Source organism: Xiphophorus maculatus, chromosome 15 (genome assembly GCF_002775205.1).
Source record: "Xiphophorus maculatus strain JP 163 A chromosome 15, X_maculatus-5.0-male, whole genome shotgun sequence".
Taxonomy (NCBI): Eukaryota; Metazoa; Chordata; class Actinopteri; order Cyprinodontiformes; family Poeciliidae; genus Xiphophorus; species Xiphophorus maculatus.
Window position 1 is genome coordinate 17,525,300 of NC_036457.1, and position 70,851 is coordinate 17,596,150.

The 70,851-nt window shown below is 41.4% G+C and overlaps 3 protein-coding genes and 1 long non-coding RNA gene across 6 annotated transcripts; 2 read left to right on the plus strand and 2 right to left on the minus strand.

Annotated features, from left to right (window-relative positions):
* The first annotated feature begins 317 nt into the window (after positions 1–317).
* On the plus strand, positions 318–40,115 carry phip (pleckstrin homology domain interacting protein). 2 transcript variants are annotated; one of them, XM_023348119.1, is made up of 40 exons: positions 318–664; positions 781–839; positions 925–954; positions 1,108–1,167; positions 5,328–5,478; positions 5,689–5,787; positions 6,991–7,151; positions 11,295–11,516; positions 12,378–12,478; positions 12,604–12,674; positions 13,473–13,573; positions 13,740–13,780; positions 14,233–14,331; positions 16,936–17,092; positions 18,680–18,814; positions 21,365–21,493; positions 21,565–21,790; positions 22,221–22,373; positions 23,143–23,326; positions 23,416–23,518; positions 23,613–23,750; positions 24,558–24,655; positions 25,480–25,687; positions 25,829–25,939; positions 26,048–26,155; positions 28,061–28,185; positions 28,361–28,443; positions 28,561–28,672; positions 29,569–29,630; positions 29,827–29,982; positions 30,524–30,644; positions 30,730–30,855; positions 30,945–31,020; positions 31,873–31,932; positions 33,637–33,789; positions 33,901–34,053; positions 34,159–34,364; positions 34,467–34,702; positions 34,909–35,052; positions 35,173–40,115. In XM_023348119.1, exons 1-40 carry the CDS (start codon positions 625–627, stop codon positions 35,847–35,849), a joined length of 5,475 nt encoding a protein of 1,824 aa, XP_023203887.1. In that variant the 5' UTR covers positions 318–624; the 3' UTR covers positions 35,850–40,115. The 2 variants fall into 2 exon arrangements, with proteins under 2 accessions (XP_023203887.1, XP_023203888.1); XM_023348120.1 differs by having other exon boundaries at positions 319–664; positions 25,844–25,939.
* On the minus strand, positions 13,525–40,807 carry LOC111611415. Its single transcript, XR_002754042.1, has 3 exons — positions 40,724–40,807; positions 40,386–40,445; positions 13,525–13,593 (listed from the first exon to the last, which is right to left on the minus strand). It is a non-coding gene; the product is annotated as an uncharacterized LOC111611415 (long non-coding RNA).
* On the plus strand, positions 40,746–44,657 carry LOC111611414. Its single transcript, XM_023348123.1, has 7 exons — positions 40,746–40,988; positions 41,174–41,315; positions 41,399–41,488; positions 41,597–41,685; positions 41,956–42,116; positions 44,012–44,128; positions 44,210–44,657. Exons 2-7 carry the CDS (start codon positions 41,191–41,193, stop codon positions 44,318–44,320), a joined length of 693 nt encoding a protein of 230 aa, XP_023203891.1. The 5' UTR covers positions 40,746–40,988; positions 41,174–41,190; the 3' UTR covers positions 44,321–44,657.
* irak1bp1 (interleukin 1 receptor associated kinase 1 binding protein 1) lies at positions 44,646–46,234 on the minus strand. Of its 2 annotated transcripts, none has more exons than XM_023348122.1 (4): positions 45,889–46,234; positions 45,231–45,312; positions 45,002–45,152; positions 44,646–44,894 (listed from the first exon to the last, which is right to left on the minus strand). In XM_023348122.1, the coding sequence occupies exons 1-4, from the start codon at positions 46,137–46,139 to the stop codon at positions 44,665–44,667; spliced, it is 714 nt and encodes a 237-aa protein (XP_023203890.1). In that variant the 5' UTR covers positions 46,140–46,234; the 3' UTR covers positions 44,646–44,664. The 2 variants fall into 2 exon arrangements, with proteins under 2 accessions (XP_023203890.1, XP_005809323.1); XM_005809266.3 differs by having other exon boundaries at positions 44,646–44,917; positions 45,022–45,152; positions 45,889–46,226.
* Between the last annotated feature and the right edge of the window lie 24,617 nt (positions 46,235–70,851).

Here is a 70,851-nt window from a genome sequence, read left to right on the forward strand (position 1 = left end):
AGAGCTAAAACAATGTAGCTACAATTAGACTCAACGGTTGTAAATCCTTCGCGGATACGGGAGCCGTGATATTCAACAAATTCTGTCAAACAATGTCGTAGAAATTACGCAACGCTGCCTGCGTCCTCTGTCAAATTATAACTATGTAATACTTTTTTTCGTAAAATGTGGTAAATACGGGGTAATTTCGTCGTAACAGCTAAGCTACAGCAATGTGTCCCCTGCTTTAGCAGGCTGCCATTTCTAGCTCCACTCTACAGAGACCGAGTGAGACGCGCTTGTTTGTGTGGTTCCGCCATTTTCGTTGAGGGGGGAGGGGGGATTAATACAAATAAGCCGAACAATACAAACCAACGGAAAGTAAAATTCAGCAGAAGCAGCTGTTAACGTAATGATATTTTAGGCACTCGTCGCCAACATCTGAAGAACGTTAGCCTGCGCAGCGAGTCGTACGGCGCGCACTAGCTGACGCTCGGCGGATGAATATGAACGCAGGCGGGACTATGTTCGAGCGAGGCTGAATGGAGGCAGCCTCTTCCTGGTGGATAAACAGTGACAGCTACAGGGCAGCCACCTAGACCCAGCACACCAGCTCTGGCGCTGCCCTGGCAAACAACACCCAAAATGGCTTCAGACAGTACACACATCGCGCAGTTGACTTCTGGTGAGTAAAGTGAGAACGAAGAGTGTGTCACGGCTGTTTTAATAGCCCCCAAAATGTTCTTCGGTGCCCTCTTCTAACGCAGCTCCCGTCCTCTTCTCCCCCTCCAACCGTACCAGAACTGTACTTCCTAATAGCCCGGTTTCTAGAGGCTGGACCGTGCCAGAAAGCCGCCGAGGTTGGTGTTTTTGCGTTTTAGGTTAATTTAGAACATGTCCAAAATTGTCACGAGGTGTAATTTTGCGTTTGTATCCTATTTTCAGACCCTGATAAGGGAGGTGGAGGAGAAGGAGGTAAGCAGTCAGCACTACGAGAGAGATGCTTCTCTCTGCACTGTACTGTGGGATGTCGCCTTTTCTCTCTGAATTATCATTTAGCGTTTTAAAACACCACTCCACGCATTAATGAACTGGGTGGTCACACTCCACACTATTCCTCTGTTTTAGCTGCTACCCAGAAGGCTGGACTGGACAGGGCAGGAGCACCCCGGGACGTACACAAATTTGGTAAGGCTGCTCTATAACCGAGGAAAAAAGTTTTTAGAGAGCAAAATAAAAATTGAATTTCCCGCAATTTTTAAATCAGGTGGCAAAGAAAGAACCCCAAAGCGCTCTCGGGGCGAGCTGGCTCCGGGTTGGGGGGTCGTTCTGCAGCACCGACCGGGTCGAATGCCGACCCCGTGTGCAGCCCGGTGTGCGGGCTCGGTGTCACGCAGGTCCAAAAGGTTCAAATAGTTGTTGGAAAATAGTGTGCGAAATGTTGATACGTCACGAGGGCTGTGTGGTGTGGGAGCGCCAGGATCAAGAGGAGGGACTCCCTGCGCCACAAGCCTGGGAGAGATGGAGGCGCTCTTGTCCTGCGAAGAACCAACATTTTTGCGTGCATGGGGGCAAGAGTTGGAAAAGATTACTTTTTTTTTTTTTTTTTGAAGAGAAGGGAGATATAAACAGCAGGTTTTAGTAAAGCTGCTCTGTTGGAGCTTCCTGCTCGGCGTGGAGGCATTCTGGGGAAAGGAGTTGTTTTTTGGGGGGGGGGAACTTGGATGCAAGTTGGAGCTTAAGAAAGGAAGCTGATCAGCTCATGCGAAGATGAGAGGTAACTTTTTTTTTTAATGTTCTATTAGAGCTATTAATTTAAAGGATAATTGTCATGTGAACAAACGGCTACAAGCGCTTATTTACGCACGGGGGCGTGGAGACCATTTGTTATCGCGTGCATATTTACGTCCTGGCTCGCCCGCGTGAAGTGAAAAGTAGTCGACTCAATTTTTTGTTGTTGTTGCCATTTTAATTGATTTTTTATTTTAATATTCATATTTTTATCATTTAACGTGACACGTTTAAAGGAAAGAAATGCGCACAAGGGCTTGCGGGGTGTCTCTTCCTCGCATTTACGAAAACGTGCGCGGAGAGATGGGAAGGCGAATCGCTGCGAATTACGACCGAACCGAATCTCGGATGTTTAGAGAAAATAATTGACGGCGCGCTTCTTCTGCCTGGCTGCGTTTCTTTTCTTTTTTTTCTCTCGCTCTTCCTGCTCGTCTCTCCGTTCCTCCCCCCTCCTCCTCCTCCTCTTCCTCCCTTCTTCAGCCAACCTCCCTGGTCTATTGTGTGTAACATCCACTGTTGTGTGTAGAGTATTTAAGAACAAAAATCCTGCGGACGCGGTTTTAATTATTCGACCAAAAAGCGGATCGTGGGGCGTTTCAGATGTCGGTGTTCTGTCTCTCTGTCAAAGGGGGTGCGGTGGGGTGGTGGGGGGGCAGCGATGAAGAGCACACGGATACCCCTCATTGATATTGTTGTAATTAACAATATTAATTATGGCTAATTAATTGAAGTTGGGGGGAGGGGATTAATTAGATTTTTGATTATTTCCGTCTTCCATTTAAATTAAACGGATTCATATCGTTTTTGAAAATGTTTTTTTTTTTAATATTTTGTTGCTTTATTAGTAGCTGATCAATTGAATTGTTGATTGATTTAAAAATATAATCGTTAATGTTCGGTCAATTTTAGACCAAGTAATTTAAACTGGAATCAGAAGGTGTATATGTGTATATATTTATTGCTAATTTCATATTTTCATGGTCACCCAAGGAGGTGTAAGATATGAAGAAGAAGAAAAAAAAAAAAACAGAGAGAACTTGCAGTGGGTGTGAAGGGACCATGTGTTCAGTGTTGGTGCAGTCGTGGCCGGGGGTGTGTTCTGAAGGAAAATGGAGCCAGTTGTTTTTGCACATCTTTCACTTATGTATATGAGGACGTGAGTGTGTGTGTGTGTGTTTTTTTTTTATGTGCCGTTATTAGATCAGCCTGAGAGAGGCTCTGATATGTGCTTGGCAACACCGATCACGTCTCAGCGCCATCAAGGATGTTGAAAGCAATTAAAGGGTATCTGTATGTGTGTGTGTGTGTGTCATGAGGAATAAGTTATGGTTGCGGATTAGATAAAGAAATTAAGCAAACGAGTTTCTAGGAGTAAATGTATGTGTAACCGTGGGCTTATTTAACCAGCTGAGACATGCAGCGTAAATTCATTGTGTCTGGATATTTTATCAGAGAATCTAGTCTCCTTAAATGAACACCAGGCTTTTATTTTCCTCCCTTTAATCCCGCCGTGTGTTGCATGCTCTTTGAGTCATCCAGGCATGTGTGTTTCTTCAGAAGTAGGCCATGCGAGAGAGTCCCCCATGTGTCAGTGGAATCAGTGACACACTGTGTTTATAACAGGCTGTTTTTTTTTCTGTTTCCTACCTCATGGTTATGTTGTGTTTCCCCCGCCCCCCTCCAAGAACCAACCCCCTTTCTCTCTGCTGCTGAGCATTAGCTATGTGACATTATAGGCTGTGTGCTTCTCCCATTGAGCATTTTGAGAACAAATGTAATTTATTAGGAATATGGGCAGCGGTTAGCTGTCTTTGTTAGCCTCGTTCTGTTTGTTTCTGGGGAATGCCTTAGAGATGCTAATGCATTTTGCAAAAGGAAACCCTTTGCTTTTTTACCTTATGTTGCTATAGGTTGCTTATCATAAGTCATTGTAGGCGTACATTTCCAGTTATCAGTACAAACACTAAACATGTCCATTTGGCTTCCAGTTTTGTCCTTTTTGGTTTAAGTTCAGACTCACAGCTGCCCAAAATATCGTTCCAGCGTTCTTTGATATGTGCAGGCACATTGTGAACGACCTGCTTACACACGGGGTCGCGTGAGATTCTCGCCGTATTAAAATCTTGAGTTAAAACCCAATAAATAGAATTATGCCTCTTTTTCAAAATATGTCATGTTTATCTTCTGCATAAGCAACACTTATATAACAACCTTGTACTAACAGATTAGCTGCTTTACAGACCTGCAACTGTGGCTCAGTGGGTAGAGTAGTTGACTTGCAATCGGGTTGTTGCAGGTTTGATTCCAGTCTGCATATGTGGTTTGTATAAATATATATTGAAGAATAAATCTATGAATCTTTTTGCCTTAATAAAAGTGATCTTTGTCATCTAGTAACATTACATTATTTCTCGCTGAGGTAACCACGTTGAGTAATCTTGCACTGGTCGGCTTGGCTTCACCTGAGGAAGAGTTGTTACAGATAAGATGAAAACAACATGTAAGCACCTCCTTGGCTGAAGGAGACAGAAAGCGTCACTATAACAACCAATGGCTGGACGTCTAAATGTAGCATAAATGTACTGCAGGCCACGCGTAGTTGAGCAGTAGTCTGAAGAGATTCAGTAGATTGGGAAAAATAAAGTTCTCATAAACTTAATATTGTGTCTTGTTTCATCTTGAGTTTTAGCTGTCTGGACTTAAAACTATACAAATAGATGATAACCAAATGTTTTAGAGTCATAACTAGTTGACAGCTTGATGTGCTTTGATGCCACTAACTAACCAATGCCTTATCTATCACTGATGTCAGAATATGTGGCAATTTACATCCACTGATGCTCACGTTTTGTCAAAAACATTATTTGCAAGCACCGTACATTGAAATACGAAACAAGGATAGAAATACTGAATAAAGAGTTAAACAAAATAAGTCGACAGCTTCATCATTTAAGCCGGAAGCGTACAATGGTACGATGAACTTAAAGCTGAATGTCATCCAGTACAAACCAGCTGTAATGACGTTCTCACTCCCTGACTTTTTAGCCTGGATTTACAGAACAGTATTTTTTTCTATGAAATGCTACTAAAGTGAGTTTGCCAGAATATAAACGACCCAATTACATCTCAGCAATTGCTCAGTATGTTTAAAATTAACTGAACGGTGTGAGAGTTATGGAAAAGTACGGTCGCGGGTCGGGTGAGAAAATAATCAGACCTGCCTGCACACACACTTTCTTCTTTATGCCGGTGCTCTCTATTAAGAAAAAAAAAAAAAAGCCAAAATCTCAAACTTGAGTTTTTTTTCCCCATGGGTAAACCACTCACATCAAATTTTCAGATAACACAAACTGCATGAAGTTCGAACAACTCGAATCCAGTTTTACTTTCTGAATATTTGTATTTTAAAGCTTGTTCTAATGAGAGGAACTATATCAAATTAAGCTTTCTGCATTGTTAGCGGAAAGCTAATGATGCTTTAGCAGGGTGAGAGAGCTCTGTTTTTTTTTCTCTGCTGTCCTGCTATCACTGGTTGCTGATTGAACGCTTGTGTTCAGGTGAAGCTGTACAGACACGTCGCTCCAGACCACCTGCTGCAGGTTTGCTCCAGAGTTTGTCCGCTGCTGGAGAGGGAGGTCCCCGCCAGCGTGCCGGGACTCACCAGCCTGCTGGGGGCCGGCAGGCAGAACCTCCTGCGCACCAGCAACAGTAAGTGGATGAACAATGCATGAGCTGCTTTTAACATCGACACAAGCCAGCGGATATACATTATACATGTGCAGTCTGTCATGGAAACCTTTGGGAACGAAATCTGAAAGTGTTAAAGATGGAGGGCTTAAATACATCCAGACCAAGCTAAAGGTGTGCCGCACAGTGATCTTTAAAACATGACTGTATCTGCTTCCTCTGTTCTTCCAGGCTGCAAACATGTTGTGTGGAAAGGTTCGGCGTTGGCAGCACTACACTGTGGAAGACCCCCGGAGCCACCAATTATTTATGGGAGTCCACCCAATATTGGTATGAGTTATTATTATGGTTTTTATCTTGAACCTGCACGAGCCTGGATGGGTTTGTCACAGTATGACAACATTAAGTAAAACTACACTACGTCTCTGTGTTTACACCAACATTTGATCCATTTTTAAAAATTTAAAACAGAAAAAAGAACTATTATTTTTACTGCTGCAAAAGTACAATTGAGTATTGTAGTTTTAATAATTTGTTTGTTGTTGTTTTTCATAAGGACAGACTAATCAAAGCTAAAATATAGGCTAAGCACATAAGTATCACAAGCTAAGCTATTGGTATAATCGTCAACTAATTTAGTAATCGATTAATCCGAGTATACAGACTCCAAAAAAGGCCATTTGCTAAAAAATGGAGAAGTAATTCAGCCAAAACGGTACAAAATATGTATATATTTTGAATTTAAGATAAGAACACCTTTGTTTGTAAATATGTTTTACCTAAAACTCCTCCAGTGGAATAGTTTAGCTTCACCTGGTTCAGTTTATTTAAAGAAAAGCTATGCTATTGCATTCTAGCTACTGAGATGGTTATTTTCTTATTTTAAAAAGGAATTCTATTCTTTGTTTATTTGCGTCTTTAATGTATTTCTTATACTGTGTGAAAAGGCTTAAGTGGTTTAAGAAAAATCTGTAGAATGTGCCAATTTTTTTCCTGATTAATCGTCAGGATAATCAATGACTAAAATAATCGTTAGTCACATTTCTGCAGTTGAGTTTGTATTTTTTGTAAAATGAAGAAAAGTTGAGTTTCTTCCTTCAGCCCTCTTGTGTCGCCTATCACGAGGTTTTAGGAAACCTTATTTTGTGACTTTGAAACCCAAACTTTTTAAAACCCTGACGTACCTTGACATTAATAGTTGCACCACTCAATTTGTCACATATCAAAATCGGGCAATTTTCCCCTGAACTTACTGAAAACAATTGTATTTTTTCCATATTCTTTAAGTTTCTAACCAATAGCATTCTCTTTTTTACTTGTTTTACTACAGTAAAAATCAGTTGACCGCGAATGGGGATCGTCTTGTAAAGGCTCCACTTTATTTTGGATTCATTTGCCACTCAGCCCTCAAAGAAACCCAGAATTTGTTATCGATCAGGACAAACCTGACCGGTCCCTCTCTAGGTCACTCCTCAGCTCTTTTCTCTTCAAGTCACGTACTGATTCTCTTTTGATTTTTCTCTGCCCATCAAGTGGAGACGAGCTACAGCCGCCGACTGAACGGCTCCTACCGCCTCCGTCAGCTGGTGCCCACAGCCGTCTACCAACACATGAAGATGCACAAGAGGATCCTGGGACACCTGTCGTCGGTGTACTGCGTAACCTTCGACCGGACGGGCCGCCGCATCTTCACAGTAAGAAGGCTGTTATTTATTTTTTTTTTTTTTGCATTTGACGGTGCTGGTGTATGTTTAGATCTTTAGTTGAGCTCAGTTGGGACTAAAGCTGAACAGATTAATCAGATTAATTGTGATGAATTGATTATTGAAATAATTGTCAACTAATTTAGCAAACGATTAATCGTTAATTGGAGTAAACAGTTTTGAAAAAAAAAAACGGCCATTTCCGGAAAGGTGAACACACTGAGAGCAGAAATGTACCCAAAACTGTATAAAAAAATATATACATTTTGTATTTATGGTTAAAAAAATCCTTTGTTTGGTGAAATGTTCCACCCAAAACTCCTCTAGTGGAATAGTTTTAGGTTCAAATTCTCCAAAAAGCATCTTTTTAACAGGTCAATCAAAAAAAAAAAAAAAATCAGCATGACCCCTACTCTGTATTAATATTAGATCCAGCTTTTCACATGTTGCAAATGCATCCTTTGCTCCAAACTGTCAAGCATGCACTCAGGGAATGCTATGCTGTTCCATTTTAGGCAGTATAATGTTAAAAAATGAATTGAATTATTTGTTTCTTTTTAATCTTTAGATGTATTTCTAATATAGCGCAAAAAGGTTTAAACAAAACATCTGCAAAATGTGCCAATTTTTTAACCCGATTAATCGTCAAGTCAGAATAATCCATAGATTAATCGATAGCTAAGATAATTGTTAGTCGCCGCTCTAATTGGGACACACCTGTTTGTTCTGGTGTTTAAAGGACCAGAACGTGTGTTGAGCTTTGAACGAGTCGGTAGCTTTGTCCTTACCTAATTAGACCATTTTTAGTCTGTTTAAAAATTAGTCTGTTTTCCTTGCTGTTCGAGTAATTTCTCTTACAGTCACTCCCAGCTACGGGATAAGGAAGAAACGAATCCAACAAATTTTGATCTAGCAGCCACGTCTCGTGCCGAGTCCAACGCTGGTCCAACAACTGGAAGATGCGAGTTTGATGTTGTTGATTTAAACGCCGCTTGCTGCAGTACACCATTTCCAGTGTCTGCTCCTTAAAACTCTAAAAATGGCTGGCTGCTGCGAACGAGGGAGGGAGGGAGCTCAGACTCTCTCTGTGTCTGTTATCCGTCCCTCGTTTTCTCCAGCCCATCTTCATCCTGGCCTGTCCCCTCTTTGTTCCCTTCCCCTCCACACTCCCCTTCCTGCTATTCCTCTTCTTAACTGGAGAAAATGTTTCCTCTGAGGGACTGGCTAAGTGCCAGAGTTAAAATTCATTCTCGCTCTCTGTCACTTTCTCATTCTCTCTTCTTTTTTTTTCTCTCTCTCTCTCTCTCTCTCTCTCTCTCTCTCTCTCTCTCTCCTGCTGTCTCCTCTCATCACTTTTATTTATTTATTTGCTTATTTTTGGATCTCTTCGCTCTTTCAGCTGCAACCTTCTATTAATTAATTATTAGATTGTTGTGTGTGTGTGGCCTTAACACACTCTCTGATTATTCCGTGAACAAGTGTGAGCAGTTTTGCTTAAGCCATAGATTCTCAGGCATCCATATTGATTTGCGTGATATAGCTCAGAAATCGGTTGGAGCTCATTATCACGGTCATTGGAGATGACAAATCGAGACATCTTGGTTTGGATGAAAAGTGTCTGTAATTGAAGTTTTCTTTCGTTCGCGTTTCTTTCCAAACTTTGACGCTGTTATTCCGGTAAATCAGAGTTTCTGCATTCGGAAAATGTTTGAAAAATACAAAAAATGTCCTTCACAGATTCAATTCTCCCTCAGATTAAACATCTATTACCTTTTCATAAACTAGACTCAATATCTGGGCTCTTCTAGTCGAATGTTCTTCAGATAAAAATTAAGAACACAACATTACCCACCAACTCATGTATGAAGTGAAAATCACCCTCCGAAGTCCTACCTTCTTGTTTTTAATTGGAGACATTTGATGTGTGTTTTTGCATCGTAATGACGGTAACCTGTTGTGTTTCTAAACGAAGCCGAGGTCTTAATCAAGGCACAGATGGATCTGGCAGCACGTTGACTTGCAAAACATTTTAACCCCCGACAGGCTGGATCACAGACAGGAATGCTCAGCCGGGTTTCTCCCCCTATCCAACCTCTGAAGGCGGGTTTCATGCCTGAGTTGTGCTCTTGATCTTCTGCTCAAACTAAAGAATGTCAATGAAACGACCTTTAATCGGACAGGTTTCTTCTAGATGCTGCACTCATGCTGTTTATTAAGTTTCTTCGGACCTTATTTGAGGTGGAGCTCAAACGTTCTGTGGTTTCTGTTGCTACTTAAGATTTTGATAAAAATCAGAACAGTGTTTATTGTCAAAGTTTTTCACCATCAGTTGCAACTGAATGCAGTAAAAGACAAAAATCGGACATAAATATTATTTCTGCCACATTCTGCTTTGCAAGTTTCCTCAAATTTTTTATTTTATTTTTCAATAAATTCCTAAATAAGTAAATCTTGATTGCAGCTAATAATTGAGGAACCTTGCTCTACTTTCTTTAGCTCTGTGCAGGCCAGCATGCCTGGGCACTTAGTTGGTAGCTTTGCCTTTCTTCCTGTTTATGATCAAATGTTTTCCTGCACTCTATTGCATGCTAATGTGAGAGCGCTTATGTGCAATTTAGTCATACTTCAGTGTATTGAGTTTTTAAATTTTTGTCTTTAAACAGAAGACAAAAATGTTGCTGCAATAAAAGTGCACTTGTTGTTTTTGCTTTTTCTTTGTAAATACAGAGCATCTTTCTCATATTGCAGTAAACGCATGCATAGTTCTGGTTAAAGGTTTACATACACGCTCCAATGGCATGCATATTATATACCATTTGGACCTTTAGTGATTTACCTGAACAGTTTCAGTTCAGGGTGGATTTATTAAACAGCACAGAGTCTCAAAGGTTCCTCTTAAAACAAAGACAGAAAAAGTTGGTGCACATTTGAACTTATTGTGGATTTTCAGTCAGACAAGCCACACCCCTTTTTGGATCCATCTAATTCCTGGCATTTTTCCACCTGAAAATTTGACCACCTTCTTATCAGAAATGATGGGGCTCATTCAGTTAATCTGATTTCCTGCCATGGATCTGCTTTTTAGGGATGCTCCTTAAATGTTACATCCTTAAAAAGACTTAAATTTGTGTGTCTTAAATGAAGGCCTTAAAATGTCTTACATTCATTAAGAGAAAATGCAAGTTGGTCTTTAATTTGTTAATGACAGGTCTTAAATTTTGTCAAGGCAGGATTACTTAATGTTTTTTTTTCTTCTCATGAGACTTTTCTGTCAGGCAAAAGTTTGAATCGCACACCGACCTCTTCATTCTGTACTGTGACTCGACGCAGTTGAGGTTACCGCTAACTAGATGCTAATGTACCCTTGCTAGCTAACTTTTTTATTCAGTGTGAAAAAGCCAGGTTCTCAGTTTTTTCTATCCTTGATTGTATAATGCAGCAAGTTTTCCCAACCATCTGCTGTATTTATAGTTTTTTGATCTTAAATATCATTGAAGGTGGCATTAGCATGCCCTTGCTAGCTAGCTTTTTTTTGTGTCTATCACCGAGTAAGTGCATATTACTTGCAAGTTGGCTGGATGAAGTTTGTACATTTCTTTTGAGATATAGATGTTAAATTCCATTCATACTGGTCTTATAAAGTCTTAAACTTGCCTTGGTGAAACCTGCAGATGTCTTGTATTGCGCTGAGGTTCTAGAACCTCTTATCTGAATGCATGTTTGGGCTCATTGCCCTATTGGACCACACAGATCAATTTACTGTTTATCTGCAGTGAAGAGGAAGAATGTGGAGTTAGTCCTCCACCAGATTTGCGGAATGCACCAGTACTGCTTGGTAGCTAACCTGGCCTCGCCTTGTCTTCTCCAGACATGATTCCTGTTATTTTGGCCAAATAGCTTAGTCATTGTCTTGTCTGGCCATAAAACTTTCCTCCAGAAGGCAGTTACCCAAGCGGACAGCTGCAGATTTCAGTCATGGTGGAGGTTGCCACTGGAACTTCTTGAGACTTTACTGGTGTCCCATTATCTTCTAAATCAATATTCCTATGTTTCATTGTTTTTAAGCCATTCTAAGGTGCTGTTTTCACATGTGACAGTTGTGCCGTTGCATTCTTTTTCTGTTTTCTTTCCCAGGGCTCAGACGACTGCCTGGTGAAGATCTGGGGAACCGACGATGGGCGTCTGCTGGCGACCCTGCGCGGTCACGCTGCTGAGATCTCCGACATGGCCGTGAGCTACGAGAACACCATGATCGCTGCCGGGTCCTGCGACAAGACCATCAGAGTGTGGTGCTTACAAACCTGCGCACCTTTGGCCGTCCTGGAGGGGCACGCGGCCTCCATCACCTCCCTACAGGTAGGGGGGAGTCCAGGTTTGCCAGTGACATGATGTAAACCTTTTTTCCCCCACAAAACAAGACATTTTTTCCAAGTTATAAATGAAATAATCTGCCAAAAAAGTATTTTCTTAAAAAAGTGCTTTTTAAAGAAATTATTGATTTAAAACACTATTTATTGCTGAAAAGTCACTAAGTTAGTTTTGTCTTAGTTCAAGTATACTAAGACATTTTCAGTAGAAACTAGGTGAAAAATTCGTTGGTAAGATTTTGTGTTTTTGCATTGCACAGCTTATACTCTCATGTCTTTATTAATAACTGGCCATATTTTGGCTCTTGTTTGTGGTCAGAACTTGTCTTTTTTCCATTTGAGCACCAGTTTATTTTAATCCTACTATCAATAGCTCAAACTTGTAACTTTACCACTACATTCTGCGCACATTATAGATGCAGCAGGTGTACAAAAGTATTCACACTTCTTAAACTCGTGGCAAAAACCTAACTTTGGTGTATTTCAGTGGGATCTTATGGGATAGACCAACACAATGCAGTGTCTAGATATGAAGATGAAGGAAAATTACACATTTTAACATTTTTTGTGTGGAGAAGGAGGATTTGGTCTGCTTTTTTTTGCACCTTTACTCAGAGTCCATTAACCAGTATTTTTTAGCAGACTGTTGTAATTTAAACTCATGTATTATTTTGTGCACTATTATTTTAGCACTATATATTTTAGTTTACCACATAAATTCCCTATAAATGCACCTGAGTTTTGTGGTTATTAAAAAAAAAAACAGTAAAAAGTTTAAGAGGTATATATTTTTGGCTTATTGGTCACTTGAGTGTTGTATATGCTCATCAGTAATCGGTTTTCTTTGCAGTTTTCGCCCCTCTGTAGCGGCTCAAAGCGCTACCTGTCCTCCACCGGAGCTGACGGAACCATCTGCTTCTGGCAGTGGGACGCTCGCACGCTCAAATTTGGGTGAGGGGAAAACAATCGGAACTGTGCACGTCCTTCCTGCCGAAGTGCCATTCAAGCCCTTCGAATGAAGCATTTGTTTGATATTATTTTGCACATCCTAAGTCATTCTCTTGATGCCTGCGCAGCCAGAGACCCAGTAAATTCACGGAGCGCTCCAGACCTGGCGTCCAGATGATCTGCTCCTCCTTCAGCGCAGGTAAACTCTGCTTGCTTTGATTACGAACACAACAAGCCGTCCGAGGCAACATAATTAAATAATGTGACTGGCTTTACGGCAGCTGTGTGCTGCGGTGTGAAATTAAACTTTCACTTAATCTATTCGTCATCCATCTCAAGTGTTCCTATTTTAAAAACTGAACCTGCCCATAGAAATATGGAATCATCATACTTTTCGACCAATCAAGCAACCATATTTAATCCTTTTCAGAGTAAAACATCTTCAGGTTTCATCATGTTACAACTGTAAATTGTTTGCACATTTATACTCTGTCCCTTTACTGTGATAAATAATACACAAAATATAATTCAACCAATTTAGCTTCTCAAACAACAGTTTCCAAAAGAAAGCTGTAATAAGTGCTACAAATGAATGATGACTACACCGATATTCAACACTGAAGTGTGAATCTAGTACGTTCACCTCCGATACCGATACAAATATCTGATGTTTAGTGTCGGCCGATAAAGAAAAACAGCGCTGAATTGACTAAAAATGTTTCTTTTTCTTTTTTTTTTTAAACACAGATGTAAATGTACCGAATTACTGGTTTATTTGATAACTCTGCACCAGTACAGCTAATACACCAGTAGCTTCACAAGCTTGGTAAAACATGTAAAAACAACACAACTTTAATTTGTCAGTGCACCTAGGAGTAAAACAACCAATGTAAAATAAATAATAAAGAAACTGAAACTGACAACAACAAACCTTCTTCCAAATGGTTCAGAAATCACGAGTCGGAGTTCTCCTCTAATCCTGTCCCTCGTTGTCCAGGTGGGATGTTCCTCGCAACAGGAAGCACCGATCACATCATTAGGGTGTACTACTTTGGGTCGGGTCAACCAGAGAAGATCTCTGAGCTGGAGTCCCACACAGTGAGTCTGAATACTTCATTCTGTTGTGGAGAAACATGATTTTGTCTGTAGGTGGAAGCATTTTTAACAGCTGGGGTAATTGATTATGATTTGGTAAAAAAAAAAATAAAAAAACCCAATGTGCTTTCTGACAGTACTTTTATTATTATTATTATTTTTTACATAGGATAAAGTTGACAGCATCCAGTTCTCCCACTGCAGTGACAGGTAAGTTGTTTGCCTCAGAGCTACACGGTAAAAATATCAGGTTTTGATATGCCTAGCTGTTGAAGGGCTGTTCTTAAGGGAAGCTCTGGGTGCTGCGGCTTGATTGTGTCAGCAGAATACGCCACCTTTAGTTAATGCCTGATGCACGCTGTTACACACTCTCTGTGTCCCACACAAGTAAACTCAGTTATTCTTTCACACCGTGTGCGCTCAGTGTTGAGCTGAGCGTGGCCGCATGGGGTTCGCACAAACAAAAAAAACGCTCAGCTGTTATTCCCACCCCTCCGAGTCGCCCCAATCTAAGCAGGGAGAAAGATGTACAAATATGCAAAGGTACACAGAAAATAGATTTCAGGTTTTATTTGATTTCTGTGCATGAAGGAAAATGATTTGTAATACAAAGCTGAACTAGTCCTCCTTCTCAGTGCTTCGTATATATTTATGTGCTGTAGGTTTGTGAGTGGCAGTAGGGATGGTACGGCTCGGATCTGGCAGCTGCAGCCTCAGGGCTGGAAGAGCATTCTGCTGGATATGCAGACCAAACTGCCTGGGTAAGTGTGTGTGGGGGTGCGTGCGGGGGTGTATGTGTGTGTGCATGGCTGCCAAAAATGCTTCGAATAATTTTGGGGCCTTGAGCAAAACCCTGTTTTGCTTCCTTGTTTATTTTTTAATTCAGTAAAAAAAAAAAGAAGACATTTTCTGGGAAATCATTGTGATCGTTTCCTTGAATTCATCAGGATGCTGTGTAGATTAACTCTGGAAGGCAGAAGTGAAATTATAAAGGAGAAATCTAAAAACAAAAATGACTTGTAGAAAAAATTTTTGTTGTTTTTTTTCTGATGCTTACGGTTTAAATGTGAAATGGACCGACGCAGTCCTTTAAAAGGACTGACTTATAATGCAAGACAGTATTATATAGTACCAAAGGTCTCTGAATCCTCACCTGAACCCTTTTGATTTCCATGACATTGAAACCTTTCAGCCTCATTGTTACCTACTGAAACGTCCTGCTCTCTCTCGCTCCCTTGCAGCCTGAATGAACCGCAGATATGTTTAAGCATGTCATAAAAATCTCCAATAGCTTTTACCTTATATAATTGTAGGGCTCAAGTGACTAAATGCAATAATCATGATGAACAATTTTTGAAATAATCGTCAACTGATTTGATAATCGACTAATCGTTAACTGGAGTAGAGACTAAAATGAACCATTTGCTGAATTATTATTATTTTTTTCTTATTTTATTATTTGTTTACTTGCATCTTTTAATGTATTTATAATATAGTATAGAAAGGCTTAAGTATTTAAATGAAAAATTTGCAGGATGTGGCAATTGTTTTAAACAATTAATTGATTAATTGTCAGAATACTTGATGGAATAGTTGATCACTACAATAATCGTTAATTGCAGATTATTTAGAGCATGATCTAATTACCTTTCATTCACAAGAACATAGCAACAATTATATACTCTGCTGGAAAATAACACAACATACTGAATATTTTAGTTATATTAAAATGTCTGTAACATTTATTTATTTGTATTTTGATCTGTAAAGTTGGGCAATTGTACAAAATAAATACCAAATAAACTGAGTGTATTTTGGCATAGCGCATTCGCTAATTGGAAAAAGATTAAGCTTTTTCCGATTAGCGAAAAAGCTCAGGGCGGACAAAACTTGCAATTTGTCCGACAAATTATTGATGAGGGCTTAAAGTGAAAATCAACCAGTGCAAGTTGCAACCCGATTTCTCGGTTTTAACTACACCCTCTTCTGTCTTTAAGCAGAACTCTGGTATAAAATGAATTTCTACTGGTTCGATGGGAGGCAGCCATTAAGTCCTTCAGGGATTCACCAATCAGTACTCACTGCTGCGACTCCAGGCCTGCTGAAGAAAGCAGGCCTGGATGGTTGAATTTGAATATTGGGTTCATAAATAGCCACAGCCGTTTCTTCTGAACAATTGATGAGCAACAATGGAGGTTGAACTTGAGGTTGCTGAGAGAATTGGAAGAAAAAGACCCTGAGACATTTACTGATACGTTCAAGGCCACAAGCTCCTTCCAAGAAGTACAAGGCCAGACTTTAAATTACTACTCGTAAGGTAAAATTGCTTTGGTTCTAGCAAGAAAAATGTAAAATGAAAAATGTTCTTCAATATGCATGTAGTTTATTTTCATCAGTAAAATACAAAATATCTGTCAGACCTTTCTTTTTATTCTATTGTTTTTTTTTTTAAAAAGAAGTGTTTGAAACACTTTTTTAAAGGACTAAACGGTTCAGAGATGCCATTTTAAACTGTCATGGATCTTTTTTTTTTAAAGCAATTAGGGTGTTGCTGTCATTAAGTACAACCAGCAGCCTCTGTGTGGAGTCCTTAGGGAACATAGATCTTCTCTCTGAGATTTCTAAAAGGCTGCCAGCACTTTTAAATCTCACATCTTTTGTTTTAAATAGTTCTTTTTTCATCTGTTTCCCTGACCCTTTCTTTTAAACACCACACTAAAAATAGCTAACTTTTAGTCGTCTTCTTGCAGTATTACCTTCCACGCCGAAGAGTGCTGTGGTTAGCATAACACTGTGGCACTTACCTTATGGTTTATTTATTTCTTTGCTGATCAGAAAGGACGATTTCTTGGTTCGTCTCTCTAGTATTTTAGATGTGCTAGCTGAAGTTTTAAATTTCTTCAGTTTTTCAAAAGATTCCATAAAACAAGGTACGGTTTTAGTTTTGAGTGAATTTTACTTTTCCTTAAAGATATTGATTTAAAAATTGACTAAATTTAAAGGTGTATATCACTGATCACCTCGTTAAGTAAGACATTTAAGTTTAGTTTTGGTGTTTGTCTTCATATGAAGTTTTTTTTTTTTTTTTGCAATTTTGCGCTTTTTGTGTAAAAATTTAAAATCCTGCAGCCGCAAATATTTCTGATCGAAAATGTGCATTTATTCTAAAATGGAAAGAAATCAAACTTAAGTAAAAATGGGGCAAATGGATAACTTATACATAAGAACTATTTGCTGTCAGCTTTATTGCTTAATTTCTTTCTTTTTTTTTTTTTGCATAAAAGAGTGGAAAAAATAAGACAAATTAAGTTATTAAAAAATCCTGCTGTTAGTCTTATTGCATTTTTTTTTAATCTTCCCATCAGGAAATACAACCCTCCTCCACTGGAAGACAAGGTCACTAAGCTTAAGGTTACCATGGTGGCATGGGATCGCCATGACAGCACTGTGATCACCGCCGCCAATAATCTGACGCTGAAGGTGTGGAACTCCACCACCGGGAATCTGGTCCATGTCCTGATGGTAAGAGGCGTCTGAACGTTTAAACTCTGAAACTAATTCAATGTGTATTTAACATCAAGTAGTCAGTTTCTGCTTAACTTCATCAGACGCTCACGTCGTTTTCAAATTGTTGGCCCAATTGTCTCTACGGCTTTCCGCCACCGTAAATCTCTAACTGTTAGACAGAAGACTTTAAGTTTGACTCCTCAGTCTTTTAAAATGCTGGAAAAGTACAGAATTAGTTTTTATCATTTTCCGTGGAAATTGGGTGTTGAAAAAGTATATTTTTTTAAATCCATACATTTTCCTATCTTCCTCTCTAAAGGGCAAAAGTCTAATAATTGTTAATATATGTAAAGTTTTTAACAGGGATTTTTAAATTTGACATACTTTGTCCTTGATTTTAGAATAGAATAGAATATTCTACACACAAATATCCAATTATGGAACTTTTCTTTTTTAAACTTTTTGCTAATTTATTAAAGACACAAAACCAAGAAAACACATTCAAGTAAGTGAAGAAAAGAGACACATTGTGAATACTTTCTGGAAAAAAGGTCAAATTAAGAGTAAGAAACTTTACAATTAGGACAAATTTACAACATAGGAAAAATAATAGCATATTAAGCAGTTAGAGAAGAAAAATATACAATATGTCCATGAATTTCTAACGTTACATCCATCAGTATTTTTGTTTTTGACTTGCAGATTCAGTCAGAAACTGAAAAAGTGGTTAATTTACTACCTGGTATGTGTCTAAGCCACTTTAAATTAAGGTTAAACTGGATCTGGGACTCTAAAACTGGGTTGACCTGAATTATGTAAAAATAATTGCATAACTTGCCAAATAAAGAGAGCGCTGAATGCAAACTTAAAAAATCAAATCAAATCCGCATTTCTCAAGATCACTGCAGCGTTGGATATGTTTTCCGTAATGAAATAAAGGTGACCTGACTGAGTTACAGAGGTACCTCCCAGACACTCACTATGAAAACCGGAAGCCAATTTCATCAATGTTATTTTCAAAGATAAGATCTGGCTATTAAAGTTCGTGGAAGGTTAATATTTCCTACATAAATTCTGAGAATATTATAAAAATTAAGAAGAAATAATCCCAAATAATCGCTGTCCTTTGCAGCTGATTTAAAGCGTTGCACCTTTTTTATTCAATTTTCTCTTTAATGTAAAAACCTTAGAATTAAAAGAGATTTGTTTTTGTTCTTTCGTGCTGTTTATAGGCTGTAGTAGCTCAACACGGCCATCATTTTACCGATGCCGGTGAAACCTCCAGGGCCTACTTTGTTCCCCAGCTCATAATTTCACAACACCGCCTGCCATAGACCTCCCCGTCTTGTTATTTTATTGTTGGTGACAACAGCCTCCCAGATGGCATTTGATGGATGTGGCCCGTTGGACACTGACTAACAATAGTCCATATAAAAACAAAACTCTAATCTGTGTGCTTTAGATTCCAGTTAAACTGCTTTTAGTTTTATGGCAACAAGCTAAAATCTTGGATTTTACTTCTCCCTATAATTATGTTTATAGCCAGCGTTTTGCATGCGTTTATCCCTCCTTAATTGAGCTGTTGCTGTTTTTTTTTGGCAGGGTCATGAAGATGAAGTGTTTGTCCTCGAGCCTCATCCGTTTGATCCGAGGATCCTTTTCTCGGCCGGGCACGACGGAAACTGCATCGTTTGGGATCTGGCGAGAGGAGTCAAGATCCGCTCTTATTTCAACATGGTGGGTCTCTCATTTTTCTCACTCGTTTGCTAATCTGTGTTGTTCTGCAACAAGTCGAGCGAAGATCCTGATATCTTTCACCTTAAATCACCTCGGTGTAATTTTCTATCATCTCGTTATGATTCCCTCTGCGAAATGTACCATTGTGATAACTCTTCCAATGTATTTATTACGGTTGCATCCTTTTGTCTTTGTCTCTATGGGAACCGATGACAGTCCTAATCACAGTTTCAGAACATGAGTCACTAAGGAAGCTGATCAGTTGGCCAAAAAGTCTTGGTCTCAGTTTTGGTGCTGAACTGCAACGGGAGTGTGTGATTGAGACAAAGCTCGGATTTCAGTTAGATCATTACTGCAAGTAAAGTTCATTAACTTTGACTAAATTCTGCTCCTGGGTCTGTGTTAAGATGAGTAGCAGGTGGATGATGGGAAGAGAACTACACTGTTAAATTAATAGTGTTTGGCAGCCAATGTTTGCATTAACAGTATTAATGCAAACGCCTTAACCCGCCTATTATGTTTGTTTCTGAGGTACAGCAAAAATGTTCGTGGGTCAATTTGACCCAGGAAGTGTTTAATCATGCAATAGTGTCAGAAACTAAAAAATTCCTCCTAAACATTTTTGTATCTGATTATTAACTCCAATACTAACCATTTCACTCAATATTTGTGCAATGATGTTTTTTTATTTCTAACAAATAAAGGATCAATGATGACAACTTACTCATTTACTCATTTGGACATAAAAAATGGAATTTACATTTTTAATGTCCACTGAAAAAAAACCTACAAACAAAAAAACAGTAATTTCCTTGAAAAATTTATATTACATTTTGGATTTTTTTTTTCCAATAGGCGATCTTTATAATTGAATTTGAGACACACATACTGTTCTGGGTCAAATTGACCCGCTGATTAAAATAAAGACAAATGAGTCATGCAGAGAGTATTTATGTTTTTCTCCACTTCTGCTGAGTGTCCACTCAGTGTGGGTGGAGTTGGCCACGGGAACAGAAAATGTTCCCGTCAAAAGTTGTATGAACACCTGCTTTCTCGCAGTTTCCTAGTGAAGGAAGAGAATGCTGAGAAGATGGGTTTGTGTGTGTGTGGTGAAATATGGTTCATAGCTGCAAGGAAACGTATAGAATTGGAAATTTTTTTTATTGCTGGGTCAAATTGACCCAAACGGTATCTATGTAAAAAGTAGACGCAGGGTGGGGGGTTGCAAATGTTTAAAATGAATAAAATTTCAATTTATATGTAGAGTGCACCTATTAAGACAAATAGAAAAAGTAAAAAAAAAACATAACACTTCCAACTATTTTTTAAATTTCTTTAAACTTTTAAACTGGTCAATTTGACTTGCAACATAACAGGAGGGTTAATAGTCGGAATGTGTCCACATTTTGTCATGTCACAGTCTTAAACTCTGATACACAGTTGGAAATAGATATAGTACATCAGGTTTAAGTTTTCTGTTTTACAGAATGTCCATGCATCCTTAAACACCATAAATTTAAGTCTGTTGTCATGTACCTAAAATGAAGGCCTTAAAATGTCTTAAAGTAATTTTTAAAAAGTAAGTTGGCCTTAAATACATTACAGGTCTTGAATTTTGTCTCGACTGCTATATTCTATGGATTTTTCTTTTCTCGCTGGACTTTTCTGCAATTTATTCTTTGTCTCATTACTAACATACACCGGGTGCAAATTAATCACAAGTTTGCTGGACAAAGTTACGTCTTAAATTCCATTCGTAATTGTTTTAAAAAGTCTTAAATTTGACCTGGTGAAACCCACAGAAACCCTGTTTTAGGTTCTTCGATACTATGAGAATAACTCGCTAAAAACCACAAAAATGAAGGAGAGAGGTTTTATTTTCTTTCTTTAAATTCAGAAGTTGCTAAAATTCCTTTCAGCATTTGGACACAGTGCAAATGTTTGGCTCTATTGGCCTCTACAAGTTTAATTCACAGCATTTTGCCATCCAAACTGTGAAGCACAGAGGTGGTAGCATCGTGTTGTGGTGCTGTTTTGCTGCAGGAGGGAGTGGTACACTTTGTAAAATAGGTTACATTATAAGGAAAAAACAGCATGACAACATTAAAGCCAGGAAGTTAAGACCTGGGCACAAATTTGTCGCTCTGTAGTGCTCCAGTGGGGTTGAGTGAATCCCAAAAATTTAAGCAAAACCCTAGCTGCTGTTTTGCTCTTTCAATTTTTCTGTTGAAGCTTCAGGTTTTGGGGGTGTGGCTCTGTTGGTTCTGGCCAGCAGACATGTTGGGAAGTTACTGGCAGGAAGGGCAGACAGTAAAACCACAGCATTCCCACATGTGGAGTAGTGACATGACTCACTGGGAAACATAGAAGGTTGTTCATAAAATTGTTGCTGTGCAGAAAATGCCTTTTTTCTGTTGTCATTGTGTTGCCTTGTCCGTCAGCCGCAGGGTTCGTATGGAGCTTTAAATCCCTGAAAATGCTTAGATGATTTCAAGGTTTGGAAAGCCCACAAACGTCCACCTTCTTCCTCGTCTCGCTCTTCTTCTGCAGATTGAAGGCCAGGGACACGGAGCATTGTTTGACTGTAAATGTAGTCCTGATGGGCAGCACTTCGCCGCCACCGACTCCCACGGTCACCTGCTCATCTTCGGCTTTGGCTCCAGCGGCAAATATGACAAGGTGCGCCGTCTTTGACATTCATAACCAGAATGTTGTTTGCAATCGTTAATATCCAACACAACTGCCTTCAGATTGCCGACCAGATGTTTTTCCACACCGATTACCGGCCTCTGATCCGGGACGCCAACAACTACGTCCTGGACGAGCAGACCCAGCAGGCGCCGCACCTGATGCCCCCGCCCTTCCTGGTGGACGTGGACGGGAACCCCCACCCGCCCAGGTACCAGCGGCTGGTGCCGGGCCGGGAGGGCTGCCGGGATGAGCAGCTCATCCCTCAGATGGGGGTCACTTCCTCCGGTACGTCAGCTCAGATCGTCTCCATTTGTTTTTATTTTTTTTAAAATGCCTGCCTGAAGGAACAAACACGAGTCGTTCTCCTCTGCCTCAATCTGCTCATCAGGCACCTAATCAGAAATGCCTTTCTCAAGATGAAGACTTTACATGTTAGCATAATATTAATGTTCGAATTTCTCAAATGCACATAATGAAAGGCTTTAAAAAAAAGGCGGTACTGGAATTAAAATCAGATTTAATTATATATATTTTTTTCAAATCTTGGTAGTAATCAGTAGTCAATGACATGGAAATCTATTTTAATGTAATGCCACTTTAAGGTCTTGGCTCAAATTCTGCCAGTGAGGCTTTGTTGCTATATTTCTTACAAAAAAGTATGTTTTTCCTGCCGCTGGCTTTTTCTCTGTGGACTTGATTTCTCACTTCCTGTCAGGCCTGAACCAAGTGGTGAGCGAGCAGGCGGTGGACGGGCCCAGTCCGCTGGACACCATGATCCAGAGGCTGCAGCAAGAGCAGGACCAAAGGATGGGAGCCAACGACGCCTCTGCCGCCGGAGGGTCTGGAGCGAACACCAGGGCCAGCAGAGGTAGGAAGGATTTCTATTTCATCCATGCTTCTGCTTTTGAAGATTTCACTTTTAGAAAATCTAAAAAACAATTTCTGCACTTTCTTGGGTTTCCATAGTGATGTGAGTCCACCCAAGAACTACCATCTTGTTTATTTTACAGCTCCTATTTATTTTGACTTTGAATTCAGGTTAACTACAAAAAGGAGTTATTGAAATAAAAACCTTCTTTTTTATTTTTTAGATATATTCTGTCATTTGTACTTGATCAAATGAAATGTTTGCTACTGCTTATCAAATTGGTGATATGTTGTTTTTATGACTTTTTATTTTGGGGTTTTTATGATGTAAAGCATTTTGAACTGTGCTCCACAAATAAACGTGACTCATTGATTGATTCAAGAGAAGAAAGTAAGAAAAATGACATTTAAAATTGGAAATTGAATTTGGTATGAAAAAGTCTGAGATTTTATTTTTAAGCCACGTCGCCCAGCTATTTATTTAATCTGTTTTGGAGGGAAAATAGGCAGAAAGCTGGTGGAGACCAAAATATGTGCACAGCTGAATACAGAAGCGTGCCACCCTTTTATTATTAATATATTTTTAAATAGAGCTCAAACTCATTTATCCTCCGATTCACTTTGTTTGATCTATCGCATAAAATCCCTTAAAAGTACAAATGTGACTAAATGTAAATGTATCCACTATAACTGCACCCTCATTAAATCCAGCAAGTCTTTTGGATGCTGTGGTTGTAAATAAAACCATTTTTGACACCGTTTCCCTTTAGGTTCTGTCGGTTCTCCCACTGAGGTCCACTCCCCTCCCAACGTCGGTCTCCGGCGCAGCGGCCAGATCGAGGGCGTCCGCCAGATGCACAGCAACGCCCCCCGCAGCCAGATGGCCACGGAGGGCGACCTGGTGGCCTGGAGCCGCCGGGTGCTGGTCCCTGAGCTGGAGGACGCCTCCGTCAGGTAAAACTTTTAAAAGATCCCCATCCATGCAGTCGAGCTTTCTACAAGACTTTCCTCTCAAGAACACCTTGGTTTGTGTACGTGCGCAGGAAACAAGTGACGTGGCGCGAGGCTAAAGGCGACGAGGAGATCAATATTTATCAGTCGGAAAGGAGGAGACGCACGATCCACTCGCTCCCCAAGGAGAGCAGGGTGCGGGAGTTAACCAAATGTTTTTTTTCTTTCTTTTTTTTCTGCATCCGGTAACGCATCAAGTAAACTTTCCCCTTCGTTATCTGTTGCGAAGGTTCACCCGACGTCAGAGTGCGCGGTAGACGAGGGGAGGAAGAGTCAGGGTAACCACGGCTACCACACTCGTGCCGCCATGGAGGAGACGAGTCGGCAGAGCGCAGAGGCTGCTGACGACGACGACAGCACCTCAGAGGTACATGTAACGCTCGTGTGGATTGATTTTTACATTTTTCACTTTTATTATTATTGTTATATGTTGACATAATACAGTGTTTACCAGGGTGTTTGAAATGCTTGAATTTCAATTGCTTGATTTCTCTATAAACTCCTTAAAAGTGCTTGGTATTCAAACTGCACAGTGTTGTGATAAAGTGCAATTCAACGTGCAAAACCTAAATTTGGAAAACGTCATTTACATTTGAAACCAGATATTTTCATATGCCTTGTAGAAAGACATTTTTTCTGACTGAAGTAATTTCAGACCAAACTTTTTTTTGTTTTTGATTAGTTTAAATTATTAAAAATGCCTGAAAACTTAGCAAGAACACTTTTTATACATTTTCTTTGTAACTTTCTTTGTATGTTTTCTTTTAGCATTTAATTTGAGCAGATTTGGTCGCATTGTTTCAATGTAATGAATATTTATTATTCCTAATGGCTCAATGAATTATTGATCTGTGTAATTGAAATAAAAGTTGACTTATATTTTATACATTAAATGTTGTTGAAATTGGGGGATTTACGTTTTTTTTATATTTTACTTCACCTTATCCCTTCGGTAGAATGTGGAATACTTTCAAAAGACATTATTAATAATAATAAATGTTATATAATTGTAAATTGTCTTTTTAAGTTGATTTCTATTGTTCTTTTTGTGTCCAAATTTTGAAATCTTACCCTGAAAAGTGCTTCAATTTTACTGTGGGAAAAAGTGTGAACCCTGGTAATATGTAGTCTTGTTTACTAGTGTGTTTTACGCTAAAATAATGTGTGTTTTCAGGCAGAGGTGGAGGTTCGGCAAATTAACGGATATTCCTCGGAGGATGAAAAGAACGAAGAAGAGAAGGAGCCGTGGCCAGACGAGCACAGCAGCTCCAGGTAAATAATTCATTATTGAATATACACAACCAGAAATTTTGCATTTAAAGGAAAATCTTATTTACATATATTTATTTTGATTTACTTTTTTTTTTTTTTTATTTAACAGAAGGTTGCAATAAATGTACATTCATTGGGAAACAGAAATTCAGAATTTCCAACGTCTGGATTGGGGAGAAAGAGCAAATAGTGCTTCTGTTGCAATATAAAATTCAGAGTTTATCTTCAAAGATGAATGAAGAAAATAATCCACGCATGACAATATCTGTTATTAAAGCAACATTAAGGGTTTGTAATTCAGAATCTCAGGGTACAGTGAAGGCAGCATAGCTTTAATTCAGGATCAGTGGATTTCCTTTTCACTATATAGTGATTGTGTGTAACTGACAGGAAGTACAACAACATTTTATTAAGTTATAACTTTTACAAATAAACATTAAAAGAGAGGCATGCACAGACCCTTTCAGAAAATCAGAATATTATTTTTAAACCCATTTATTTCATAAACTTTGTCTCATTATATAGATTAATTACACAAATTGATGCTTGAAAATGCCAATTTATGTTACTTATGATGATTTTCTGCTCACAGCTAAAGGAAAATTTAATAAAAAGTTACTTTTAAGCTGACAAACGTCACTCGTCGAGGCTTATTTTCCAATTTATTTAAAAGTTTGTTGTATCTTGACAAAACTTCTGAACATTTTTTGCCAGGCTCTGTTACATTTTTTCTTGCATAAACAGCATTTTCATAAAACAATTTTCTTTGATTATTTTTTTTTTTATGTTTGTTTTTCTTTGTTGTTGTTGTTGCTCTGTTGCAGCGATTACTCCAGCGATTACTCTGACTGGACGGCAGACGCCGGCATCAACCTGGAGCCGCCCAAGAAGAGCGTGAAAGTGAAGAAGAAAAACAGCGGCTCCGAGGAGGACAGCGACAAGAAAAGGGAGGGGAAGAAGGAGAAGAAGAAAGAGAAAGCAGACAAAGATGGCGCATTACCAAAGAAGAAGAAACCAAAGGAGAAGAGGAAGGTCTGTTAGACTCTCACTCACTGGATTTTGTGTTTTTAACCTTGTTAAAGTGCGATTTTAGTTTTAGGGGCTTCAGCACTACATCTTAGAGACATTTATTTGGAACATTTTTGTACATCTATCCCGGTGTGTGACTTTCAGAGGAATGAATTTCAGGAGCAAGGGCTGACCTTGGAGGAATGGCTTCCCTCCGCCTGGATCACAGACACGGTTCCCCGCAGATGTCCTTACATTCCTCAGATGGGAGACGAGGTACGCAACGCTTCCTGAAAATTCTCCAGCGAATCCAGGCGCTCGTCGAGGCTGCGACGCTAAGCGCACGCGAAACGTAACCTGTTGCATTTTTGTGCTCGCCTGCAGGTGTACTACTTCCAGCAGGGTCATGAAGCTTACGTCGAAATGGCCAAACAAAAAAAGATTTTCAGCATCCACCCTAAGAAACAGCCCTGGCACAAGATGGAGCTGCGGGTAAGAAACCGGCTAATTCAATTACTATAAAAAAAGTTTTCATCCCCTGGATGTATTATTTATAATATGAGCTGAATTGACATATGGCTATGTCAGTTGTAGGGTTGTACTAATAAATTACAAGAAAAAACATTCGAAGTTGCCGCTGCTTTTAGTTACTGTAAACTGCAGTTTATTCCCTTTCTGAATGTAACCCTTACCTTAACTTTGATTTTGCCAGAAGAGTCCCAGACATTTCATAACCCGGCATGTTTCATAACAGACCAAGATGGAAAACTTTAAACTTGCCCTGATTTTGTTCAGCCTTCCTGTTATTCACTCAAAGTCTTTCTGTTGTTGCCGTCTGAGTGAACAGCAAACCAAGTAGAAAAACTTTTAATTTTTTGCACGTTTTTCAAACAACTTCTTGCAACCTTTGTATATTTTGAAACACTTTCCTGTTGCTGAAAAGACTGGTGCACATATGGTGCGTTCACTGACTCGATTTTTTGGGGTTTCCATCCATCTATTTACAGTAGTAAAAACATCTTAATGTCCTGCTAAAGCCGCTTCTGCTTCATTAAATCACAATTATCACTAAATAAATGACAGCGACGCCTGAACGCATTGTGGGTGGCAAATAATTTAGCAGTCTTTGATTGATCTTAAATTTGAACCATTTGTGATTTTAACACTGACATCCAGTAATAACCACTGTTTGATGGGAGTCCTGTCAGCGGCTGCTTCAGTGGGGTCTAACAAGCGGCTCCAGAGGGAATAGCAAAAATAAAGTCGTCTTTAAGGGATTGGGACAAAGACGCAGCAGTTTCTGAAAATTCATTACCTGCTACAATCATTTCATCATTGGTTACCGTCTCATTGCTGTCTGCAATTAGTTATTCTTTTTTCTGCTACCTCTGAACCTTGTAGCGATACGTCTTAGTCTGAGAAACGGCGTGTCCAGGTTCACTTTCACATAGGAAGTCATTTTTCTCTCTCCTAAAAATAGTCTGTGCTTAAAAGAAATGCTGAAAAGGTGCCATCCTTGTGTAGAAAATACATCTGGGAGCGTGAAGAGAACCGTCCGACTTCACTGTAACTCTTGATTTTATTTTCTGCAGTGTGTTAAGTCCCTTTTGACATAACAGAGCGGAAATAGTTCCATTTTGTCCATGGATGGCAGACTTTCTTGTGTTAGGGTTCCAGTGTGTTGTTTGGGAATTTTTTGATCATAAGGCGTGAAATGCAGCGGAAAACTGAAAAGGTTTGGTGTGCATCGATGAATCGGCCCAGATTTGGTTAATTTTGGGATAATGGAAGTCGGCCAATACTTGCATGAGAAACTGATCTTATCCACCAATTTTATCTATGTCTGCAAAGGTAGAGAGGGTGTTGACCCTTCCACCTGGTCATTTCTGTATGCAACAACAGTCACCGCACTGTTATCAACTTGCTCTGCTGCAATATTTAGCGACTTTTCAGGCGTAAAAATTGGTATCTGATAAAATCCGAATCATTTTTTTCTGTGTCTCTCTCTCTCTTTTTATCAGCAAAGAAATTGCTTTTATTTATTTCTAAGTGCGGTTTTGGAAAATCTAAGCCTAAATAGGTTTTACAATCATCCTTGGTTTAATTCCTAAAGACAATTCCACGGCTCCACACAAGTTGATTTGTTTCCCCAAATGGGTTTCTGACTAAAAATTTCTGGTTCAGATAACCGAAGTACCATCTTTATATTTATTTTTTTCACTTCAAGCTTCTTAAAGATCGGTGATCAGCCAGAAAATTGCAACCAGAGCACCCACAGAAAGAAAATGTTGGGGGGGAAAAATATAAACACACGTCTGAACTGTATCTAAAATAATTGCATTTCAAGGCTAGCCAATTGATCCGTTTTGAGACGATTTGCGTTCATTTGCGTTTCAGGAGCAGGAATTGATGAAGATAGTTGGCATCAAATATGAGGTGGGTCTGCCCACACTCTGCTGCCTGAAGCTGGCCTTTCTGGACCCTGACACAGGGAAGCTGACAGGAGGCTCCTTCTCCATGAAGTAAGAGTTTGACTTAAGCAAATACCTAGAAATGCTGGGAATTTGGCCATTTTTCAGCTTTTTAAGTTGAATTGATAGAGTGTTTGTGTTTAAGTGGGTTATATCTTTGGATGTTTTTGTTAGATTGGTCCTGTAGCATCGTTTCTCTGATTTTTAACTGACACCTCATCTGCAGGTACCATGACATGCCTGACGTCATTGACTTCCTGGTGTTGCGGCAACAGTTCGACAACGCTAGGAGGAGGCAGTGGACTATAGGTCAGATAAATTCACTCTTCACTGTACATAGAAGTACCCCCTGCAGGATGTGGCTCATGAAGTGTGACTTTTATGTGGTAGAAGCCTCTAAACACTTCTTGTGTGTCGCTTGCTCAGGCGACAGGTTTCGGTCAGTGATCGACGACGCCTGGTGGTTCGGGACCATTGAGAGTCAGGAGCCCTACCAGCTCCAGTATCCCGACAGTTTGTTCCAGTGCTACAACGTCTGGTAAAGCCCCTGTTCACTTCACAGTTGGGTTGCAGTTAAATGGGCACAACCATAAAAGTGCATAACCAAGTGCGTTGCATATTGTGAATCTATCATAAACCAAAAAAGGTACATATTTTTGTGCTAAATGTAGCGATCTGTTACTGCAGAACTGTCACATAAACTCCCCCAAAAGGTTTGTGGTTTTGTTGTAGTAAAGTCTGAAAAAAGCCAAGGGATCTTTATCTGACCATCAGGTTTAAAAAACATTGTACGCACGTAGTGAAGCCAGAGAGCAAAATGAAATATGTTTCTAAGAAATAGAGAGAACTGAAGATGAAAAGGAAAGAGTGGGAGGTCCAAAAGGATCTGTTTTTAGATTCAGAGATGAGGATTTACAGTCGGCGGAACTTATATGTTAGTAGCATATCTAAAAAAAAAAGACTCAGATAGCACTAAGAGGGTCAAAAAAGACAACTTTTTTGTTGTCTAAACACAAGATGGTGTATTTCACTTAGGCACAAGACAGTGATCTGAAAACACATCAGCAAATCCATCTCTGACTGATAAAAGAAAAAAAGAAGCCTATACCTAACTCTGACTGATATGTATTTATTAAATTTAGAGGAGTTACTTTTCCCCACAGTTTTTTTTCCTAATTAAAGAAAACATAATTTAAAAACTTCTCTTTTTACTCTTGGCCAGATATTGATATTTGAAGACCTGAGGTATATAAGCGTGAAAGTAAAGCTCAGAAAGATGAACTCTCTAAGGAGAGAACGCTTTTCCAATGCGCTGTCGTCACTTAGTTAAAAAAAAAAAGGAAGCAACAATACATGTCAGCAGAAATACAAATGAAATCAATAGGAATAGAAAGTGAGGGTACAGAGGACTGATCCCTGATGTTTTCCATGCAGCTGGGATAACGGTGACACAGAGAAGATGAGCCCATGGGACATGGAACCCATCCCTGACGACGGTACGCGTCTCATACTTTTAATACATTTTTCTCAGACTTTGTGGCACCTACCTTTTATTCACAGTTGTCAAACAGAATGGCAAAGGGACAAGACATGCAGCAAAGATCGTAAATTTGGGATGTTAATTCTAGACAACCCTTTCATTTATCATTTTGAAAACTTTCCCTTCTGTTTCGCCCCTTCCTCATGCTGTAGCCACGTTTCCCGATGAGCTGGGCACGAGCGTCCCTCTGACAGAAGACGAGCAGAAAGATCTGCTGTACGTCCCGCAGGATGGTGAATGGGGCTGCCGCACGCGGGCCGAGGAGTGCGAACGCATCATCAAAGCCATCGACCAACTCTGCATGCTCGGTATGATGTCACCAGCAGTTCCCTTTATGCGAAAGTAAAATTGAGCCACAGACTCATTTCCAGCAGCTTTGAGTCACCATTCTGAGCTCAACACAGGAATAGGCTGGTTGAATATTAAGATAAAACACCAAAGAGCTGGCTTTTATTACAGTTAACTTTTGTAATGTTATACCAAACATAAACTGTAAAGGAAATCTAGTCCGAGGGCTCCCCCTGGTGGAAGCCAGCACATTCTGTCGCGGTTATCTCTTATTTATTCCACTGGTTTTCTGCCTCCCAGGTTTGACCAGAGCTATCTCATCTGATAAATGCAAATTAGGAAAACGGTTTCGAAAAAAACCCCTGACTTTTATATTTTGGTTAAAGCAATATGTATTCTGACTAAACGTACACCTTTACTTCCTGCATTTTGTTACTAATCAAAGGTTGTTGTTTCTTTCACTCTTTCTATTTTCAGAGCTTCTTACAGCTTAAAACACACCAGCATTAACCGGTTTTCATTATTTCTCTGTCTACTGTCAAACATATCGGCCTCTTTCAGACGTGGCGGCACCGTTTGCCTTCCCGGTAGATCTACAGGCATACCCGTCCTACTGCACGGTCGTGGCCTACGTCACCGATCTCAGCACCATACGAGAAAGGCTGGTGAATCGCTTCTACAGGTAACTCACCTGAGGCTGTGCCGCAAGCAGTGTGTAGGAATGAGAGCAAGTCTGTAAAAAAAACCCATTATTGTTATTATTACAGGCGCCTTTCCTCTTTAATGTGGGAGGTTCGTTATATAGAACACAACGCCCAGACGTTCAACGAGCCGGGATCGTTCATCGTCACGACCGCCAAGTTCGTCTCTGACCTCATGCTGGCGTTTATTAAGTATGTTGAGCTTGCATTGTCACTGAAATTCTTAACCTGTCCAGTCATTAGTTGCTGATTTGCTTTCTGTTTCTGTCTTTGATCTGCAGGGACCAAAGTCTCACAGATCTCAAGCCTCTGTACAAAACCATGAAGAAGGCCACCTTCTCTGACTCTGAAGATGAGGTGTGTTTACCTACACTGTGCCATACTGTAGAATACTACATTAGAATAGAATAGAATAGAATTACTTTATTCATCCCAGCAGGGAAATTATTTCGCAGTTACAGCAGCATAGAGACAAGACACACAACAACCACCACTGAATAGCAATTGTAGACAAAATAAAAATAAAATATAACATGCTGTCAATATAAAAAGCAGCTTAGAGCAGTCCTTGCAAAGATTCATTGTAATTGTAATATACATTGTAATATACTATACATTCCTATGCTATGCTATACTGTACTATACTATGCTAGATCTATATTATACTGTGCCATAATATACTATACATTTCTATACAATGTGTAGCAATGTATAGGATATTACAGCACTAGTACTATGCTACTAGCATAGTATAGTATGGCATGGCTATGCTATTCTATACTCTACTACAATACAACCATCTTATACTGTGAATACATTGCTGTACAATGTATATACAAGCCATACTACACTGTTTAATATCATGTTATACAGTATAGTATTATACTGTACATTGCCATACTACACTGTAAATTATAGTACTGTATAACATACAGTACTATAATATACAATACTACACATTGGTATGCTGTGCCATGCTATGCTACTATAGTATGGAAAAGGATACTGTGCTATACATTGTCACACTATACTACTTTACGTCGTTAGTAATTTTTCTATACATTTAGTTTTGACTGTTGCTTCTCTATTGCTTGCTTTAGTAAATTACAGTTATTTCCATTTAAAAAACAAACATCTTCCTTGAAATAAAGCTGCAGTTGGCTGTGGGATAATTTATTATGGGCCCCTTGTCATTTTCTTCTTGTGTAGGATGAGGAGGAGGATGATGAGGATAATAATGCTCCAGGAACATCAACCCGAAATCATAAGGTAACATGACTAATTGCCATTATTGGGGCCTGCCATAGCAATGCATGGAAGGCAGCTATTACTCTACACCTCAAAATAACTGCCTCCTCCTTTCAACGCAGCTCGTACTGCTGCGTGCAACCCCACAGTACAAATATCAAAACATGTGGGCATGCGAGCTATTACTTCTGTTGGCATTTCGAGTAACCATGGCGACGTAACTAGTGAAAAAAACAAGCCAAATTCAAATCAAAACACAGAATTTTGTCTCCCCCTCTGTGTCTCACTCATACATGACAGTTTTCAAAGAGGATTAGTTACCATAGCAACAGAACACTGAGGAGGGCAGAGATGTAGAGAACTACAGAGATGGCGAAACACTGAGTTCCTACAGAGAAGGCAGAGCGCCACCAACTGCACTATTCTTGTTAAGTGGTATTTCAAAAGAATTTCAAAAGAGCAGAAAAAATCTTATGTTTTTTTTAACAATAACAATATTTGTTGTCTATCTGTTGCTAAGAGATGAGCGCATTTTCAGGTAACCAAGTGCCACAAAATAAACATCTGATTTTTACTTTAGCAAAATTTGATAACTATAAATTTCTTCTGTCTAAGCAGACAAGCAGTATTTCAAAAGAGCTTATGTTTTATAAACAATAATTAATTTAGTGTGAAGAGATGAGCGGTTTTTTCTAGTAACGAACTGCCACGAAGTATAAATAACATTTTTAGTTTTGTGTTGAACGTCTGTTTTATAATATATTTACCGCCAATGACAAAAATAAATAAGTAAATAAATAAATTTCACTTTTCTGAAAGATTCGCAAACTGCACGATTCTTGTTAAGTAGTATAAGATAAGTATTATTTCGAAAGAGCAGAAGAAATAGTTTTTTTTTAACAATAACAATATTTGTGGTTAATCTGAAGCTAACATTTGATTTTTACTTTTGCAAAAGTAAAAGTCAGAAGACATTAACATTAGCACAAACACTAGCAGTAGCCTCTTGTCAGTACTGCTCTGCCATTTTAAAGACCTCAGATGAGCCTCCTTTTTGTACTCGTCCTTTGCAATAGTAACGGCACTGGACGTAAATAAAGTTGTGTGTTTAATCATTTGTATACAGTATTTAAAACCAATGTCCTTTTTTGTTAGACTTTTGAACATTACAGTACTTTAGCTGTAGCTACTGCCCACATTAGCAGTACCCTTTCCCCTAAGTTAAGCGTTTTAGCTATTGTTCTATTTAATAACCATGTTTAGCACACTGAATGGAGGAAGTCATTGTAAGACAACATGCTAGTGATGCCCTACGTGCCACTGGAAGCATTTAGGCTAACATTAGCATTTTGGCTAATTTTAGCTTCTACATTAATTTTAACATACTGAATGGTGTAGGTCCATGTTACTCAACATGCTTGTGACTCTCCACATGCTATTGAGTACATTGTAGCTTACTTTAGCATTGAAGCTCATTTTTAGCATCAGAAAGTTGGGTTCCAACCGGCAGGCACACTTTGGCAGGCCCTGTTTAAATTTCTTCAGAAATTTTCTAGTGTTACCATTTATCGGTGTCGGCTGCTCGTGAGTGAAAATAAAACACCCCTAGTGGTCACTTTCATGCATTTCAGAAGAGATGTAGTAAAAGAGAGAGCTTTCTGTAAGTCACTGCAGTGTGTGCCATTAACTTTGGTGTGTGCCATTAACTTTGGATTTACTGTGAAGGGCCGTCAGCCCATGCAGCGCCAGCTACGGAACCGTCCTCGTTCTTACGATCCTCATGCTTGGAAAGGACGCTGCAAGGAGCTGCTGGACCTTATCTTTCAGTGTGAAGACTCTGAGCCCTTTAGAGAACCCGTGGACCTACAGGAGTACCCGGTACGAATGATTCAAAACCCTATGATGCCATGTGCTGCTTCAATTCTGTAGCTGATATTAATTGTCTTTGTTCTTTCTCTCTTCCTTTTCTACTCCTGTCTGCATCTGTAGGACTACCTGCAAATAGTCGACTCTCCGATGGACTTTGGCACAGTTCTAAAAAAGCTGACTGAAGGAAGTTATCCATCTCCCATTGAGCTTTCCAAGGATGTCAGACTCATTTTCAGCAATTCCAAAGCGTACACACCCAGTAAAAAGTCCCGGGTGAGAATCATTCGCAAAAAGACACTTCCAAACCCAGACAGATCTTTCTACAGTCAGCTCCTTCTTCTTTTATTATTGATTTTCAGTTGTGCCTTGTGTTTGCAGATATACAGCATGAGTCTTCGGCTTTCTGCGCTGTTTGAGGAGCATATCAGCCCCATCCTTTGTGATTACAAAGCAATCCACGGCATGACAGATAAATTGACCAGACGAGGGACAGACAGACAGACGCGACACGCCGCAGACAGACAGACACGGCACACAACAAAGAGAAGGAGGAGCGAATCACCCACAAGCAGCAATGCATCCAGGTAAAAAAAAAGAAGTAAAGCACTACTATTTGTCTTTTATTGTTACTAATCAAACCTGAAGCTAAAGACTAATCCCTCTCTTTTCTCTCTGACTGCTTGTAGCCCAGAGAGGAAAAGACGCGTATCATCCAGGGTGACCGCCAAGAAGGAGCCGTCACCAGCTCCGTCCCGTCCGCCTTCCCTCAGACAGCATGTCCCTCTAAAACAGACTCCACAGCTGGTCAACGGTAAAGCGGATACCCCAGCTCCGGGACGGACGCGTAGTTCCGCACGCCACTTTGCACACTCATCACCTCCTTCATCGAGTAATATCACTAACAGCACACCGAGCACAGGAGGTGAGAGTAAATCGAATACTCATGACAGAGTAGTTAAGATCAAAGTCTGATCTTGTCTTAGACTGGCCTAGTCAATGTCTTCAGATTCTTGGTGAGAAAATATAAAGGTGTAACAATTAAAACCTTAAGCTGTTTTATATGGTCACAAAATGGCAGTGACCCATTTAGTAATTTGCCAAATTGCTGTATCTCTTCTCTATTGTCAGAATCTTCTCGCTCACTGCGGGCTCATAATTCTGTCCGAGCTTCAACGCCACCAGTTCCTGAAAAGGTCACGCCCCCTCCAGCAGCAGACAGTAGTGGTGGAAGCACTCGTCGGAAACTCAGGACGCCCGTGCGACACACACTCGGTTGGTGTTTCCAACATCAAACGAAATTACATAGCTTTGGTTTAAGACTGAACCTGCAGAGCAAACAATAAATCGTCTCTACTTGTGTCTTCTCTTTTTGTCCATCTTTTTCGTTTTAAGGTTCTCCTTCCAGCCCCTCGACTCAAAGTACGGCCCATCTGAACGGACACAGTGCTCACATGACCTTAGGCGTGGGAAGAAGGGGGCGAAGGTCCAGAATGGACTCACCGGTGAGTCCTCCAGAAGTTCCGACTCCAGCCAGCCCCTCAAGACCCCGAGGTCGACCGCCTGGCAAGAAGAAAGGCAAAAAGAGCAAGCAGGAACAGGACGAGTTGAGAAAGAGTGGGAGTCGCCGGAGCCCCACTCCGGATGACGAGCTGGACCACTCCACAGGGGACGAAGGCGGCATGTCGTCTGCCCCGGAAACACCTAGGCGACGAGGCCGACCGCGGATAGTAAAAACGAAGGAATCGACTTCTCCAGCCGAGTCGCCTGAGCCCTCGCCGCTGAGAAGGAGCAGCAGGAGAACCATTGAGGAGGCCACGCCTCATCCCCAGACTTCCTCCGAGCGATCGGGTCGGAAAGAGTCTCCAAAGGGCGAGGCTGGAGAGGGGACGATAGGGTCGATGCGCACACGTAACCAAGGAAGGCGGTCTGCCTGGTACATGGAAGAGGACTCGGAGGAGGAACAGAGGCAGTTGCTGTTTGAGGACTCGTCGATCACCTTTGGGACGTCCTCAAAGGGGCGCGTCCGCAAACTGACAGAAAAGGCCAAAGCCAATCTCATAGGCTGGTAAAGAACATTTGCACACGCTCGAGTGCTCAGAGGGCCGAGAGATCCCGGCGGGATTTTCGGATCGGATGCTTTAGACCAAACGGAGGCTCAGTTGGCTGACGCTACGGAGAGCAAACTGTGCCGTTACCTGTTACCCTTCTCGTCATTGACCCCACCTTCCTCTCTGCCCACTAAGCACTTTAGCACTGCATGTTCATATGCTCCCACACCTCCTATTCTATTGATCCATGTTGGATCCCACAGGAGCACACAGAATCTCTCCCTGTGAAGACGGTGTTTCTCACTTTGTCCGATGAACCTCTCCTCTGCCGGACCTTAAACACATTTCAGAGTCAGATTGGGATGAAAAGTGAATCGGTCTGACCTATGCCAACAACTGGCCTAAGACCACATATTCTCCCCCTAACTTCATCCTTTCTGTTTTTTATATAGCCTTTTCATTGCTCTTTCTAAAATTTCATATGAACGTCCCTCTGATTTGGAAGTCTTACACATTGGCTGAGCTGAGCGTGTCTGTTTGTGCTAAAATACCAAATGGCGTACCTTTGTCGGTACTGTACATCTGTACATTTTGTGTACTGTTAATGTGTTTTCGTTCTTTTCTGCATGTTAATTAGAGAGAGGAACAGTCTTCTTCCTGAAAGCTGGTTTTACTGTGAGGCGGAAAAATATGATGCATGAGTGAAAGGGGTCATTGATGCGCTTGTATATCATTTCTGAATGCGTCCTCTGCATTAGCAATACCTTGTGCCTTTTACACGTAAGGTGTGTGGGTGTGCATGTGCGCTATGTCTCTACATGTGCCTGTTTGTCTACAAACTTGCATTTTGCAAGTACAGTTCCGGTCGCACGTTTGCATCCAGTCATCATTGGCGTTAATGTCATCTTAATTTGAGGCACCTTATGTTGTAGGTGAACTAAGATGCAGCTTGAATTAATTTTAAAAACAAGAATTTGGGGCAATTTTAGTTGTTTTTTTTTATGGGTTTTTTTCTAATCCACACAGGTTTAAAGTCATACTTACAGGTTCAAATATTTACATACATCCTAATTAACGGTTGGGAGAAGTTTCTGGCATAATTTTAGCGGATCGTTTGGCCAGACTTTTTCATAGAATTTGTAGTTTGGTTTCCTCCCATGAAACTTTGATAGGGTATTCGTCGGGGACAGTACAGAATATTAATTTTAGCGTGATTTATCAACTAAAAAACTATTCCTGATGTGTCTGGGATCATTGCTCCATTGGAACCTTCAACACGGCTCAAGGTTCACTCGTCTTACCCAAACTGTGATTGATTAAAAAGAAACATTTTAAACTTGAGAACTCTGTTCCAACCGTTAAGTTCGGTCGCAGCAGTGTTATATTGAGGTTCTGTTTCGCTGCCGGTCGTACTTATAGTGAACACTTCAACTTAACCTGAAATTAACAGCTACTGCTAAGCTCTAAAATATTCATACGCCTGACAGGTTTAGATGTAAAATCATCACATGTAACCAAGAAGGGTTAGTTGTTTCCAACAGGAAATGAGACGGCCGTCTCTCAAAAGATAGAATAATCTTTAGCCTTACTGTACAGTTGGTTTCTTAGCAACTGAAAAAAGGGAATTTCACTAAATATAAGTGGAGCTGAACGATACATATTTAACCCTAAACGTGTAATTTTCAAAATCTACAATAGATTTCAACTTGTGCACCAGCTCTTGTGTTTAGTTGTAGAAATAGTTCAACACCTCGTCATTCATGCCGATCGTGAGTGGATGTAAACATCTGACCGGCAACGCTGTGTCTGTGCGTGTGTGTGTGTGTGTGCGTGTGTGTTGGTTTTGAACACAACCGAGTGGAGGCTTTACCTGGAGCTTACAAACAGTGGCATACAGTTCGATGGTTGCGGAACTGCTCAAAGAAATGACTTCAGAGCTGCTGAGAAGAATTAACCCGTCGATGTAACCGACCCTACGGTACAGAGACTGGTCACTAGCTCTGAGATGCATCTACCACGTTCCTAAAACAAGTTTGAAAGAATGTTGAGATGCTTCTATGGTGACAGCATTCACTTTTCACATGCAAATCTGTCTCGTAGGTTCTTGCAACTTTCTTGTAGTTTGGAAAGCAAAACAGCGGGGAGTGGAGGGAAACCGGATCGAACTGCATTTTTCTGGAAAAACAGCTTCACGTTTCGGATGGTGTGCCTTTGCTATTCTGGCATATTGAGTCCTCTGTTGTTTTTTTTCCTTCCTTATGGGGCCTTGTTTTATCATTTTACATTTGGACTTCTTGTTTCTGCTCATTTCTGTGTTCTGAGAACTGGACTTTGAGTTTATGGGGGGGGGGAAACCACTGTAACTTTGGACTCTCTTTTTGCCACACGTAATGGGTACCGAGTTTATAAAGATGCATCCGTTCCCGGTATTTTGTTTCTCCTCCAGCACAGAACGCCAAAATCTGCGAGTTTCATCACGTGTTGTGGGACCGACTGGATGCTAGCGTCAACACACACCTGGTTCATCTCATAGCTCACGTATTACTGAACATATATCCCGTTTGTCATTGTTTGTTAAAAAAAAAAAAAAATAGGTTTGTCAATGCCAAATTCTGTCTGTGGGCACTGAAGTTTTAGAACATGGCTTTTGAATGTGTTTTCTAACTAACTTTTATTGTCTTCACTGTGGATGTTCATTTATATATGATGTGTGTTACGTGTCTTCGGTCTGTCTCCCTGCCATACAAGAGGATAAATCAATGGATCGATCCATGGAGATAGAATGATGCTTTATGCTCTGCCACACATTTGAGGATTTTGTTGTTTTTCTTCTTATTTGTTTTTATAATGTCTGTATAAAAGTTTATTTTAAATCTGAAAGGGCCAAAAACTAGCGACTGTCTTTCTCAACAGGGTGAGACAAAATCTGTTTTCCGATTGAGGTTTAAATCTTTACCCCATGAAAGTATTTATTTTGAGTGCAGGATTTAGTTGGCTTTAAGTGTTTATTCATGGCTTTAAAAAATTAAAAATAACATCACTTTATAACTACTTTATGCGCACATAAAGTTTTAATATTATTTTCAATTCAAATGTATAGTAGTCCAGTAGATAGACTTATAAAAATCTGTTGCTACCACTGGGAAAGATTTGTAAAAACCTTAGAAATAAATACATCTATTATTGCAGTTGTATAATCTCACACATTTAGCTGCTAGTTTTCTGTCGGATTTAATCCTATGGGCTGAAATGTTCAATGAATTAATGATTCTATGCTTTGTGAATCACTTCAGTGTTGAGCTGGCAAAAATATTGCCAGCTCAAACATGGCTCCTTTTTTCTTTAAGTTTACTGGGACACGCCTTCAGATTTTTATTTCAAATGTCCTGGTTTTGCACAAGAATAAGGCCCACAGCATAACAGCCCCTCCTGTAGTTCCCACACACTCATCCTTTGGTTCAAACCCAATTGTAGTATAATAGCAAGTTTTAAATCTTTATGTTTGTGATGGTTGGACAAACTTTTTTTTTCCTGGTTCACTCTTGGTTGCCATTATCAGATGTAGGGAACAAATAATATACCATCACTGGTTTTCTTAATAATCACTTCTATAGGGATTGTTTTCCTACTAATTGAATGTAGATTTTAAATTGTTTTGTGTGAGATTATATACCTGCAATAAAAGCTTATTTTAGGCGTTTCATCCATCTTTACCTGGGGTACCAATAAATCTCTGTCTGAATGCACAGATGAACTAATCTACTGACCCGGGATTCTTTACTTTGAGATGAGGGGCTTACGTTCACACCAGTCCCCTTAAAATATGTCTGTCGTTTTAAATCCCTGGTTCGGCAGTTCAGAGCTGCACTTGTGCGTTTGTGTTTTCATGAGAACATGGATTTATTCAGTGTGAGCCTCTGTAGATGTGTGGCAGAGTCATGCTGCTTGTGGCGCCTGCCTGAAGCATCAGTCTGTGTGAGTGTGTGAGTGAAGTGGGTGCACGCGAGCCACCAGGAAGTGTTTTGAGATGTTTAAAAAAGTTTTTAGGTTTTGTGCAGCTGTCGGAGATAAAAGTGAGAAGAGGGATGGGGAGGGGAGGGGGGTCTTTTATGTGAAATTATTGATGAAGCTGTCTTTGTTAGTTTGGATACTTTTTATATTTAAAGGAAGTGATGCAAAAAAAGAAATAAATAAATGGCATAAAGCTAGAATGTATGTGTAGGGGAGTACTACTGTCCTGTTAGTTCATACCAATATTTTAAGTAAATAAACAGTTGTGTTTCCATATTCAGCTTACTTTTTGTTATTTGTGGCATAAAAAAAAGTGATTTGTGTCTTAATTAAGACGGGAATTAGAAAGATCTTCCTCCAGTTTGTGAGACCTTGATTTCAAAATAAAACACAAAAGGTACTTTCATATGATAAAGCAAATTTTGGACCACTGAACAACAACAGCGCAGTCTGATTCTTTCTCTTAGCCCGGATAAAAGGCTTGGGACGTTTAGAAGCAGGTAGGTTCCAGCTACAGTCTATGTGTTGTTGCATTTTCCACCTCACCTTTTCCTTCCACTCAATTTTTCATGGATCTGCTTGCACTCTTCCCCACGATCGCTTGAGCTATGAAACACAATCCGAAACAATCTTGCTTTCGTTACTGTTTACATATAATTTTGGATCATTTTCAGTAATAGAAAAATATCAATAAATTTGTAAAAAATATATATATATCATTGTGTAATTAATCTATATCATATCTGAGTTTCACTTTTGTAATTACATTTGTGAAGTTCTCAGCGCTGTTCAGATTTATTTCCTATTAAGTGGCTTTTGCGGCAGTGGGTGAAAAGCTGCGCCCTCTTGCGTCGCTAAAGCGCATGTGTCACTTTTCCACTCACCCGGACCTCACGAGCTTCCTGACGTGGCTGGTCGCTAAAGGTCCCGTCCGCTCCTCCGTGGGCTGCTGTGATTGGGCAGAGCACCTGTTTCGGAAAGTTTTTCGAAATACTGTAAATACACAGGTGGCGGCGGCATGGGTTGCAGTTTATGTAAATAAAACAGAAGTGAAACCTTGTCACTCTGCTCAGGCTTCCCAGGCACAACCAACTCTCCGCAGCACAATGTTGAGCAGATAAGAGAGGAAAGTTTGGACTTCAGAAAGAGGTAAGAGAGCTACTGTTACAGAAACAAGCTGTTACTATGTTAAAGCTTTTTTCTTCTTTAAATTGTAATAAGTAAATTTCAGTAAAACTTTCCTTACGGAGGCTAAAATAAAACAGCCTACGTAGACTTTGGCTTCAGTAGTTCCGCACTCCCCGCATGCACCTGACGCGCCTGTCCGCCTTCAGGTGTCAGCTGCGCAGCCATGCCTCAGCTCGGCCCCGCCGCCGCGCTGCAGATCGCGCTCCTGCTCTCCGCCGTGCCCGCGCAGTACTACATCTCCCGGTGGTGCGGCTCTACGGCGGCGCAGCGCTACCACGCAACCACGCGGTAAGGGGTAGCGCTGTAAAAGCCCTTTAAGTATTGTAATTACATTGTGATAATACAGGGATATATTATTAAATGCGTTTCAGGTTGCTCCGCATATGGAAACAGTGGAGAACGTCATACCTTAACGCTACTGCGTGGAGTGACTGGACAAACCAGCAGTTGTCCAAAGTTAAGTGAGTAGACTTTTAAGTTTTGAAAAACTCTATTCTTTCCATTTAGGTTTAGTAAGCAAACCCAAAACTCAGCTTCTTCTTGTAAACAAATATTCTGACTTCCTGCAGGTCTCTGGTTGGGTTGGGACAAGAAGAGGAACAAGTGTCTCCACCAATAGAAACCATGATATTTGATAATGATCATGGATTCTTTGGAGGTTTGTGAAAATCCAGGATATGTTCGTCTCTTGACTTTAGATACGGTGATATTACCGTGCTGCTGCCAGTTTCACCCAGTGTTATTTCTGAATCTCTAGTGTTTGATCGTCGTCTAAGGTATTATAATCACCACTAATGACACTAACAACCTATCTGGATATTATCTAGTAGTAGACTTAAACAAGGAGCCCTGATGCCATTGTCTTCCCTGTGATTGATTTCCCTTTCAGTACTTGCTTTAAAAACCTGCACACCTTTTGTCCCTGCAGCCTCCAAGGCAGTGCGCAGCCCTCGCCCCCCGTTTGTGTTCCTGCGGGTCGGAGAGGTGGTGATGGAGAGGAAGGGCCACATGATCGGGGTGGTGGTGAGCTGGGACGAAGAACTGCGAGCTCCTCAGGAGTGGGTGGACAGAATGTATTCAAGCTCTGAGGTTGGTGAGCAGAACTCATTCATATCTTTAAGGTCGTTCTGTTTCAATAACTCACAGGACTGGACACATTTGTAAGCGTTCCTCTGTTCATTCTTCTTTACACAATAGGATCCTTGTTTTGCTCTTATGCTTTCTCCAGCGCACCCTACAGGGTTTCTATAAGATTTAGGTTGGGAGACTAAGAATGCCATAGGATAAGAACTTTGTGTCTGGTGAGCCAATGTGGCTGGCAACCCATTTTCAATTATTGGAGAATACAACAGAGTTTTTTCAATGTTTTTTTTTTTTTAACCCCTCCAGGGGTCTTTTTGTGGGCTCTAGAGTCCCTTTTCATGAAGTAGGCTGACAGGAAAGGGGGAAGGAGAGAGGGGAAGACATGCGGTAAACGTCACCGGGTCCGGGAGTCGAACCCGCGACAGCTGCGTCAAAGACTTGAGACCTCCAAATGTGGGTCGCGCTAACCCCTACGCCACCACGCCATGCCCGGCCGAGTTTTTTCAATGTTACTCTAACAAAGAACTTGATCCTCCATATACTCATGAGTAAGGATGAGGTACTTTTTTTTTTACACATATTTTGTTTAAGGGCAGGACAATACAGCTGAAAAAGTATTGCAATATAAGCATTTCATTATCAGTTGATCCTTTTAATTATTGGTCGTTTTTGGTTTTAAATTATCCAAAGTACTGCCAACCTTGAGACGTGGCCTTTCCTCTTTTATTCACAATTTCCTCTTTTATTCACAATCTCCTCTAGACCTGTTGTGCTCATTTTCTCCTTTCACTCCACCCCAATCTTGGTGAAAGCATTTCCGCGGATGGTCAAGATTTTATAGTCAAGCGTACTTATTACCTACATTTCTTGTGACAAACTCCTTCACCTCCCATAATCCGAATGGATGCTAGCACGTTTGATGAGCTAGTTGGGCACCTAGCCCTGTTTATTCTCCACCACGTAATTGTCAGCTGCACAAAGAGTGGCAGTCACGCAATGTGTCCTTGCGACTGGTTGCGCCGACTCTCGACATCATCAGTTCGATGTGAACATTGTTTCCTACCAAGCAGCTTCCTGTTCACCTCAGGACATAACGTCTCCGGCAGACGTTCACTTTGAGTCCTCTTCCAACTACACACAGACCTCCGAGGAGGGAACTGTATGTTGGAGGCAACATGAAACTGCTACTGTGCAAGTTACATAAGTTGTTGCTAGCTTATCAAGAGTGAGTTAGCTGATGCCACCAACATTTCGTAGCCGAGTCGGTGAGACGTTTAGCGGTAAAAGCCTTTCCTCTGCCTACGTCCGCCCAGAATGTCCTGTGACTCTGGATTGGAGTTAAATAAAATTATCACAATTCTTTCGGACAAATCTTCTATTGATATTGATCACATGTCTATCGCAACAGATATTATTTTATTGCCCAGTCCTGTTTTGTTTCACACCAAACCAAACTGTTTGTTGCTGGAAAAAGTTAGCAACATCCGACCAAAGAATGCAGCGACATTAAACTTCCTATAGATTTAGAGTAGTAGACTTCCCATGTTTGCATTTGTGATGGTAGGACAAGACTACTAGACAACCGGTTGACTTTTAGTTAACGATTGTTATGGGGACCCAATAGAAAACAATTTTCTTTTTATAGAGAAAACTGGGTTTTATTTAAAATCTCCTAGTATTCCAAAGAGTTCCTGATGCCATGCACTGTCACAAGTTTCTTTAAATAAGAATATGATCTTCTACTATTCCCAATTGTGGGCATGTGATACTTTGCTATATATCCTTATTTTATTTAATATCAGACCCATTCTAAGTGCTTGTTGATGTCAAATCCAATCAGACTGTATAGGGACCTTGTTGATTAAGAAAAAGAAGATGTACATTGTTTTGTGTGAAAACAGAACACAAAGGCGGAGAAGACGCCACATTACAAGGTGCTGTTCGGCGGACCTGGACCCTCTTCTCTGATGGTTGCATACTTGCCTCAAACACAGCTGGAGCGCATCACAGGGATGAGGGTAAGTACTGCCGCAGAACTTGAGGTTTGTTTTACACTCGCACACTCCTCGCATCTTGAGCTGACGGTTGGATGTTTGTAGCCGGACATTCCCACCCTGGAGAACTACTTCACACATTTTGACGGGACGCGCTTCGTCATGCAGGACTGGCTCAGGGAGCTGTTCCCAGAGGACGAGACAGAGGACGCCTGACTCTGACGGTTTTGCTTGGTCTCAGTTTGTCGTGACGTTTCTTCCAGGACAGGTATTGAACACCAACGGGCGTGTAAATCAGAGACACACACCGAATCTCTCCTCACTGGGACTCACTTTTGCCTTTTTGGAATATGGAGACGAATACTGGTATTAGAAGTAACAAATGTAAGAAAGTCAAAGTAACTTTTTAAAAAATATATAATTTACAGTATTTTAGCTTAGAATGTGCAGATGATTTTAATGAAAGCCACTGGGACTGCCTCGACTTTAGCAAAGACTCTGAAATTTGAACATCTGTTCAAGCGTGAAATAAAGTGTTTCTAGACTCTCCAAATGTGTGTTTAGAGTTTTTTCCTGCTTTTGTCTCTGAAGCTGAAGGAAACGGACACTTGCGAGGTGGCGGTGGCTGTAGGTAGGAGAGGAAGAAGGTGCGTCGAGCTGCGTTCGCCACCTGTAGCCTCCTCTTCATTCCTCCACTCCTTGGTCTCCTCCTCTCTGACCAGCAGCGTGGCTCCCAAACTTTCCCCCAGTAGCTGAGCGATCTTACTGGCCTTCTGTTGAGCATTTTCAACTGCTGACACAGACGCACGAAGCCTTAAAAAAACAACAACAAAGAAACACCACCCAACACAAGCACACCGGTTACAACTCCTGCATTTGATTTAAACGAGACGATACCCGTTTGGAGCTGCAAGCACCTCAGCTCGCTCAGGCACGCAGCGCTGTGGAAGAACCGAGGCGTCCCCACTTGGACACTCTTATCCAGCTTTTCCAATAGGACGCAACACGTCTGCTCCATCTTCTTGAATTCTGAGAAGGTCACCAGGATCTGTGGGAACATTTGGCTACGCTGTCAGGTCAGGAAACTCTACTCTTGCAAAACCAATTAGCTGTCCAAGCACCTCACCTCTGCATCCATGGCGTAGGCCTCAGCATGTCGGCGAAGAGTCCGTCTCACTGTTCTGTGTTCCTCACTGACGCCATGTTGTCTGAGGAGAAAGAACGAAAGCTATATTAGACTAAATATAAGGGACTTTTTTTTTTGCAAATAGCAGGAGTGGATTCGTAGCATCCTGAGTAAGCAAAATTTTAGTACTGAAAGGTTGCAACATTTGTCAAATTGTTTTTTTTAGCAACGTTATAGCTAGTAACAATATACATTAAATTAGAATATGCTTTCCAATGAGGCTCGTTTGTCAGATTGAAAGTACCTTTTGAAAATAATCTTGAAGCAGGTGTTAAACGTGTTTTTTGTTTATGTAAATTATTATTTGATTTCTTTTGGTCTGAGGTAATATTGCAATCTAAGGAACTACGTGATTTAAAAAAAAAAAGCAAGCCACGCAGTTTTATTCATGAAAAACATTGAGAACAATTTCCTTCCCTTTTGGTTTGCTATATTAGAGCACAATAATATTGAGTTTCATGGGGGGAATTTGTGTCGAAAGTGTGGAAAGGTTAAAGGAATACTTTTCCCACGCACTGCATGCCGGTTACCCGTAGGAACAAAACCTAGTTAACGTTACGACACGAATGTGCCACTGTCTAAGCTCGGTTGCTTTTACCTGATCGTCTGGAAAATGTACTCCAGTCGCCGTGAAATGCTGTTTGTCACCTCGTTTATCGAGTCCTTCGTGCTGGTCACGCTGACCAGCAGCCACGCTCGGTCGGCCGGGCAGGAAACCTCCGCCACCCCGGTCACCTGAACCTCCCTCACCGGCTTATTGAGACATGTTACCTCCAGGCCCTGCTGTTTGTCTTTACCGTCGGTTTCTGCCGCTGGCAGAGCGGCGAAGATGCGAACCGGGGCGTTCATAGTGGAAACGAAGCTCAAGTGAACTTCCCGCTTCTATGGCGACGGACGAAAGGCTTCCTGGGACTTGTAGTGCAAAGATTAACGGTGGGTACGCTAGCTAGTAGTTCGGTATGTTTTTACTCAAAGCTAAAAGTGGCTATTAAAAAAGTATTACGTAAAATGGCTACCTGAATACTTTACAATAATTTCACCAGACAGATAAAAAATAGTTATGTGCAAATTCCGGTATTTTAAAGCTCAATTAAAAAAAACTTACAAAGATATATATTAGCAAATAACACATTTTAAGCACTTTCCAAGTATTTTTTTTCCCAATGTAAAACTAATGGAACAAAAACTAAAGTATAGTAAAGTAATTTCAGTAACAGTGTATATTGTTTACCAATTCAATTCAAAAATACTTTATTGAGCCCGAAGGGAAATTAAATACCATGTATTTACTTGACCTCCAAATAGCATAACAGGCTCAGCAGATAGAAATAGAATTAGAATATTAAATAAAGTCTCGCTGTAACAAAGACTGTGTGTGTCAGAGTGTTATGCAGTTTTAGTAAAAATATGTTTTTATTTACTAACACTGCAAAGTGGATAGAGTACCCAGAAATTTCATTCAAGAGTACTGGTATATCACAATTTTACTCAACTAAAAAAAAACCCAATTTAGTAAAATTACTTCCTCTTTGCAAAACCTTCTTTGCAAAACCTTCATTTATAAACCTTCTTTGCAAAAGGTTTATAAATGTAGCTAAGTAAAATGTAAGTAAATGTCCCACATATGAAAATTAATCATTAACCAGGGGCAAATTTTACATAAAATGTGCCAACTACATACTACAACTTTTATGTTTTTTTTTAAGGATGTTTATCCTGTAGTAAAATGAGAAAAATGTCAGAGTTAATACTTTTGGAGGCCCAGTGTACATATAATAATGAAAGTATTAAACTATAATGTATTGGCTGCTACAGTGTTTGTTTATGACGGTACATTAATGAAAGCGTTTGAATGTTTCAGTACCTCTGATTTCTCAGTAGATGGCAGCAAACTGCAACAGTTAGCAAACAGATGGGGTGTATAGAGTATATATTGCAATCTAGATCACCTTCTGTCTAAATGTGCCAACTTTTGGTGTTGCCTCTTGATGTTTTTAAGAACATTTAAGATAAAGACTACAGAAATACTCATAGTCAAAATAAATTGGTATTTGGTTTAATGTAAACCAGCTTACTGGCAGATAAAGAAGGTTAATTATGACATAAACATAAAAAGAAACATGTCTCAAATAGTAAGGATTAATAAATGTCCCACAAACTGGGATTGTCAGAACTTTTTGGTGTGCTTTGGGTTTTTTTTTTGTTTGTTTTAAAACCCATTTGGAAGCAGTAGAGATTTGATCTCGATCTCGCCGGTTCCACTCTGTACGGCAAAGTTTATTTGGTTTCCTTAGAGCATTAAACTGTGAAATGAGCATTATAATCACAACCTAAAAATACAAGGACGTATTTGTTGTTGTTGTCTCTGGTTTCGCCGGTCCCCTGGTACGCTCTGTGAAAAGCCCCACATCTGATGCGTCGCTCCGGCCAAGAGGGATAAAGCACAGTATGATGGGATGTTTTCATAGGACGGAGAAAGGAGACTCATACTGTTAAAAGCTCTACTGAAGTTCAGAGGATTCTTCTTATATTTTTTAATGAGGAATCGCTCTAAAAAAAAAAAAGAAAGAAAAGTCTACCTCCGGTGTCAAAGCCGAATGGTGGATCACTCACTGTCCTTTTTAAAATAACTCTGGCATTCATCATAGGGCTAAGGTGCTTTCAGATGTCAACATGATGACCATAAGTTTAACTTCATATGATGACTACCATAAAACAAGGCTGTAAAGATTTATCGTAAAGAGCACAGTAAACAGGATCGGGGAGGTTCTGTCCCTCTCATCTGTGGATATGAAAGGAGCTCGGCTCTGTATAGATTGAGACTGTGGTCACATTTGAAGAACAGCTTTGACTGTAACGATCTCTAAATCTGTTGATATGTCTCCCCTTCCGTCTCGTTCGGTCCAAGCTGGCTGCGTTGGCCTCCCTCCATGTTTCTCCATAGACCACAATCAAGGCCCCTTGCAGTTTTATGGCGGTTTTATTTTCATATTGTGCAAGAAAATCTCCAGACTCCTCTCTGTGCGCGTTGCCATACTTCATATAGTTTACGCTGCATTTCTTCCCCCTCTAGTGTTTTATTTTATTATTATTATTATCATTATTTATTTTTTACTTTGGGGCTGATAAAACCTGCAGCTCGCTCTCTGCTGCGTCTCCAGCTGTCGTCTGTCTTCGGCTTTGTTGTGTAAATGCTCTGGGTTTTTCTGTTTTCAGGATTTCCTCTTTGGATCTCTGATAGCAGACGATAAATGTTGGACTCTTTTTATTTTTTTTACCCCTCCAGGGGGTCTTTTATGGGCTCTAGTGTCCCTTATATGAAAGTAGACTGACAGGAAAGGGGGAATGAGAAGGGGGGGAAAGACATGCAGAAAATATCGTCGGATCCGAGAGTCCAACCCGCGACGGCCATGTCGAGGACTGAAGGCCTCCAAACATGGGTCCCTCTATCCCCTACGCCACCACGGCACGCCCAAATGTTAGACTCTTAAGCGTTTCCGTCTACAGTCATCCCGTCAGGACGCGGAGCTGTAAACCCAGCACTTATCAGTTAGTTTTTTAACAACAGCTTCAGGTGGTGATCGTTGCTCAGCCAGCAGGAGGTACCAAGCGACTGTGGGTTTAATTTGTCCTGCCTCCTAAAATGTTTTTTATATAGGAACTTTAATCATTTAAACTTTTATGTATTGCTATTACTCTGTTGTTAGCTGGGAGGCAAGGAGAGCTGTTATGAGGGAGACAAGGGGCGAATTAAAGTTAAGGTGTAACATTAAAAGCAGCTATTTTTCTGTTTGTGAAGAGAAGCTGTGGTATAAATAAAGCTGTTCTGCGACGACATGAGAGGTTTGTGAGAGAACAGTAGGAGAAATTTAACACGAGGTTCACGGTTCCTCTGGAGGAGCTGCAGAGATCAATAGCTATGCACAAATCTACTGTAGTTTTAAGACGAGAAAAAAAAGCCAATGTCAAAACAAGGACTTAAAGAGCCCTATTGACAAACAAAAGGAACCACACGTAACGCTGAAAACACCGCCCCATGGTTAAACATGGTGTCGGCTGCATCATGCTGTGGGGATTGCAATGGAATCTGCGATGAAATATCTTAGTTTCCTCTTATATTATTGTTTTCCTATACAATGGTTTGTTTAATATTGTCCCGTTTTATTCCAGCATGTCCAAAAAATCCATGTGCTGGGAAAAATAAGCGAGACTGGGAATCTTTGTATTTATTTGTCACACAGATTGAATGGTGATACACTTTTACCACGGTATTACAATGATAAAAATGCCTTTAGATGAACAGAGAGTAATGTTTATAGACTAAGAACACCATCACAACTTTTCAGTTGTTAGAAAGTGAAAAGATTTGTAATTTGTTGTGATGATAATTTAGTCATTTAATTTCGTCACCTTCCTAAAATGATTACATAAGTCTTTTTCTTTCTTTTTTTTGCCAAACATAATTGTTTTGGTTTTTTTTTTTAAACATAAATCATCTTTTGGAAGGTGACGATGACCATAAGTTAGCAGGCTCAGATCATTTTTACACTTTCCACAAAGTCAGATTTTTAACAGACGGGTTTTCATAAAACATCCCGTGTTTTCAGTTCATTTTGGAGAGCCAAGTTCCCCGCTGGATTCTCAGCATGTCAGTATATTATCAGAAGAATTTCCTCTTGCTGTCACTCAGCTCCACAGCGCCCATCTCCGTAAACAGCACCCAGCCAAATAAACAGTCCGGCTCGCAGCCCCGCTGCACTCCCACCGCCCAGCAAATCCTCGCATCGGCACAGAGTCTCGGAAAATAAACCAATAATCCGAGCAATGATGAAACATCTAATTTATGCTCACTTCTCGCGCTGCTTGCTCTTCGCCCAGCTTAAGACGCGCACAGCTGGCCTGCGATTTACCTCCTTCCTGTACATCCAAACCTGTAAAACGATGGCTGTTGGAGCAAAAAGTTGAATTTCCTGCTCATTTCCATTTCTGCTCTTTTACAGCTTACGGATGAGAGGTTTCCATCTTGGGTCTAACCCAGAAACCTGTGTACGCCAACACACACGCGCACAAAACACGCACGCGTACGCACACACCCTTGCCGAACCTGTTGTAAAGACCTCATAAAGACTAAACATCTGTTTGTTGCAGATGGTTTTGCAGCAGAAACCCGCACTCTGGTAAAATGCCCACAAGTCCAACTGCCCCACAGAACAAGCTGCATGTTTTAATTGCATCCAACTGCATCAAGGTGTAGACACACACACGCACACAGGTGCGGGCGCAACATGGTGCCTCGATCGTGCGACCACGTCGGGAGTGATTTTGACCCGTTTTTCAGGTATTATTTAAAATAATCAATTATCGCTCTGCGGTTTAACTCCTGCAGCCAGTCTTCGTCTCACGCTCTCGTGAGTTGCTATTTCTGCCCCTTTCTCTCCTGCAGATTTGTATTTTTTAAGGCCTAGTTGGGTTTCAGGGCTCTATTAAAAGTTCAAAGGCAGCATTTACTGCTGCAACTGGAGCTAGTCTACACTGAGGCTTTGCACTAATGAGTGCAAGATTCCCTGCACATAGTTTTAGGGCAAAACACACACACACACACACACACACACCCCTCCACACAGATTTCAAGTCAGACAGCACATGGTTCACTTGTGGAGGCTGCAGCAAGGCATATAGTTGGTTTTTATTACGGTTATTGTCATTTTTGAAAAGGCGGCTATTTATCAGAAAGCTAAGTGACTGAAGTCTTTCAAGTGTCCATTTCCTTTGTTTTTCTCTCTCTTTCTACTTTCCGTCAAACATTTCTCCTGCTGTTGTTGTTAGAAACTGCAGCACTGTGCAGTCTCGTGAGCAAATCTGATTTTTAGAAACAATTTCCAAAGTGAAAGTGACTGAAAACTCAGTTTCTAGTCTAGCTGTGTAGATTCAGGGAAATGAGGTTCTTCAAAACAATGACCCAGCTGCCTACTTTGCTTTTAGTGCAAGGGACCACAATAGTTCTTAGATTTCCTGGTATTAAATATTAACTAGCTTAAACGTTTCATAACACAGAGGAAATTATAAACAGCTAAGTTTATATTATAAAAGCTTTCTGATTGTACTCAGAAGTTGTAATGTCTGAAAGTTTGAAGAAATCAACCTTTATCACTGACAAAGACAACGTTTTGACTATCAGAGGTTCAAAATACCCTTGAGTTAAAATGTCAACCTTAATACTGCTTTTGATTTGTGCTGGGAAATGAGAATTACCAAGTTAAAATCAGAAAAAATCCATCTGAAAAAGTGGGAACTCTGACTTGATCAATTGTCTGGATCAATAGTTGCTACAGTTATAAAATGTTCCCAGAGTTGCACTTCTGATTGTTTGCATCATATAGTGCTTGGGCTGGACAATAAATCAGTAACTATATATATTGCAATAAACACATGAGTAATATTAATAGATAATACAGAATATTCAATACAGCACTGCATGGCATTCTGAGTGATATAGGCTGAGGAAAGGCTTTTAGCTGATAAGCAAGGTTGGTGGCATCAATTATCTCACTTACTCTCTGGTTACCTAGCAACTCATTCACTCTTTGGTTACCTAGCAACAACATGTTCCGCCTCCGTGCCTCATACAGCTCCTTAAAAATAAACAACGGCATGAAGTGAAAACAGGGATCATGCCACCAGTTTGGCAGTATTTCAGATATTTTAAACAAAAAACCCATCAATAATTATTGATATTGACTGACATTACATTTATATCGTGATAGGTTTTTCAGCCCTTTAGAATCTAATTTCAGGTTGGTCATTTTAAACAATCAAACCTCAAACTTGAACAAACTGGATTTTTTGCCCCATAGAAAAATTAAAACATTAAGTTCCTCTTTCATCTTAAGTTCACCGCCGCCGCATGTAAAGCTACCAAGTGTATGTGTACTTTAGATTTGAAGTTGACTTGCTCATCGTGTGCAAAAAGACCTCTTCGTATACGCAAATAACTAGAGAAGTGGCTAATAGTTTCACAACACTGCTCCCTGAAAGTCTTTTATAACAAATTAGAATTTAATAATGTTTGTTGGGCCTTTGGAGCTTTGCAATTTTGACCTTCCTGTCTGCTGTGTCCTCGGATGTCAGGCATTCCACAGAAAACACAAAAATAAACAAACCGGACACCGTGGCTAGTGACTGGACCCTCACATGAAGTTATCAGTCTCCCAAAATGGTTGAGAAAGAGAGAGAGAGAGAGAGCCAGTGATGTCATAGAGGTTTGACTGTGATGTCATCAATGATGTAGCAAAGGTATCAGACTGTTTCACAAACTCTGTTTCACTTAGAAACAGAGTTCCTGACAGAGATAGGTGTGTGCTTACTGTGTTCAACTTGCTTCTACTTTTAAAAAACTCTCAAACAGTCAGAAAAATGTCTTTTTTCAAAAAGATTTCATGCTTCCGCAAAGGAAAAGACCAGCAACTGCTTGACAGTGAATGCCTTCTCATTGATGAAACCAAGGAAATCAATGAAAATAATGACATGTCGACTAAGCAGATGGACTCGATCGATATTAAGCTGACAGACTGCAGTTCTTTTGAAGATGATCAGGACGACCTTACAAAGAAAATGAAGGATTGCGTCCAGGCCAACAAAGACTTAGAAAAGCAAGTCAAGGACGCAAGAAAGAAACTTGCAGATAAGACAGCTACAGAAAAGAAATATGAGCTGAAAAAGGAAAAAATTGAGATTCTCCTTCAAAGCAACAGGGCTCTGGAGCAAGAACTTGAGAGTTTAAATTCCAAACTGAACGATTCAGGTACACTGGAAGATTATGAAAGAGTGAAAAGTCAGAAGCAAGTTCTGAAAAAACAGAACGTCTTGCTGCAAAACCAAATTGAGGAAGCCAAACAAAAACTAGACAAACAAAACCAACTGCAGGAAAAGCGCAGAAAATCTGAAGAGAAGCTCCAGATCTTGCGTTCGAACAACAAAATGTTGGAGGAGCAATTTGAAGAGTTAAATTATAAAGTCGGACTTGGTGACAAAGTTTGGAATGACTTTTCAGCTTTGAAAAAAGAAGTCAAAACCTTGAGTAGTTACAGGGACGCACTGGAGAATAAAATCGATGACCTTCGAAGCCAGTACGCTGCTAACAAATACTGGATTGACAATTATCACCAACTCGAACAGAATCGGAAGGAGCTCGTCGTCGGGAATGCCAAACTTCAGGCAATATACGAGAAGGCTGGCAATAAACTCACAGAAAAGAGAGTCCTAAAGCAAAATGGTAGTGAAATTCAGTCGACCGTGCCAGCTGTCAAGGACAACAATTTGATTTCTTGCTTAAAAACACAGGATGTAAGGAAGACCCAGCAAGGATTAAAGAACATACAGAGCGATCACGAAGCAAGCAAAATGCAAAGTGATGCACTCCAGGAAATGTCTGCCAAAGCAAAAACGGTAATGGATAAGCTTGGTAATGCAGCTAAAAAATTTGTATCACAGCAAATCCAGGACTTTCTAGAGATGGAAGGAGATGTGAGATGTCAAGCTGAATCTATCCAACCAGCACCAGATAAATTAAGCAGTTTAGGAGGCCCTGACAATGGACCAAAGGGGCCGGGTGCCATATGTGATGGGTGGTGGCCGAGAGCAGGGACCGTGGCGATCTGATAACCGAGGATGAGAGCCGACATTCTTCTTGGGACGTGTAATGTCACCTCTCTGGTGGGGAAGGAGCCTGAACTGCTGCATGAAGTTGAGCTGTTCCAGCTAGAAATAGTGAGAATCACCTCAACAAAACACACAGCACTGGCTCTGGAACCAGTCTCCTTGAGAGGGTTTGGACACTTTTCCAGTCTGGAGTTGCCCCAGGTCAGAGGTGAGGAGTCCTTGGACAGGGTACTGGACAGTGCCCCTCTTAGAGTCTCCCTTGTTCTGCAGGCGGACTTCAGCGTTCACCTGGGCAATGGCAGTAAAGATCTGGAGGGTTGTGGTTGGGAGGAACGGTCCACCGTATCTGAACTTGAGCGATGTTCTATTGTTGGACTTCTGTGCTCATCATGGATTGTCTACAATAAACACCACGTTCAATCATAAGCATGTCCATATGTGCTCTTGGGATTAAGACTCCCTCGGTCGCAGTTTGATGATCGACTTTATTGTCTCATTGGATCTTCGGCCGGATGGAGGGTGCATGGGACACTTGTGTGAAGAGAGGTATGGACTGGTCCACTGACCACCTGACCACCTTCCAGATCTGAAGCCATGGCCTTGAACCAGAAAAGGGTAGAGTGATTTCTATGCACAGACACACTTCGGGAAAGGGTCCTACCCGAAGTGGAGGAGTTCAAGTATCCCAGTATCTTGTTCACGAATGAAGAGCAGGAGATCGATAGGCGGATTGGTGCAGTATCTGCTGTGAAGTGGGGGTTGTACTGGTCTGTCATGGTGAAGAGAAAGCTGAATCGAAAGGCGAAGCTCTCAATTTACCAGTCGAGCTACATTCCTACTTTCATCTATGGTCGTGAGCTTTGGATCACGACCGAAAGAACAAGACCGTGGATACAAGTGGCCACAATGAGTTTTCTCCATAGAGTCTGAGCTCTCCCTTAGAAATAGGGTGAGAAGCTTGGTCATTCAGGAGGGACTCAAAATAGAGGCCCTGCTTCTCCACATCGAGGGGAGCCAGTTGAGGTGACTTGGGCATCTAGATCAGATGCCTCCTGGATGCCTCCCTGGTGGGGTGTTTCAGGCACGTCCCAATACATGGATAAGCGGAAGAAATTGGATGGCGGTCCTGCACTACAAGAAACATTGCAAACAGATAACAACACACACCGATTTTGTATTATTATTCTTTTATCAATCAATCAATCAAATTTTATTTCTATAGCACATTTCAACAGCAAGGCATTTCAAAGTGCTTTACATCATTACAAACACAGAAACACAATGCAACATAGAATCAATAATCAAAACACAGCAATAACAGAACAATTTTTAATTTGGGTTTCTCTCCGGGTGCTCCGGCTAAGAAGCCATCTTATTAAGTTAAAATTAATTAAATAACAGAATTAATTAGGTATATATATATACATACATTTTATTTATATGACAAACACACATGCACGCCCCCCCCCACACACACACACACACACACACACACGCACACACACACACACACACACACACACACACACACACACACACACACACACACACACACACACACACACACACACACACACACACACACAGGTGATTACAAAGGTGTTCACTCAAGCATAGACACATTAAATTGGATTACAGTTGCTATTAAACATATCTTCCATTAATTAGTACTGAGTGATTTTCAGTGGTGCATATTGTTATTGTTGCTGTGATTTCTCAGCTCTGTTTTATTTTGTTGGGATTTTTTTCCTTTCTGCTTGTCATGAGGTGCGGTGTGAGGTGGAGAGGCAAACGCTGAGGACCCAGGTAGAAAATGAAGAAACAATTTTAATGACGAAGTCAGAAAAACAACAATCCAAAGTTTGAACAACAAATTCAAAGTTGATGACAACTGAAGGTGTGGCGGGCGCCAGGGCTCAACGCCGGTAGCAACTGAATTACGAATGGACACACGAAGGACTGAGCGCACATTAGACACCAAATGAGACGAGGACCCGACAAAAACACAGACACAAAGGTGACACTAAATACACAGGAGGTAATTACGGGGACAAGAAACACCTGGGGACAATCAAGGGGAAGACAGGACAACATGGAAACTCAGAAACACAGAAACTCGAAATAAATGCACAGGAAAAACACGGAACATGACAGTACCCCCCCTCAAGGGCGGCTACCAGACGCCCAAAACACAAAAACACAACAAGGGTGGGTGGAGGGGCGCTGGACGGGAGGCCAGAGTCCAAAACAACAAAAAACTACCCACAAGGTGGGTGGAGGCAAAGGAAGGGCCAAGAGTCCAAAAACAAACAAAACTACCCACAGGGTGGGCGGCGGCAAAGGAATCGGGAACCACGGAGGTGGTCCGGCGGCCGTCCGCGGCGCTGGAGGCAGTGACGAAGAGTCTCTGGGACCACCCTGAGGCGGCGACGATGAGTCTCTGGGGCCGCCCTGAGGTGGCGATGAAGACTGAGAGGTGAGGTCTCGGGAGGAGCACTGAGAGGCGGGGTCTCGGGAGGAGGGATGTAACTAGGGCCTCTGGAGGAACACTGGGGGAGTCAGGTGGGGCAGAGAACCCACTAACTGGGGCCAAGAACCCACTAACCAGGGCCGAGAACCCACTAACCAGGGCCGAGAACCCACTAACCAGGGCCGCCTGTCGGCTTGGAGCAGTCTCTGGAGCGGGAGCAGCAACGAGAGGCGGAAGATCCTCAGCGGCGACGAGAGGCGGAAGACCCTCAGCGGCGACGAGAGGCGGAAGACCCTCAGCGGCGACGAGAGGCGGAAGACCCTCAGCGGCGACGGGAGGCGGAAGACCCTCAGCGGTGACGAGAGGCGGAAGACCCTCAGCGGCGACGAGAGGCGGAAGACCCTCAGCGGCGACGAGAGGCGGAAGACCCTCAGCGGCGACGGGAGGCGGAAGACCCTCAGCGGCGACGGGAGGCGGAAGACCCTCAGCGGCGACGGGAGGCGGAAGACCCTCAGCGGCGACGGGAGGCGGAAGACCCTCAGCGGCGACGAGAGGCGGAAGAACCTCAGCGGCGACGAGAGGCGGAAGACCCTCAGCGGCGACGGGAGGCGGAAGACCCTCAGCGGCGACGGGAGGCGGAAGACCCTCAGCGGCGACGGGAGGCGGAAGACCCTCAGCGGCGACGGGAGGCGGAAGACCCTCAGCGGCGACGGGAGGCGGAAGACCCTCAGCGGCGACGAGAGGCGGAAGATCCTCAGCGGCCACGAGAGGCGGAAGACCCTCAGCGGCGACGAGAGGCGGAAGACCCTCAGCGGCGACGAGAGGAGGAAGATCCTCAGCGGCGACGAGAGGCGGAGAAGCAGCGGCTGTCGGCTCGGATGCGCCGGCTGGAACGCCGGCTGAATCAGGCTCGGGTGTGCCGGCTGGAGGTGCTGGTCCCGGAGATGCTGGAGTTACTGGTCCCGGAGCTGGAGCTGGGTCTGGGCTGGCGGACAGACTGTGCAGCTTGGGAGGCAGAGGGTTACCTTTCAGCACGGCGATCGCTGTCCGGCGCTCCCGCTCTGCCTCCTGCTGTAACTCCGCCAGCCCCAGGTGCGGAAGACGCAGGATCCAGTAATCCAACATAAGGACCATGCGTGTGGCTATCCCCAGGCGCTGACGGGCGGAGTAAGGCTTAGCCACCTCCTCAACAAAGTCCTTTATTGTTCTTCTTAGAACGGCTGGATTCATATTAAAAGCGAGCCTCACCAATCGGTCTGGTCGGGTCCAGGTCATATAATGGTGGTGTAGGGATGGTGAGGCAGACGCAAATGGAAACAGCTTAGATGAATAATGATGATTTAATTAACAAAAACCAAAACAGTCCAAAAACACAGGCAGCACGACTGAGCGGAACTCAGGGCTCAACATCGGTAGCAACTGGTATGACGAAAGGACAACACGAAGGACTGAGCGCACATTAGACACCAAATGAGACGAGGACCCGACAAAGACACAGACACACAGGTGACACTAAATACACAAGAGGTAATTACGGGGACAAGAAACACCTGGGGACAATCAAGGGGAAGACAGGACAACATGGAAACTCAGAAACTCGAAATAAATACACAGGAAAAACATGGAACATGACAGTACCCCCCCTCAAGGGCGGCTACCAGACGCCCAAAACTCAAAACCACAACAACGGTGGGCGGAGGGGTGCTGGACGGGAGGCCAGAGTCCAAAACAACAAAAAACTACCCACAAGGTGGGCGGAGGCAAAGGAAGGGCCAAGAGTCCAAAAACAAACAAAACTACCCACAGGGTGGGCGGCGGCAAAGGAATTGGGAACCACGGAGGTGGTCCGGTGGCCATCCGCGGCGCTGGAGGCCGGAACCACAGAGGTGGTCCGGCGGCCGTCCGCAGCGCTGGAGGCGGCGACGAAGAGTCTCTGGGACAACCCTGAGGCAGCGACGACGAGTCTCTGGGGCCGCCCTGAGGTGGCGACGAACACTGAGTGGCGGGGTCTCGGGAGGAGGGACGGAACTAGGGGGCTCTGGAGGAACACTGGGGGTGTCAGGTGGGGCCGAGAACCCACTAACCAGGGCCCCCTGTCGGCTTGGAGCAGTCTCTGGAGCGGGAGCAGCGACGAGAGGCGGAAGATCCGGAGCGGTGACGAGAGTCGGAGAAGCATTTGCTGTGGGCTTGGCTGTGCCGGCTGGAACGCCGGCTGAATCGGGCTCGGGTGCGCCGGCTGGCGGTGCTGGTCCCGGAGATGCTGGAGTGAAAGTGAATTCTAATAAAGCTTCTTCTTTTTTTTTCGACATACATCTCAGGTGGAACATTATAGCGAAAGCTCTAATACTCCACCTGTGAAAGTAAATCTATTTGGCTTCTTTTTGGCATTCGGACAATTCTATCTGCTATATTGTCAGCCAAGACATGTTTTAAAAAAAATGAAGAAACATCTCTACCTACCCTTTATCAAAATAGTGCACTAATATTTAAATAAAGATTTTGTTTAACAAAGAGAATCACTCATTCTCACTGTAAGCTCACAAACAGGGACATGCACAGACACTAGCAACTTGCCTTTCCTCCTCTGGAAAATAGTGTGCTTCTGAATTTTTTTATGTTCTGTGTTTTGGCATTCAGACAACGGCATTTCAAGATTTAAGAGCCTGTTAGTCCTTGTCAAAGTGAGTACAGTCAATATCCTGACCCATAATATAACGCCATTTTGTCTATGAAATCAACTTGCAGATACAGATTAGAGATTTATGAGTTTCAATATTAGGTGGAAAATATTGAAAACCTAATGAATTTAGTTCAAAAGCCACTTGCTCACAGCACCTTGCTGATTTTCAAACAAAATCTTGTTTACAACTTGGTCTTGTTCTAAAGTCGCTTGTAAATATGTCTTTTGCGTGAAAGACTAGGATACTGGAATTGTTTTTGCTAAATTGTTGAAAAACAACAACAACAAAAAAACCCATTGAAATTTGAGGCAGTTATTGGCCCTTTGCACGTGACGTCGCGCTCTCCAGATCTCCACCATGACGGACTTCAAAACAACCAATACACTCCTTTAAAACTAGTCTAAAAACATACATCTGTAACCTAACATTGCTTCTATTTAGTTGATTTAACTTAAAAAATGGTTGTAGGTAGCTGCCCGGTCAGCTGCTCGAACAGACAAGGATGCAAACCAAACTTGTCATTTTATTTTATAATTTTCAATGAGGAAATTTACGTCAGCTGTGGATTGCATCCGTCAATCATAATGATTGTCAACCCCCCGGCGTAATCATAGATTTGTAGCGAACAATTTTTACAAGGTAAGAAGATTAATGTTCAAATACTTTATAAATAAAAATGATTAGACAGATATCAGATACCCATTATGCCAAGGGCAGGCGTCTAACCATTAGTAACCATGGAGACATTCTCATGTAGCCTAATGGTGCGTTCACACCAAACGAACTTGAAGCATCAGGTGCGTTTTTGACTCGCATAACGCGTTTGGTGTGAACGTACCATAACATGTATGGAAAAAACTGGTTAGCATCTCGTCTTTTGTACTTTTTTAAGACTGCACCGGTGTAGCATCACGTATGACAGCGTCACTATCTTATAAGTAACAAGACCTCAGGAAGGAGGAGGTATGGGTCGGTTTCTAAGCTAGCTATTTCCAACTTTTATGCTGCAGTCTTTGAGCCCCAACCAGGTGTGTTACGTTCACAGACAAATTAGCTTGATTCAAACAAGTAGAAGCTATAAATAAACTGGCAAAAGCAATTTCAGTCGCTCTGTTCAATACTCCTGTACCTCACTTCCGACATCCATCATGGCGCTTTGCATGATTAAGTGATGTAGTTGCAAAAGGGTCAGTACCTTAACATGAACTTTATAGTAACTATAGGTTATGAGGTGCAGTTGCCATGTTGGAATCATCAGCTACTTTATTGAGAGTTTCTCCATTCCTCTCAACTATTGATGAAGATCTCTGTTGACAATCATGCAATGGCTTCTACAGTGAAAACACTTGCAAAAATAGCCTTGCCTATTTAAAGGTTCTGTAAAACATTTTAAGAAAAAAACAAGTACCCATGTACATGTTTACATGGGTGAACAAGTATTACCTATGTTTGTAGCAGCCTAACCTAAAGAGATTCTACACCAGTAGCCTTTGACCTGTCTTCTAGTTTTTTTTTCTATTCCGCCTTTATTATCCTCTTCGTCTCAGATTTACAGTCTGAAATGTTGAAAGAATAATAAAGAAGTACAGTGAAACACTATCTGAGGTCATCCGAGATGACGCTGCCATTCCTGGAACAATGGACTTTGCTGAGATGATAGCTCTTTTTTTATTGTTTAAATATGGCAGGGAATGAAAGAAAAGTGAAAAACATACTTCACAGCTTTTTATATCTATGGGCAGATCCGGGGCGATAAAAGTGGACGTTGCTCCAAAGTTTTACAGCTTACCACGTTTTCTTCTTTCCTTAGTCATTCCATCCCTCTCTTCTTTCTTTCTGTCTGATGCTCTTAACTCTTGGGAGTGACAGAAATCTGCTCCCTATTGGCGCTGCACATGGTCAACACCCCTCCACTTTCCCCCCTCCGTTCTACCTTGAGGCATAAAACCCCATTCATACGCACCTGCATTGGGCTGCCACGGCGATGAGGACCATCTGTCCTTCTGGCCGATGTCTGAAAGAACCTGTTCTGAGGCATACAGAGGAGGGTAAACACACACACACACCCACAGACCAATAGTGGACTAGGGTCAAAGGTGAAAGTACCCCCTTTCCTGTCCAGACAGAGAAGGCTTCCTCTCAGTTCAACTTAGTTCCTTTATTATTCCCCTCCTCTGCCTGCTTTACGTGTATTTCCTTTCAACACAAACCCTTCGTGTTTTGTGGTAGTCTTTTTTTTTAAGTTCGACCAAATCCTGATTCATTATGAGGAAATAATTAGCATGTTAGCAAGACATTCATTCCCACTGCATGATCTTACGTTGCACTAATTTGAGTTTAAAGAGAACCTTTCAAAATAAAGAATCTATAAACATATTAGAACGGCGCAGTTAAAGTCCAGACTTAAATCCAGGTTTGAACATTTCTGTTTACAGATGCTCCTCAGTGAGGAAGACACCTGACTTCAGTTCCTACACTTCATTTAGACAAGTCAAAAATGCATATTATGTCACTTCCTGCCTCTGAGCAGACTCGTAATTTTCCAGAATAAGCTGGTGTCATCTGCAAACTTCAGTAATTTTTACAGATGCTGCAGTATATTATAATAATGACAACACTGAAGATGAGGAATCCCTTGGTAAAGTTTAAAACATACTCTTAATTTCTAAAAGAATATGTCGCCTTTTTGGCCCTTTGTATATATACACAAAAAAAATCACAAGTGTTTCTGAGTCCTTATCAAAGCGCAATCTGACATAAAAGGTTTTTATGATTTCATATGTTGAACGTTTGACAGTGGATGCAATCTATAGTCTGCTGTTTCAACAGCAGCCATGCAAATTGAGATGAGCCAAGCCCTATTTCTTTTTTTTCTTTTTATTTCTGTCTCTCAAGTTTACAGAATAAATCTGACTACCATGTTGCTTGTGTCTGAGAGTCTGTGGCCCCGCTGCTGGTCTGCTAATAGGCTGTGTGCTCTGCTTTGCTGAGATTAATGTGAAGACTTATTGATATAATGATGGAGCCATGAAAGAGCCCTCTGGGCTGCGGTTTTGGCCAAACACATGATCCTAATGGACTCTGTATGTATGTTTCCATGCCCGAATCGCGCTTGTACGTATGTGTTCCGTGTGCATGGATCTGTTTTAGGACAGGAACAGACGAAATTAATTGGGAGTTGTTGGGGTTTTTTTGCATTCGAAAAGCCAATATTTCAGAGCTCGTTTAGCTTATAGAAAGTACCTGACTTTAGGTGTACGCTGACATATTAGCGCGGCAAACTGTTTGACCTCAGACTTTCCACGACTTCTGCATGACTGCCCGTTTGTGCCTCTGTGTCGGTTCTTGCATGTGTGCCTTGCGCCGTGGTTCTCGGCTGCCGCCAAATGGCTTCTCCAGTTTGGGAGGAAGAGCAGCTCATGCTGACACGGCAGGAGAGCATGGTTGGAGGCGACGTGGAGGGAGGCTGAGTAAATATGGCCAAAATTAAAGTGGTACCTACACAACTGGTGCCCTGCAGTGTAGATGCGTCTGTGTCTCCGCAGATTCTCCAGTGAGACCCAGCAGGTGTTGACAAGACCCCCCTCTCTTCATCTTTCCAGTCGCCCCCCTCCCACCCTCTTTTTTTTTTTAATGCGTGTGTTTGTGTGCCAGCAGGCTCAATCTGCCCAGTGAGGGTCTGATGTGGACGTGATTGACAGTTGAGTAGTCACAGGGGTGATTGAGAGCAGTTGTGGGAAGAGAAGGACCTTACAGCCCTGGCTGCTTTCAGCCCTGAGGGGGGACAAGGAGACAAAGACGGACAGAAGGGGGAAGAGACAGTCTAAACAGATTAATATGAGAGATGAGGACTGCTCAAAGCCACCATGGAGCAGTTGCAAAACAAATAAAACCCTAGACAGCTGAAACATTGGTTAGACGAAGGGGGAAAAAAACACTGAACGAGATAAAGTTCATTTTATTTTTGATAAAAACGAAGCCTGGCTTCTGTATTATCACCCGCTATTGGTATTCCCTGATCTCATGGGTGGGAGCGTGGAGGTTTATGGGAAACATGCTCATACTCATGAAGTGATGTCATGCGTCTGAGACAGACCCAGCTCTCCTTGACTGATACTGTGATGGGAGGACAAGCACAACAGGATCTGCAGCATTAATGACCTCTCAATTAGGTGGAGTTGTCCTTCAAAGCCTTGCGCCCCAACCCCAGTCCTGATTGTTAGCTCACTGTTAGACGCAAGTTCCCATGAAGAAAGCAATATGATATAGAGAAGACAGAATAGGCTTCATTTCTGTTATTGGTGAACTAGGTAGCATATTGTTAAACATAGAATACACATATCTAGATTATACTTTCACGGATGATTTCTGATTTGTCTTTAGGAGCTATAGCATGATTTAAAATGTTTTTGTTTTTTCAACTCTACTGTCATGAGCAGTCGTTAGTTATTTATATTAGAAGCAGAGCTGATTTCTTCCAGATAAAAGTTCCTTTGGAAGAGAGTTTAGCAAGTATTTTAAACAAGTATTGCATAGTTAACATTTTATCTTTAACATTGATTGATGGTAAAAAATTGTTCGCCGATGACATTTATTAGAGAATGTCAACCTTTACCTTAAATAGAATAGTCATGAAAGAGCAACTGCACACATTTCTAAACCAAAGTGGGGGCTAAAAGATCAGAAGTATTAAGCATAGCTGTTATATGATTAGCACTACTGCTGTTCTTTTTAAAAGTAGCAGCCTTAGTGAACAGCAGACTTCCCTCTGTAGGAAACAGTTTCCTTTAAAATAGCTCTTAAACACCTTTCCTACTCTCTGACTTCATTCTTAAATACCTAACAGATGCTGAAAGTAGCTAACTTTGAGTTTTCTTTCTCCACTAACAAGCTAAGACTAGAGAGTGTTAGCTCAACCTGTTAGCATTCAGGTCTGCTAACTGTCCAGAAAAAAAAATAGTTTGAATTTCTTACTGGTCTGAACATTGTGGCCCAGAATTTATTTCTCGGAGCATCTCTACCTATAATCACGAGAAATTAATTTTCACAGTGTAACATAATAACTGAAAAAGAGTCTGTTATAATGTATTCTTACACATTTTAGCTTATCTTATTGGACAGAGTTTTGCAAACTCGTTACATTCTGGTTCATCACTCACCTCACTTCAAAGCAACTACTTAATATTCTCCAAAAAGTAAAAGCCACTAAGTAATGGACTTATTAGTAGTGCATTTATTTTTAATACAAAATATTAGAATTATTGTAAGTCAATATAGCTCATAATTAAGACTATTTTTTATTCTTATCTTGCAATCTAGCATCTAAACCCCTCTTTTTCAATTTTAGCTGCTCTATATTTTTGTTGCAAAATGGGAAAGTTATTAATTTTGCTGCAGTTTTTTTTTCTTCATGTAATTAATTGACCAGTTATTGAAAAGGAAAGGCACCGTTAGGCCGACTGCTCCAGTATTTGTGTCAGAAAGACAGCATCCTGTCTAGGGGAGGCCAGGAGAACGGTACAGTGACCATCTGGGCTTGGAGGCGTCTTTAAATGCAAAGGTGTAAATCTACTGCCCATGTGCTGGAGGGGATGTCCGCCTCTCTCACAGATCAATAAAGTTAACTCAAAACATTCACACTCTGCCATCTGAAATCAACCATTTAACGAGTTGCTGTTCCTGTAAAAATGAAAAAGGCCCCTCCAGATTTATTAGAAAAGAGAGTAGAATTCCAGAGAGGAGAAAGAGGTCGACGAAGACGACGAGGACAAAAACAGAGCTGCAGTGGTTTTGTTTGAATTGAGTTTCTGAGAACCCCGAAGGTGCGTGTGTGTGTGTGTGTGTGTGTTTGTTTCTAATACCTTGTGGGGACCATTTTCCTGACATATACTACGTTGTGGGGACACACTGCTCCTTGTGGGGACCGAAGCCTGGTCCCCACAAGGGGAAACGCTGATTTTGGGTCAGGGGTCAGATTTAGGACTAAGGTGTGAATTGAGTTTTGGTTAGGGATAAGGGTAAGGTTTAGGCTGTAGAAATGAATGGAAGTCAATGGAAAGTCCCAAACGTGTGTGTGTGTGTGTATGTCTACGTGGAGTACACAAGTAATGAAACTGTCTTCTTCATTTATAAAGGAGTGCACTTGAATAAGATCTGAGGCTTTTACAACAACAGCAAGAACAGAAACTCTCCTCACAGACAAATCGTTATGCTTCGAGGAAAGGAAAAAAAGAAAAGAAAAGAAAAACTGGAATCCCTCGAGCAAAACGGCTCTTCAACACCATTCAGCAAATGATCATAAACTTTTTACAAACAAGACCGAGGAAGTCGTGTTGCTTCGATTTCCGCGGGTCTCCACAATAACTCCCACTCCTGATGATGTGTGAAGGAAATACTGGCAAACCGTTAATGCATTCACAAAGAGCCCACGGCGTGGCCTTCCTGCATCAGCTCTGTCGAGGGGGAAATGAGAAAAGCACCTACTCCTGATGTGCAAATCATTTCATGGTGGTAATATCCAACGGTTATGAGGGAGTGTTTGCGGTATTTTTTAAAAATATTTTAATAAAATGCCGGCAGTCGCTCTTGCTCTCTTTTAGATTTCCCCAAGACCTGGCGGCCATTTCAGTGCCTCCTTCAAACCTCTCTTTTTATCCGTGCCCTGGACGTGCTGCCTTAAATCTGTGCGCATGTAAACACTGGCGTCTACCTGAAAATCATCTGCTGATTGGTTTATGCTGATCGAGTGCACGCTAAGCATTCCATTCACTCCCCACTTCCCTCAATCTGACCGTTAACTACCGCACTACCGGCCAGGAACCCTCCAGGGGCCACATGGGAGAAGGAAGAACGCATTAAAACGTCCAGTTTATATTGATGTTTTACTTTTGGGCTTTACATTACTACACCGAGAGGTAAATCCCTTTAGAAACTGCCAGACGGAGCACAGAGACTGAGATTGTGTTACCCTCACCCTCTGCTTTATGGCGGCTGCAAAGAAAAATCTTACAAGTTAACAAGTGCTCATGGAAAGAATTACTGTGGACTCCACGCTGCGTGCCGCGTCTCGTCAGGTGGGATGTTGGGGGGGCCAAGTCTGTGGCGGCTCCAGATGCATGGGGGTGACAGGCGCTGACAGTCGAAGGTGCAGGTCAGGAGCACCAGTGGTACGGGGCCACTGTGTGACACGCAGAGCAGTTTACCTCAGCGCGGAGATATGTCCAGTTTGGCGTGCGGGATTATTTGAAGAGGCTGTGATAGGCCGGGCAGTTAAACACGCGTGAGGCAGCGAGCGCGTTTGTGCCGGTAATGGGGCTATTTGTGTGGGTGTGTGGGCGTGTGTGAGCCTGTGTGTTTATGCAGCTAATGGGGGTTTAATTTGATAAGCGGCTGGCGGATTTGTCAGCACTCAGCTGGGATGGAGGAAACCGGGCTCTGTATATTTTGAATAAACAAGAAGAAATTCACTCCAGGTTTCCTTTGCACTCCTTCTTTTGCTGCCTGGATGTGTGGATCTTATTAGTGCCGCAGGAAAGATACGTCTCTCTGTATCTAAAAGCAGCTCTTCTTTTGCAAAATCTTTAGAGGAACGGCTAATCAAGCTTGGAATAGGACGATTAGTACAACTCATTTCTGTCCAAGAATTATGAGGTCGAAACAATCTGTATTCATTTTTTTGCTCTCTTGGAAATCCTAAAGAGAGAACTTTATGGCATAGGATGAGATGTGGACATCCCACATGTTTTAAATCTTGTTCTTTGATTAAAGTAGTTCAGAATAGTGAACAATAAAGGCCATAATGTAACAACAAAAGTCATAGTAAAACAGGACGTTATGCTAAAACGGAGGTTATTCCAGCGAGTTTATCACAACTTCCGTTTTCTCATCCTTCAGTTGTGGCTCTTGTTGTTGTGTTGTTGGTTTTTGCTGCTGTGGCTTTTGCATTTCGTTGACCTTTCTGTGCCATTGCACTACATTAAGTAGCCATAATGTGAGATTATCACCCTGTGTCTTCAAAGACAACTCTCCAGATTTCTCCAGGTAAATTTTTTAGGGTCAACCCAATGTTTTTTTTTCTTGCCTCAAAAACATTTTAAGAAATTTCAAATTGCCGTCATTCTCCGTCCTGCCTTGGCAGCAGTGAAACATCTCAACAAACCAGCCCTTCGCCCAGATCGGCTCACGGCAGTGTCAATACCTGACTGCAAAACGACCCAAAAGCCCGACTTCTGAGCAGATTTTGACCTTTCGAGGCTGTGACTATGACGAACAGCTTGTTGGCGTTAAAATTCAGCCTTTATCACCTTTTCAACTCCGTTTTGTTTCTCGCTCTTGCTTTTTCTCCACTCATGGCCTAGTTTTGATCCACCAGGACAAAATTCTGCCCAGAGATTTAGATCAGGAGGGGGAAAAAACAAAATAAAAAACAATATTTACCTTGGCATATGAACTGACTAAAAACCAACACTGTTTTTTTTGAGCTTACATGTAAAGAGTTTTTGGGCCTGTGCGGAGCGTTTGACATGGGAGACGTGGAGCCGGGGGTGGCGATGAAGCCGTAATGTAGTCACAACAGAGGACTCAGAGTCAGAGGAAATGGGGGTCTTTCTCCTTTCTAAACAGGATGAGAGGACGAGACCACACGCACGGCACACTGTACGCTGTATACGTATCAACGTACAGATCAAGCAGAATCATATGTATCTAATAAACCGTGTTATTATTATTTTTTTGTCCATATACTGTTATTCTGGTTGGTCCTGAAATTTCCTTCTTCTTCTTTTTTTGTTTCAGAAAAGCTCACACTAACAGCCTGCTTTAGGGTTAGATGCTCTATGAATGGCCCTACTGTTTTCTTTTCCTCTTATCTCCTACGGTACTTGAACTCCTCTTCCTTCTCCTCCTCCTCCTGACCAGGATGAACTTTATCTTCGCAGATATAGCACGGCTCTGCTCCCGCCTGTAGCCTGTCAGCTTCGCGTCCCGGTCAGCCCTAAGCGTCCGCATTTACGCAGCTTTTCCCCAACGTTGTGCCTTGACCTTGATCCACTTGTTCTTATCCACGCAGCCCAGCTCTAACCCGGCTTGTGAAAGCTTCTACCTGACACTGGGGGAAATTAAGTATGACACATTGTAGACTTTCTCCCAAATCTTGAGCTGATTTTCAGGGCATTTTTGGTCTAAAAGTCTGCAAACTAGCAGAAACAAAGACGATTACCTCCTTTAAAAAAAAAAAAACTGAACAACATATCTGTACCATAATCATCTTGTACAGCTATCCTATTGATTTTGGTTTCATCTTGGCACTGCATGTGTGGGTTCTTTGTGTGTGTGTTTGAGGTGTTATTCCAGGTGCTTTGTCAAAGACGGTGTGTGTAAATCAGCTGGAGACCGGAGAGAAGAGAGTTACCATCCTTCATCACCACGCGTGGTGTGTGTGTGCGTGTTTCTGAGGGAGAGAGCACGAAGGACAGATAAAGAGAGAGTGTATGTTGGTTCAGGAAGTGAAGGCGGATTTTGAGACCCGCAGACACCCAGAGATGCTTTGATATATTATATGAAGGGGCAGAGGGAGACGGAAGCTTGTACCGGTAGTGTTTGGTGTGTGTGTATGGAGAATAAAATGTGCAAAGAGGTGCTTCCAATTCCTGCATAAACACTTCCAATCTGTGTTTTTGTGTGTTCCTGTTACCGTTTTATATTATAAGTCCTCTTTAGATCAGGTCAGCAGATCTTCAGTCTCTATAAAATGTTGAAACATACAGTCCTATTAAACAAATTAGAACATTATAGAAAAGTTCTGATATTCCAGTAACCAAATTTACAAAGTTGAGCACAAGATAAAGATTAATTACACACAAGCCGATGTTTTCAAGCCTTTATTTCTTTTCATTATTCTGACTTTCTGCTTCCAACTGCTGATGGTTAAGGTTTGAATATTACATCATTTTGTAGTAAAAAAAGAGGTTTTTACTACCAAAATGTGGACTTAATGAAAAGTGATTTTAATGCTTAAAGGTTGGTTGTTGTTTTCAGAAGAGCCTCATATTGCAATTTTTAAAATCTGACGTCCTTCATACCGTCTTGATAATCCAAAGATGGCACCAAACACATAGGAAACAACAACAACGAAACTTCAGAGAAGAAGGCGAAAAACATAGAAAATGCTTGTTTTTAAGAAACGTTGTGGGGAGGATTGTGCTATTTTCCCTATTTTGGATAGTTTATCTCTTAGGAACCGTAGTTCCTAAGAGATAAACTATAGCTTTGCTATAGCTTTGCTATAGCTCCTTGTACGTTGTAAACGTTGTACGATTCAGAAATCACATTACTGTTTCTTCTCTTCTTCCTATCTTCTATGTAGTGAAATGCTTTGGTTCCACTGATCTAAACCCATTAAAATGATTATTTAAGTTCTCTTGAGCCTCATGGTTGATTGAAACAGACGTTCCTTAAAAAGATGCTGAATGTAGATTAGTTTTTGTCTGAGATTTTGCATTGATATCGCGAAGCTAAGACCTGACGTAGCGAAAGTGCTGACGCAGCCTCTCTGCCCGCCTTAATTCAAAGGTCAATTAAATGTTCAAAAGGTCATTAAGAGGTCAATTAAGTGTTTAATTATCTAATTATGCATTCTGAGGCAGCTCTGCTGAGACATGCTTTATCCATCAAAATGCATTTGATGCCTGTTTTTCTCCTTTTTTCACCAGGCTTTATTTGTGGCCTCATGAAAAATAGCTGAGCCTAATTAGTCCTCTTCTAATAAGAGTGTAAAATATTGACTGCTTGAAAAGTGGAACCATATCCGCTCGACTGTTAAATGTACATATTGAACTAAAGGGAAAAAAACCAAAACAAAAACACACGTTTCCTTCTTGAACAGGATCGGTGTTGCAGCGTGCCACGTTGCGGGGGAAACAGCGAGATGTTCAGTGTGCATGTGTAGCCGTACGCTGCGTGTGGCTTTTTGTGTATAATGGTTCCACCGCACACACAAAATCCCAACAGTCAGCAAGTCTGCTCGCAGATTGCAGTGCAGATTGGTTTGAGTCGCAGGGATGAAAGACGGGCGTTTGCTAGAATATAAACGACACAGTTACATAGAGAGAGAGCTGTGTGGCAGAATCAACGCCAAGAGGGAATAAAAAAAAAAAAACGCCCACGGAAGATGAAAGGAAATGATCTGAGTTATTGAACTTCACTGAGGACATGTAAGAGTTGGGAAAACATGTGGAAGTAAATGTATTTCTATTGCTTGGAGAAAAGAGGTTTGTTTCTGATTCTAGCTACTCGTTTCGACTCAGGTTTGTACCTTTTATTTTGCGGCGAGGGACATAAAAGTGTTTGTTAGTGAATGTTCGGTAATGGCGGAAACCAAATGAGATTACCAGGCAGAATGCTGCAGGTTAGGGTTGGGAGATAAATCGATTTGATCAAATTTTTTGGCTTTTGGAATATTTCGTTTTTTGGAAAATCTGGATTTTTTTTTGTTTTTATTTTTCATCAATACCCTCCTTGGGTTTCCAAGATGGCAGCCCTGGGTGTCAGAACACCCAGGGCTGCCAAGCGGGTTTAGATCTTTGTCATCAAGTTCAGGGCAACTTGATGACAAAATATAACAGTCAAGTTACAATTCCTTTGTTTAATTTAAGAAATAAAGTCGTAATATTACAAGAATACAGTCAGAGAAATACAGGAATAAAGTCAGTGGCAATAAGGTCAAAATAATACGAGAATAAAGTGATATTGCTAC

Coding starts and splice junctions, on each gene's coding strand:
- phip (XM_023348119.1), top strand. CDS start 625: ATGGCTTCAGACAGTACACACATCGCGCAGTTGACTTCTG. Junction 22,374..23,142: donor GAACACCAGGGCCAGCAGAG/GTAGGAAGGATT, acceptor GTTTCCCTTTAG/GTTCTGTCGGTTCTCCCACT. Junction 33,790..33,900: donor TGGACCTACAGGAGTACCCG/GTACGAATGATT, acceptor CTGCATCTGTAG/GACTACCTGCAAATAGTCGA.
- LOC111611414 (XM_023348123.1), top strand. CDS start 41,191: ATGCCTCAGCTCGGCCCCGCCGCCGCGCTGCAGATCGCGCTCCTGCTC. Junction 41,686..41,955: donor TGATCATGGATTCTTTGGAG/GTTTGTGAAAAT, acceptor TTGTCCCTGCAG/CCTCCAAGGCAGTGCGCAGC. Junction 44,129..44,209: donor AGCGCATCACAGGGATGAGG/GTAAGTACTGCC, acceptor GGATGTTTGTAG/CCGGACATTCCCACCCTGGA.
- irak1bp1 (XM_005809266.3), bottom strand. CDS start 46,139: ATGAACGCCCCGGTTCGCATCTTCGCCGCTCTGCCAGCGGCAGAAACC. Junction 45,313..45,888: donor TACATTTTCCAGACGATCAG/GTAAAAGCAACC, acceptor CTTTCTCCTCAG/ACAACATGGCGTCAGTGAGG. Junction 44,918..45,021: donor GCGTGCCTGAGCGAGCTGAG/GTGCTTGCAGCT, acceptor TGTTTTTTTAAG/GCTTCGTGCGTCTGTGTCAG.